A 72089-nucleotide genomic window follows, 5' to 3' on the forward strand; every position below is an offset into this window, starting at 1 on the left:
ATGGCACCCAAGTATGCATCCGGGGCAAAGAAAAAGTCATCCACAGATGTGCCCAGGCCTACTCCTGGCGTTAAGGAGGTTTGGCCTACCCAACGGGCACCAACTAAAGTGCCTTGGCCTACTCCTGCTGAGAAGGTTTGGCTGGCCCACCAGGCACCATCTGTTTCTTCCCCAGTGGCGCAAGCCGCCTCTGTACAGATGGTGCTCAATGTCAATCCCAAAATCTCCAATTCCAATGGCTCCAGGGTGGCGTGGAACACCACTGTTAACCCCTTGGAAGGAGCCCAAGCGAGGGGCTCACATTTTATGTCTCAGCCCAGAATGCACACTGACCGCAACGTTTTAGTGATGCACCTGGCGGACTTGCCCAGAACTACACCTGCAACCAAAATTCGTAAGCTTGTGAGCCCGGCTTAGGCCATGATCCTTTACTACAAACTCTTAAGTACCTAGAACTGTAGAGCGGTACCATGACCCATATAGTCAAGTAATAGATGGTTTTGTTGTTTATTGCACAAATGTATGCACTACCTACTATTGATGAGAAGAGGTTCGCTGGGGTAACGTTATAATAAAGTGTACATAAAGTGGTTTTGCAAATGCCTATAGGGTCTAATATTTTTCTTTCAACTTTTGCATCCGTACAGGAATGCACTAAGCTAGTGTATATAGCACTAAATGTATATCATAGAGGGTATAAAATTGTATAGTCTAGAGATAAATATATATCCTACCTAATTTTATGTACAGATAGAGGTAGTGCAAATCCCATGTATATAATAGTAATAAAAGGTGTACTATTACGTCAGGATTGTTTTGCCTTGAGAAACGTATATCTACTGCATAATTTCGTGTACAGTCAGAGAGTGGATATAAGTACAAATGTATAATAGTGAGTAATGTATACCGTATTTATCGGGGTATACCACGCACCGGCCTATAACACGCACCCTCATTTTACCAAGGATATTTGGGTAAAACATTTTTTTTTACCCAAATATCCATGATAAAATGAGGGTGCGTGTGTGCGCGTGTATACCCCGATACACCCCCAGGAAAGGCAGGGGGACAGAGGCCGTCGCTGCCCGCTTCTCTCCCCCTGCCTTTCCTGGGGTCTAGAGCCCTGCTGCCGGCCCTTCTCTCCCCTTGGCTATCGGCGCCGCTGCCCGTTCTGTCCCCCTGACTATCGGTGCCGGCGCGCCATTGCCGGCGCCGATAGCCAGGGGGAGAGAAGCGGCGCCGACAGCCAGGGGGAACCCCTGTTGCCGGGGTCGGGTCCGCGCTGCTGCTGGCCTCCGGCGTGCGTCCCCTGCGTCGTTGCTATGCTCTGCACGGCGCGGCGCATGAAGTCAGTGCGCCGCGCCGTGCATAGCAACGACGCAGGGGACGCATGCCGGAGGCCTGCAGCAGCGCGGACCCGACCCAGGTAATTATGCCACCGGGGATGGGGGGAGGCAACGGGGCAGCGGTGCCGGCAATGGGTGCCGCTGCCCCTTCTCTCCCCCTGGCTGTCGGCGCCGCTTCTCTCCCCCTGGCTATCGGCGCCGGCACCGATAGTCAGGGGGACAGAACAGGCAGCGGCGCCGCTAGCCAGGGGGAGAGAAGGGCTGGCAGCAGGGCTCTAGACCCCAGGAAAGGCAGGGGGAGAGAAGCGGGCAGCGACGGCCTCTCTCCCCCTGCCTTTCCTGGGGGTGTATCGGCGTATAACACGCACATAGATGTGTATACATGACACTTGAAACATTTTAGACATTATACTGACTAAACATTTGTGCGCATCGGGCTGCCAGAGGCTTTCTACCCAGATGTTTGTGCTAACGGAGCCCCTTGGCTTGTTTTGCTACTTCTCCCCGAAACAATAGATTCATAAATGTACTGACTATACATTAGACAACAATGACATTCCACCTTACGTGCTATTTCAGGTTATCAGGTACTTTCTGTGGCCACTCAGAAAAGTCCTATGCACAGTGACACTGTTATTGTCATTGCTTTGTCAATATTTAAAGGGTTAAGTGTTAGTACAAAGAAAAGGGTACAAAAGACCCTTCAATAACACAAACGTAAATACCACAGTTAATTTCATCCTGTTTTTCATTCTATCATCAATCCTGTTGTGCCAACGGATTGTCAGGACGCAGGGCCGGCGTTAGCGCGGGGTAAACCAGGCAATTGCCTAGGGCCCCCATTCTCCAGGGGGACCCCTGCCGGCTGCTCAGTAGCGGATCAGCAGCCCGCTGCAGCCCGGCCGTGGCCACTTTAAAACAGTGACCAGCGGCGGGCCCGCTTTTTCTATATTTTCATATTTCCTTACCTGGCCACACTTGGCGGGCTCAGGTAATGCTTGTGGGCTGTGTGGATAATATGACGATTGACGTTTCCTGCCGGCTCCTCTGCGCAGCGTCAGGGACAGCTGCTTAAGTTTAGCAGTCCGGCCGCGGAGTGACGTCTGTGACGCCGGGCAGAGGAGACGGCAGGAGACGTCACTCGGTCAGGTAAGGAAATATGAAAAATAGAAAAAGCAGGGGGAGAGGGGGACCTAATGTGGGGGAACTATACTGTCAACCTAATGTGGGGGAACCACACTGTCTACCTAATGTGGGGGAACATACTGCCTACATAATGAGGGGGAACTACAACCTAATGTGGGGGGAACTATACTGCCAACCTAATGTGGGGAAACCATACTGCCAACCTAATGTCGGGGAACTATACTGCCAACCTAATGTCGGGGAACTACAACCTTATGTGGGGGAACTATACTGCCAACCTAATGTGGGGGAACTATATTGCCTACCTAATGTGGGGGAACTACAACCTAATGTGGGGGGAACTATACTGCCAACCTAATGTGGGGGAACTACAACCTAATGTGGGGGGAACTATACTGCCAACCTAATATCGGGGAACTATACTGCCAACCTAATGTCGGGGAACTACAACCTTATGTGGGGGAACTATACTGCCTACCTAATGTGGGGGAACTATACTGCCTACCTAATGTGGGGGAACTATACTGCCTACCTAATCTGGGGGAACTATACTGCCAATCTAATGTGGGGGAACTATACTGCCAACCTAATGTGGGGGAACTACAACCTGATGTGGGGGGAACTATACTGCCAATCTAATGTGGGGGAACTACAACCTAATGTGGGGGAACTATACTGATAAGCTAATCTTGGGAAGCTATACAGCCAACCTAATGTGGGGGAACTACAACCTAATGGGGGGGAGCTATACTGTCTACCTATGTGGGGGAACTATACAGCCAGACAAATGTGGGGGAACTATACTGCCAACCTAATGTGGGGGAACTATGCTGCCAACCTAATGTGGGGGAACTATACAAAAATATAAAATTGTACTATTCTGATCCCTATAACTCTTATTTTTCTGTATATGAGGATGTATGAGGGTCATTTTTTGCGCTTTGATTTGTAGATTTTATTGGCACCATTTTTATTTTGATTGGACTTTTCAATTGCTTTTTAGATATTTTTTATGGTATTTGAATTGACCAAAAATGTGCAAATCTGGTTAGTGCACTATTACGACTTTTGGGGCCCCTCTTTTGATTTTGCCTAGGGCCACGCTAAGCCTAAAACTGGCCCTGTCAGGACGTTTCTGACCAAAAACACCACATGAACTCTCAATTCTATTTTTACAGCCTTTTGAAGGACATTCGTACAAATTCCCCAGGAACAATTTTTGTTACTATACCTGTTATTGCATGGCTCCAGCGGTCATTTCATATTGTCCACCCTAGAGGATGTTACGCCGAGGATGGCTTTTTTTTAAAGGGGGAGTTTGTGGTGGCCCAGTACAGAATCTGTTATTCTGTACACCTGCCCGTCCTGGGTGGCGGCTTCAATTCCAGTGTTCCCCTGGGCCAACATCCCTCCTAAGGACTATAAAATCGCAGGTCATATGTTGGTTAATCTTTTGAGGCGTTTGTCACTTTAAATAATGTTCTTAGTAACCCTGTTGTCTAGGGGAGATAAACAAGGTAAACCAGGTGGCTTATCAGTGACCAATAGGATCTCTTTAAACTGTCCCCCTTATATAGTGAGGTCAGGGTTCAGCTCACTCTCTTAGTGCATGCTGAGGTACAGTGAAGTGAAGAACTGAAGAGTTTGTCTGTATGATCCAGAAGGAGGCCTGAGGCATAGTCCTGCAACCACGCTTCTACTGCAAGTTAACCCCTGCACTTGTAGTGAAAGTCAAAGCTACAAGGTAGGAACTAAATCAGTGGGGAAACTACAGAAGTCCAAGTCCAGTCAAGATAGTAAAGTCTATCAATTTACCAAATTCTGCATGGATTGCCCTAGTCAGTCCAAGTCCACTACAAGTCCCAGCAAGCCGATAAGATTCCCTAAGTTCACCCTACATCTCCTTGGTGCTGAACTGAGCTGTATAGACTGTAACACCTTGTCTGCCTCAGATCCCACCATGGCCACATTTTTTATAGGTGCATGATATGTGGAAGAAGCAGAGTACCTGTACAGAGTGTTGGTAAGGCCCTCATAAGACCTCCAGCCAAGGCAGTAGCCACATTCTAGAGATCCAGGTCGATCCACCACGATGCATAGACCAGTTGAGAGGCAAGAAACTAGTTATACATGTCAGGAGCGGCAAACCCACCATGACGTTTTGGCGCGTGGAGAAGAGCCCAACCGAGTCTATGAGGTTTGCCCTGCCAGTAGAAGGATCTCAGAATGCTACCCAATTGTTTGAAGAACCATTGAGGAGGTAACAGGGGAGACAAATGAAACAAGTACAAAAACTTCATGGGTAGATCGATCATTCAAAAAATATTAATCCTACCCGCCAATGAAAGAGGGAGGGATGCCCAGGACTGCAGATTCTCGTCAGTACCAACAAAGAGAGGTTCAAGGTTTAGAGAAAGGAACGGATGGCAGCCACCAAGCGTTCCACTGCAAGCACAAAGAGAAGAGAAGACAGCGGGCAACCCTGCCTCGTCCCACTGCCCAAGGGAAAGGGATCAGACACATCCAAGTTCGTGCAAATGCACGCCCTGGGATTATCATACAAAAGACGGACCAAGTAGGAGAATCGGGTGCAAAAGCCCAAGGCTCCCAGGACTGCCCACAAATAAGGCCACTCTATGGAGTCAAAGGCCTAATACACATCTAGGCTCACCACAAACCCAGAAGGAGCACCCTCCCCTGCTGCAGCAATGTGCAACTGAAGACATTTAACATTGATGTCAGTAGCCCTGCCCGGCATAATCCCCCTTTGTTCAGGATGAATGATAGAGGTAATCGCTCCATTAAGGTGGTTAGCCATGATCTTAGCCATAATTTGAATATCAATGTTTAGCAGGGAGTTGGCCCTGTAGGACCGGCAATGTCGGATCCTTGCCAGGTTTATGGAGCACCACTATCAAAGCCTCTCTCATAGAATTCGGGAGAGAGCCAGATTCAGCAGCAACCTGGAACAATTACATCAAAATGTGGACCAGCCTCTCCTCATTCATCCTATACCAGTCTCAAATTAACCCATCCAGGCCAGGAGTCTTCCTTGGGGGCAAATCTCTAATAGCCTGCGCTACTTCTTCAGCCGTGAAAAGGGCATCCAAGGCCGTGGCCTGAGGAAAGGAGTGAGGGGCAGATCAGTCAGAAAGGAAGCTTATTCCTGTTGGCAAGAGCAAGACCAAGACGAGAACAGGGAGGAATAAAACTCCCGAAGCACTTGATTGATAGCAGGAGGATCAGTGACCAGGGACCCATTCCCGTCCAGTATACAGAAAATCGAAGCAACCGGTCAACTTGCCCTCACCAAGTAGGCAAAAAACCTCCTGCTTTTATCCCCAAACTCAAACAGGGCTGCCTCACGATCCACCAAATTTTTTTTTTACTTCCACCTCCAGATATCCGTGAGGCCCAATGCCAGGCGCCATGTGGAGAACGAGCAGAAAGCTGTGTCTGCAGAAGTGGTGTGATTGAGCAGCGGATCAGGAACTACATTGAAATCTAGAAAAAGAACAGGGTCAGAAGAGAAGGAAGCCAGTATGTCAGAGAGCAGTTCAAATAGGGAAACCTGAAATGGGGGAGGAATATAAACAGACACCAGGGTGAAACTCAAAGACTGGGATACCAATAGTAATTTGGAGACCATGACCGAGACCCCCCATGCAAAATTAGTATAGGATGCATGGTAACCCTGTGCAATCAAGGCTCTCTTAAGAGCCAAAACCTTTTGCCCCATAAAATGGGTTTCCTGTACACAGATTAAATGTGGGGAATGTCGCTTAACAAAATCAAGACACAGGGCCCTCTTAAATTTAGAGTTCAACTCATGCACATTCCAACTTACCACTTTAAGGGTCCCCATGACGTCCAAAAGAAACCAAAGTACACAGGACAAGTCTCAGAACATACAACCAAAGAAGAGGTGAGCACAGAGCACAACACACCGCACACAACACATACAGAGACAAACAGGGCACACACACAAAAACACAAGCAACAAAAATCAATAATATTTCCCTTAAAACTCCCTGTCTTACACCAAAAACTAAAGTGCAGACCCAGACCCTAAAAACTAACTAAATATAGGGGTTGGACAAAACCTAAGTCCAGATGCGGGCAACCAATCAATCCCAAAGATAACTGGGCCAGCCCCCCAACTCGGCTGTCCCTACGGGGCACCGGAACCTAAGGAAGGCCTAAACCAAGATAACAACTTCCTCCCTAGTCAAGAAATAACTTCAATAGGTAGGGCAGTCCATGGCAAACAGGATCAGTCCGGAGCCGCCTCCACCCACTGCAGGGTCTAAACCAGAGAAGTGAAGAGTATCTGTAGCCCTTGGCTCTCAGCTTGGAGCAGACCTCAGTGAACTGTGTCCTCTGCTTGCAAAGCTCCACTGAAAAATCTGCATAGAAGGACATTCGGTGGTCGTGGAAGAGCACCTCTCCCTTTCCCCGGACAGCTCCCAGGATAGCATCCTGATCTCGGAAAAGGAGAAGAAGTTTAGTCAGGAAAGGCCGTAGGGCCCCTCCAGAAGGATTAGGCCTAGCTGGGACCCTATGGGCCCTTTCCACTGTGAAGAACGGAGAGAAAGTGTCCGCTGGGAGGATCTCCTTGAGCCAGGATTCCAGGAAAGCAACTGCATTGGCACCTTCAGTCCTCTGGCAGCCCAACCAGGCAGATGTTTTTGCAATGGAGGCAGTTTTTAAGGTAGTCAGCCCTCTCTGCTATGCCCTTGACCTACCACCAGAGCATAACTATTTGCTGAGGAATAAGGTGGACTGTATCCTCCACTGTAAAGACCCTCCTCTCCACCGTGCGTTCCCTCAGCTTTTGTGTCTCATAGTGAAGTCATGTCTCAATTCATCCACTTTAGAGACCATCATGGTTTGACAGGTAGAAATGGCTGCTAGAACTTCAGAGAATTTCTGATCAATAGTGAGGAAATCATATTCAGAATGCTCTGGAGACCGAGGCTGTGCAGGTCTCAGTGATCTTTTGAAGAAAGATGGAGGTGGCCCAGGCGACTCCCCTCCAGACCTCTCCACCGGCCTAGAAAACTGTCTGAGAGCCTTGGCATCATGAGCAGACACTTTGGATGTAATTGGAGTAGCTGCGGGATCCCACCTAGAAGGGCCACAGGACCTGGAATGCCCTGCATCAGAAGAGATGTCCTCATCAGAAGACTGTCTATGAGACTCAGAGGCAGCCTTAGCCTTTTTAGATTTACTGCAGGGACCCCCTCATGGCTGCAGCAGCATCCAGATCAGCCAGACACAGCACCAGCTGAAGTAGATATACAAGAGAGAAGCACAAATGTCCAGCGCAAGGTCCCCAACACAACAGGCCTTATGATGTAGCAAGGAATAACAGGACACAGTCCAGCAAATAGGCAGCTTTCCCCAGTATTAAAGAACAGGTAGCTACTGCACAGAATAAGGCACCGCTTTTCAGGAGGGACTGCCATAGGAGAGACAGGAGACCGGTGTAACTCACGGGCCACAGGCAGGAAAGCAGCAGCAGGCACACAGCAGCACACCAGGAACTCCAGTCGAGGAGGGCCAGGCAGGGGAGCAACACCACCGGTGGGGCACAAGAAGCAGAGCCCCACCACTGCAGGCACACCCAGGAACGACAGGGCTATTGTGGGCTAGGAGCACCCAGCAGCTTCAGAGCTGCGCACCAGGTTCCACAGGTCTTACCCTCACACAGGCAGCAGGGTTCCCAGGCTCATAGAAGGCCACGCCCGCAAAGCAATGGCCGCCCGTCTGAGAACTACAGGCTTCCCCCGGCTTTTTCAGGCTTCCACCAGGGACTGCACTCCAGCAGCAGAGACGTTGGCACCTCTGGCACCAGGATAAAGGACACCGGAGCGCAGCTAGCCACCTGCCCGACAGCGATCCCACCACAGTCCCCCAGCGGAGGACAGAGGGCCACCGCAGGAGAGACCGTACCGTCCCTGAGGCTCCCAGGGACCCGAGGACACAGGGTCAGGTAAGCAGGGGCCCAATAGGGTAAAAAAATCAGGGTGTTAGAGCAGGACAGCGGGAGCTTCAGGAAGCCGCGTCCGCTCAGCCCGCCATCTTGGCCAAACCCCCTTCTATTTAATAATCTTAATCCTTCCAGTACTTCAGCTGCTGTATGCTTTAAAGGAAGTTGTTTAGTTCTTTTCAGTCTGACCACAGTGCTCTCTGCTGACACCTCTGTCCATGTAAGGAACTGTCCAGAGCAGAAACAAATCCCCATAAGAAACCTCTGATAAGTACTGGAAGGATTAAGATTTTTAAATAGAAGTAATTCACAAATCTGTAGAACTTTCTGGCACCATTGGTTTAAAAAAATGTTTTCCCTCTGGGGAACCCCTTTAAGAAGGCATAACATTTCTGCTGTATGGTCTGTACCATCTATGTCGCTGGTAGTTGTGTGCAGTGGAGAGGGCTCAGCAGACGTTCTTACACATGGCAGGATCCTCTGACCCTGTCCTTGTGCTGCCTTCTATCTCTTCATCTAATGAACGATGGGGCTCACGTGACTGCGCTGACCTTGGCCACAGACCGAGAGGATGGATTCTGAGTCAAGGAGAGATGGAATGATGGATAAGACAAAGGGAATGGGCTCTGTGTAATATAAGACTATACAGTCGGGGCCAGAAATATTTGGACAATGACAATTTTTATAATTTATCCTCCATACAGCAACACTGAAGCAGCCATCAATACGTGATTAAAGGGGAGACTTTCAGCTTTACTTCAAGGGGTTTCACAGAAATCATGAGTTAAAGGGGTACTGCAGACAAAATTAACTTATCCTTATCCACAGAATAGGGGAAAAGTAGCTGATCGCAGGGGGTCTGCCAGTGGGACCCCCACAATCTTCAGAACGGGACCCCAAAGCATGTGATGTCTACCACACATGCTACTCAATGAGAGCTGGGGCCCGTTCCAGAGATCGCGTGGGGTCTCAGCGGTCGGATCCCCTTCGATCAGCTACTTATCCTCTATCCCAGTGGTCTCCAAACTGCAGATCTCCAGATGTTGCAAAACTACAACTCCCAGCATGCTGGGAGATGTAGTTTTGCAACATCTGGAGGTCCGCAGGTTGGAGACCACTGCTCTATCCTGTAGGTACTGCAGCCAAAATTAACTTATCCTTATCCACAGAATAGGGGAAAAGTAGCTGATCGCAAGGGGTCTGCCAGTGGGACCCCCACAATCTTCAGAACGGGACCCCAAAGCATGTGATGTCACACATGCTGCTCAATGAGAGCTGGGGCCCTTTCCAGAGATCGCGTGGGGTCTCAGCGGTCGGACCTCCTTCGATCAGCTACTTATTCTCTATCCCAGTGGTCTCCAACCTGCGGACCTCCAGATGTTGCAAAACTACAACTCCCAGCATGCCAGGACGGCCAACGGTTGTTCCCTTTTAACCGTTTAGGAAAGGTATTAAGCAGTATCATGCTGGGGGGGGGGGGGGGGGTATGGGATACCGGGGTGCTGTCAGGGGATTGAGAAAACATGGTAGAGAGTAAAAGAAATTTTTATTCTCAAGATTTTGCATTAACCAAATAAGAATGATAACAGGTGAACAGGGCCACCGATCAGCCTGTGGTATCATTTTAATCAGTGTCACCCGCACTACAGGTCCAACCACTGAATGCTGTGAGCAACACAATTCTAACATCTTTCCAAAATATCCTTATTAACTTAAAATTAAATAAAACAGAACATTAATTTAACCTTTATCCAGTATTATTCCGCTCATTTTGTGATTCCCTGGAATCTCCCTGCATACTGCAGGTCTTCTGCTGAGATGGTGTCCCTCTTGTCGAGGAGACAGGACACATAAGCAACTGAAAGATCATGTCGAGGAAGATTCGGCCCGTGGTATCATTTTGATCAGTGTCACCCGCACTACAGGTTGGTCCGGGAGACACTGATTACTGATTCCCTTTAAAGTATAAACATATAAGATCAGACAAACCACTGAATGCTGTGAGCAACACAATTCTTACATCTTTCCAAAATATCCTTTTTAAAGGGGTACTCCGGTGAAAAACTTTTTTTCTTTTAAATCAACTGGTGCCAGAAAGTTAAACAGATTTGTAAATTACTTCTATTAAAAAATCTTAATCCTTCCTGTACTTATTAGCTGCTGAATACTACAGAGGAAATTCTTTTCCGTTTGAAACACAGAGCTCTCTGCTGACATCATGACCACAGTGCTCTCTGCTGACATCTCTGTAAATTTTAGGAACTGTCCAGAGTGAAAGGAAATCCCCATAGCAAACATATGCTGCTCTGGACAGTTCCTAAAATAGACAGAGATGTCAGCAGAGAGCACTGTGCTCATGATGTCAGCAGAGAGCTCTGTGTTTCAAAAAGAAAAGAATTTCCGCTGTAAAGTTCAGCAGCTAATAAGTACAGGAAGGATTAAGATTTTTTTAAAGGAAGTAATTTATACATCTGTTTAACTTTCTGGCACCAGCTGATTTAAAAAAAAAAAAGTTTTTCACCGGAGAACCCCTTTAACTTAAAATTAAATAAAACAGAACATTAATTTAACCTTTATCCAGTATTATTCCGCTCATTTTGTGATTCCCCGGAATCTCCCTGCATACTGCAGGTCTTCTGCTGAGATGGTGTCCCTCTTGTCGAGGAGACAGGACACATAAGCAACTGAAAGATCATGTCGAGGAAGATTCGGCCCGTGGTATCATTTTAATCAGTGTCACCCGCACTACAGGTCGGTGCGGGTAACACTGATTACTGATTCCCTTTAAGGTATAAACATATAAGATCAGACAAACCACTGAATGCTGTGAGCAACACAATTCTTACATCTTTCCAAAATATCCTTATTAACTTAAAATTAAATAAAACTGAACATTAATTGAACATTTATCCAGTATTATTCCGCTCATTTTGTGATTCCTCGGAATCTCCCTGCATACTGTTTGTCTTCTGCTGAGATGGTGTCCCTCTTGTCGAGCAGACAGGACACGTAAGCAACTGAAGGATCCTGGTGACGAAAACTTCAGATACCTGAGGATACAGAGAAACATCACAACGTTAACATCTTCTTAAAGCAACAGCACTGTTATTTTAAAAATCTTAATCCTTTCAGTACTTATCAGCTGCTGCATGCTCCAGAGAAAGTTATGTAGATCTTTTCAGTCTGACCACAAGGCTCTCTGCTGCCACCTCTGTCCGTGTCAGGAACTGTCTGGAGAAGGATCAAATCCCCATAGCATACCTCTCGTCAGAGGTGGCAGCAGAGAGCACTGTGGTCAGACTGGAAAGAACTACACAACTTCCTCTGGAGCACACAGCAGCTGATAAGAACTGTAAGGGTGAAAATTTTTAAAATAAAAGTAATTTGCAAATCTGTATAACTTTCTGACACCAGTTTATTTGAAAACATTTGGCTTCCACTGGTGTTCCCTTTTAACACTACATCGAGAGCTGAGGACATTCCATACACAGCAGGAGTCAGCATGACATACCCGTCACCAGCCAAGATCAGAGATGACTGATACCGGACGTTTAACTTCCTAGGATCAGTGTTTCCCAACCAGGGTGCCTCCAGCTATTGCAAAGCTACAATTCCCAGCATGCCAGGAAAGCCACCAGCTGTCCAGGAATGCTGGGAGTTGTAGTTTTGCAACAGCTGGAGGCACCCTGGTTGGGAAACACTGATCCTAGGAAGTTAAATTCCTTACTGAATTTCCCCAGTGTGAACAGACTCTTAACCCCTTAAGGACAATGGATGTACATCTCGGAGCCTTGGTACACAACACATCAGGATATACATTTACATCCTAAGTGGTAACACAGAGTAATGTTATGTAATACAGACACACAGGATATGTATAATTAATGACATAAAAATGCATAATGCACCCAGATAGAAATGTCGGATTGCTGCAGAACTCAGCATCCAGTTATGTCATAGGTAGATATGTAAATGATTACAGGTTGGTCTGATTAGACGCTGCGTCTCGCCACAATAGGGCGTAAAAAAAAAATTGCTTCCCTCACTGACCTATAAAAAGGCTCTTAGGGTGCATTCACACCACGTTTGTGAGATCCGGCTGATATACGGGAGCGCCTGGTTTTGAAACTTCCCAGCCGGATCTTACAAACGTGTTGTGAATGCACCCTTAGAGGCTACTTTTTGGTAGTGTACCTCCTGATGAGAGATAATTGACTGCTAGACATTCCTCTACGATGCACCTGAAGACATTTTGCCCAGCTGACAGACTGAGAAGGGGCACATCATTGGAGAGGAGCAGCAGGGTTGTTGGTTTCCATGAACTGCCCTTCATCTAGGCCGTTCTGACCAAGATGTTAGGAACAGAGAACAGTCTGCAGATGGTACAGACAGACCAACAGTAGAGGGACCAACAAGACCGAGCAGCTACAACAGTTTCCTTGTCCGCCATTCAGACACAGGTGGCATCTTCATTACACACACTCCCTTCCCCGTCTCTCCATTACACCCCCCCCCCCCGTCTCTCCATTACACCCCCCCCCCCCCCGTCTCTCCATTACACCCCCCCCCCCCCCCGTCTCTCCATTACACCCCCCCCCCCGTCTCTCCATTACACCCCCCCCCCCGTCTCTCCATTACACACACACCCCCGTCTCTCCATTACACACACACCCCCGTCTCTCCATTACACACACACCCCCGTCTCTCCATTACACACACACCCCCGTCTCTCCATTACACACACCCCCGTCTCTCCATTACACACACACCCCCGTCTCTCCATTACACACACACCCCCGTCTCTCCATTACACCCCCCCCCCCGTCTCTCCATTACACCCCCCCCCCCGTCTCTCCATTACACACACACCCCCGTCTCTCCATTACACACACCCCCGTCTCTCCATTACACACACCCCCGTCTCTCCATTCCACACACCCCCGTCTCTCCATTCCACACAACCCCCCTCTCTCCATTCCACACCCCCCCTCTCTCCATTCCACACCCCCCCTCTCTCCATTCCACACCCCCCCCTCTCTCCATTCCACACCCCCCCCTCTCTCCATTACACACCCCCCTCTCTCCATTACACACCCCCCTCTCTCCATTACACACCCCCGTCTCTCCATTACACACCCCCGTCTCTCCATTACACACCCCCGTCTCTCCATTACACAACCCCGTCTCTCCATTACACAACCCCGTCTCTCCATTACACAACCCCGTCTCTCCATTACACAACCCCGTCTCTCCATTACACACACCCCCGTCTCTCCATTACACCCCCCCCCCTTCTCTCCATTACACCCCCCCCTCTCTCCATTACACCCCCCCCTCTCTCCATTACACCCCCCCTCTCTCCATTACACCCCCCCTCTCTCCATTACACCCCCCCTCTCTCCATTACACACCCCCCCTCTCTCCATTACACACCCCCCCTCTCTCCATTACACACCCCCCGTCTCTCCATTACACAACCCCGTCTCTCCATTACACAACCCCGTCTCTCCATTACACAACCCCGTCTCTCCATTACACACCCCCATCTCTCCATTACACACCCCCCATCTCTTCATTACACCCCCCCATTTCTCCATTACACACCCCCGTCTCTCCATTACACACACACGTCTCTGCCCAGAACATTTCCAGCAGGTTACTAGAGCCTCCTTTCAGTTGTACAGTTTCCTCTAATAAACATTCCCTTTTCCTCCAATATTCTAATCCCCTATATACATCATCACTACAAGGTTTAAAATAAATAAATAAGAAAAATAAGAAAAAAATTAAGAAAAAGAAAGCGCAGCAGGTCCCAGCATTACATGGATGGCCCAATGAATAAAGGGCAAGATACTGACCTCATAAAGACACTCAACAGCCTTTGATTGCCAAAAGCGAATTCTATCTTTACAACAATCCAAAAGAACTTCTATTAACTGCAAGAATTAAAGGACAAAAGTCTTAACCCATAGATCACATATGATGGAAGACTCCAAGAAGCAGCCGCAGAAAACCTGTCCACTTACCAATTCCATAATTGGGAATTTCGATTTATACAGATTGATTAATTCTTGGCACTCGCTTTCTTCCATCAGTGCTCGGGCTCTCGGGGTAAAGCGCCTTCTCTGTTCCATGCTTTTCCTGTGCCAAGTTGTTCGAGTTCCTATAAAGAAATAAATCACAGTTTGAAATGAAACCTTAAAATGAAGATCATTGTATACAGTTCTGCTGCCATTAGGCCGTATACATCAGTCTTTATACGGCTCCCTCTAGTGGTGGCCCTGGGATAAAGAAATGTGAGTGTTTTAACAGATTACATGCTTGCCAAGAAATACTTAGAGCGGAGAAATAGTGAGCCAAACAGAAGGCCTTTTTCTATATCAGTGTTTCCCAACTAGGGTGCCTCCAGCTGCTGCTTAAACTACAACTCTCAGCATGCCCGGACAGCCAAAGGCTGTCTAGGCATGCTGGGAGTTGTAGTTTGAGCAACAGCTGGAGGCAGCCTGGTTGGGAAACACTGATCTTTTGAATTTATTCCTGTGTGATTCTAGCCTTTCCTGCGAGGAATAGCTTAATGTAGCAGCAACTTACCCTTGGTTTTGGGTGGATGGAGAATCCCTAGGGGCCTCTTCACTGGCTGCTTGGACTTGCGGGATGAGGTTTTCTGAGTTTTCATGATAGACACACTCCTAAGAAACAATAGGTGCCACAGTGAGAATCAGGGACAGTTGAACTTGTGCAAATGTTCCCTATACCCATCAGGATACTTGCAGACCATATTAAAATAAATAAAATTACAGATTCATCTCACCTTCACTACAATCCCTGCACTGAGGCCTCTTTATTGTTTTCTCAGTTATCTGGAGTGGTGCAGGACCTCCAGCGTGGCTCCAGCTTGCAGGAGAAGGTCCTGCACCACTAACAGTGCGAAGGATGAAGACCTCAACGTGGGAGCGGAGGGAAAGGAAGTGGGATTTTTTAATTATTTTCTTTAGGAGGAAACTTGTTGGGAGAAATGAATGGGGAATTAATGGGAGCATCAACCTAATAGGAGGTTCACTACGTACCTGATTACCTAACTACCGAGGGCTTCTACTTAAAAAAAAGGAAGGTTCCCTGCCTACTTATCTTCTGGAGACTTCTAATATATCAGAAGGGGGGGGGGGGGAGATACCATACATACTTGGGGCTTTTTCCTAATAGGGGGATTCCCTACCTACCCACCTACCTCTTGGGGGTTTCTACCTAACAGGGGAGGAGGATTACCTACCTACTGAGGGTTTCTACCTACTAGAGATTCCCTATCTATATTTTGGGGGCTTCTATCTAATAGGGGTGATTCCTCACTGAACAGCTGAGAGGACGGGGAAGGGTCCTACCTGCCTCATCTCCGTCTGATCAGCGATCTGCTTCTCCATTCCTGCTCAGCAACCTGGAGCAGCAGAGCACCAATAACACTGATCAATGCTATGCTACAGCATAGCAATGTACAGTGTATGCAATCAGAAGATTGGGACTAAAAAATGGTGTAAAAAAAAAAAAAAATTTTCATAAATGTGAATTAACCCCCCACATACTAAAAGTTAAAATCACCCCCCTTTTCCCAAATTCCATATAAAAAATATGTAAACATAAAAATAAACGTACCGTATATACTCGAGTATAAGCCGACCCGAGTATAAGCCGAGACCCCTAATTTTAACCCAAAATCCCAGGAAAAGTTATTGACTCGAGTATAAGCCTAGGGTGGGAAATACCTCATCCCCCCCTGTCATCATCCAGACCCGTCATTAACATCCTCATCATCATCCCCTTGTCATCATCCCACACATCCCCCCTTCATCATCCCCTTATCATCCCACACATCCCCCCTTCATCATCCCCTTATCATCCCACACATCCCCCCTTCATCATCCCCTTATCATCCCACACATCCCCCCTTCATCATCCCCTTATCATCCCACACATCCCCCCTTCATCATCCCCTTATCATCCCACACATCCCCCCTTCATCATCCCCTTATCATCCCACACATCCCCCCTTCATCATCCCCTTATCATCCCACACCCCCCCCCCCTTCATCATCCCCACACCCCCCCTTCATCATCCTCTTCTCATCATTCGCCCTCAGTGGTCTTCAACCTGCGGACCTCCAGAGGTTTCAAAACTACAACTCCCAGCAAGCCCGGGCAGCCATCGGCTGTCCGGGCTTGCTGGGAGTTGTAGTTTTGAAACCTCCGGAGGTCCGCAGGTTGAAGACCACTGCGGCCTTCAACATCATCCAGCCCCCCTCTCACCCCCTTTAGTTCTGAGTACTCACCTCCGCTCGGCGCTGGTCCGGTCCTGCAGGACTGTCCGGTGAGGAGGTGGTCCGGTGGGGAGGTGGTCCGGTGGGGAGGTGGTCCGGGCTGCTATCTTCACCGGGGGCGCCTCTTCTCCGCGCTTCCGGCCCGGAATAGAGCCGTTGCCTTGGCAATGACGCAGAATTACGTTCGCAATGAACGCACCTCTGCGTCGTTGTCACGGCAACGTGACTATTCTGAGGCCGGGCCCGAAGCGCTTAGAAGAGGCCTCCCCGGTGAAGATAGCAGCCCGGAACCAGTATCCCACCGGACCACCTCCTCACCGGACAGTCCTGCAGGACCGGACCAGCGCCGAGCGGAGGTGAGTACTCAGAACTAAAGGGGGTGAGAGGGGGCTGGATGATGTTGAAGGCCGCAGTGGTCTTCAACCTGCGGACCTCCGGAGGTTTCAAAACTACAACTCCCAGCAAGCCCGGACAGCCGATGGCTGCCCGGGCTTGCTGTGAGTTGTAGTTTTGAAACCTCTGGAGGTCCGCAGGTTGAAGACCACTGCGGGTGGGGGGGTTCACTCGAGTATAAGCCGAGGGGGGTGTTTTCAGCACGAAAAATCGTGCTGAAAAACTCGGCCTATACTCGAGTATATACGGTATGTGGTATCGCCTTGTGTGTAAATGTCCGAACTATAAAAATATATAGTTAATTAAACTGCACGGACAATGGTGTATAAGTAAAAAAAATTCCAAAGTCCAAAAAGGAGATTTTTTTATGCTTACCGTTAAATCTCTTTCTCGAAGGATCCATTGGGGGACACAGACCATGGGGTGTATGCTGCTGTCACTAGGAGGCTCGACACTATGGCAACAAGAAAAGTCGGCTCCTCCCAGCAGGATATACCCATCCACAGGCACCTGAGGTAATCAGTTTTAGTACCAAAGCAATAGGAGAAGACCGACAAGTCAAGAGAAAACCACAAACTGTCCGGACAATCAGAAGAAAAGGCAACTGAACACACCTTCGGACAGATAACTGAAATAGGAAAACCAGAAAAAAGGGTGGGAGCTGTGTCCCCCAATAGATGCTTCAAGAAAGAGATTTTACGGTAAGCTTAAAAAATCTCCTTTTCTCTATCCGCTCCATTGGGGACACAGACCATGGGACGTACCAAATCCGTCCCTTGGGTGGGTAAGGAATCAGACAGGTGGACGGTTGGACCACCACTGTCTGCAACATCTTACAGCCCATCAACTGATGCGAAGGCATGAATCTGGTAGCACCCTGAGAAAGTGTATAAAGACGACAACGCGGACGCCTTACAGAACTGCAAGGCCGAAGCCACGTAGCGGAGGGCCCAGAATGCCCCGAAAAAAGGGTGGAATGAGCCAAACCCCTGAAGGGTGGGAACTTCCCCTTGCAGCGATAAGCTCCCAAAAAGAGCAGACCTGATCCACCGAAAAATGGTGGTCGTAAAAGCAGGTTGTCCTATACAACGACCTTCCGGAAAAACAAAAAACACTGCCGAAAGGAAAGAGTGACTGATAAGTCCGAACAGCCCTCACCACAACCAGGTTGTGTAACAAACGCTTCCAGGGATGAGAAGGGGCCTGACAAAAGGACGGTAGGACGATGTTCTCATTGAGATGAAAAAGTCAAAAACCATCTCAGGTAAGATGGTAAACAACTTTTCCTGGTATACCACCAGGAAGGGAGAACGGCAGGAGAGAGCTACCAGCTCTGACACCCTCCTAACAGAGGTAAGAGCAATAAGGAACGCCACCTTCGGGGGAAGGAGGCGAAGAGAAATGTCCCTGAGAGGGTCAAAAGGGGCGTCTTGCAGAGCACCTAAGACAAAGTGTAAGTCGCCAAGGGAAAAAAGGGGACTGATAAGGAGGGGCAGCTTGTGCCACACCCTGAACTAGGTTCGGACATGATAATTGAACGCCAAAGAACGTTGAAAAAGAATGGAAACGGCCGAACCTTTGACCCCTTAGGGAGCTGAAAGCCAACCACGACCGGAGAAAAAGGCTGAGTTTCACACCAACAGAAATACAGTGGTCCCTCAACATACGATGGTAATTCGTTCCAAACGAGCCATCGTTTGTCGAATCCATCGTATGTTGAGGGATTCGTTCAATGTAAAGTATAGGAAGCTGTACTCACCTGTCCCCGCCGCTCCTGATGGTGACCCCGGGCTCCGCTGTCTTCTCCGGTCCTCTGCTATCTTCCGCAAGGCCTTACTGGGCCTGCGTAGCGACGTCATTACGCCGCTGCGTACGCCATTCCTATTGGATGAAGTGTGCAGCAGCGTATTGACGTCATCGGAGAGGGCCGAGAAGACACCAGAAGACCAGCGCTGGACCCGGAGGGCCCCCTCGGAGCATCGTGGAGGGGTAAGTAATACTTACCGCACCACACGGTGAACATTAAGCTGCTATCCGGCAGCAGCTTAAGCATTTTGCGCTGCCGGATAGCACTTAAAGCGATGGCCCCGACATAAAAAAGCATCGTATGTCGATGCTAACATTGACATGCGATGGCCTATGAGAGGCCATCGTATGTCGATTTGATCATATGTCGGGGCCATCGTAGGTCGGGGGTCACTGTAAGACCGCCAGGTATGGTGGTAAATCTTTGCAGAGGAAGGCTTGTGAGCCCTCAGCATGGTGTAAACCACTTGGGAAGAGAAACCGCGGGTCCTCAGAACCGCTGTCTCAACCGCCACGACGTCAAAAGCAGAGACGGTAAATAGGGGTGGCACAGGAAACCTGATATAGGAGGTCAGGACGATAGGGAAGGTGCAGAGGTAAGTAGTACAGGAGCCTGCCAACGACGATGTACCATGCCCGCCGGGGCCAGTCACGAGAATGGAGGGAACGCCCTCTGCTGTGAGTTTCCTCAGGACCCCGAAAAGAGAGGAAGGGGAGGAAACAGATAAGGTAGGGCAAAGCCCGACCAATAAGCAGATAAGGTAGGGCAAAGCCAGACAGAGAAGAGGAACGCTTGATTGTGGCGAGAAGTGCAGAGGTCCACGCCTGGAGTGCCCCAGAGGTTGCAGATCACTGCAAACACCTCCGGATGTAGGGCCCACTCGCCTTGGACGGCTGAGAAATACCACATCCCAGAAACACCCGGAAAGAAAAGCGCTGAGATGGCCGGAAACCTGAGTTCCGCCCAGAAGGGAATTTCCCAAGAAGCAAGCAAAGAAAGGATTGCCCTAGGCCCCAACATGTTGAAGGGCAAAAGGGCTTCTCGAGGGACCAAGGCCCCAGACCGGCCGGTCCTTGAAAACACCTCCCCAGCCCGACAGACTGGCAGGGAGGGGCAGGAAGGAGCGCCTCCAAAAAAGCAGGTGGGAAACGAAGCCACCATAGAAGGGACCGACAAGACTGTCGTGTGACAATGGAGACCTGTCCCACAGGAAGAGAATCACCAATTGAAGAGGTCGGTGATGAAACTGGTCAAAAGGCACGGCCTCCACTAACCTACCCAGGACATGCATGCAAAAGCGAATGGAAACTGGAGCAGGGTGCCGAAGTCATCGGACTCTTGATAAGAGAGTCAGCCGATTGGTCGGCGGAGTTGAAATCGGGCAGAGGCCGCGTCGAACTGGAGCCCCAGGAAATCGGTTGGACTTGTCCCGAATGACCATCCAACCGAAGAGAGACAAGGTCTGGAGGTTGAGACTAAGACTCTCCAGGATCTGGGCCCTGGCTGGAGCTCTGATCAGAAGTTCGTCCAAGTAAGGAATCACGGAAACAACTGTTGTCCGTCAAAAGGGCTATCACAGGTGCCAGGACTTTGTTAAAGGTCCGCGGAGAAGTGGCCAGACCGAAATGGAGAGCCACAATAGAAAATGACCGCCCGGAACTGCAAAGCGGTGCTACTGCTGATGACCGGAACAATGAGATGTGGAGGCAGGCATCCTTGATGTCCACCGAGGAACGAAAATTCCCCATGAACCAGGGACGCCAGCACCGAACGGAGAGACTCCATTCGGGATGGGAAGCAGAAGATGCTGGCTGAGTTACTCGAGAACCAAGATTGGGTGAATAGAAACGCCTTTCTTGGGGGACCACAAAGAGGTTGGAATAAACCTTGAAAACGTTCCCCTGAAGGAACCGGGACAATGAATGTGCGTGGTCCAGGCATCCCGGAAGAGTAAGAGGCGACCAACCACCCGAGAAAGGTCGGCGGGTGGGGGCGACCCATCAGATCCTGATGGTGCCTGATGGGGCCGCAAAACGGCCTGAACGGATAGCCGACCTCCAGGGAGGACAGGTCCGGAAGGAGGGAGCCCTCTTCCCGTGAAGGCACCCTGCTGGACCCTTTGTTGGTACCCTGTGGTGGCACCAAAGGTCCGCAGAACCCGAAGGAGGACTTACAACGGAAAGCGGTTCTGTGAGCCGTATCCAGAGGCAATAAAGAACTCTTTTCCGCACAATGCCTCACTTCCTGAAGGCGGCGTCCACATTCCAGGCTTTAAGCCACATGGAGGGACGGTGGCTACCAGGTAGCTTGTGGCAAAGGCAGCACAGTGGCTGTGCATGGAACAGAAAATCTCCAGCTGCGGAGCATCGGGAGCTAGATTAAATAAATCCTCCAGAGGTATCTTGAAGACTACCCTGGCGGAGATGGGAGACCATACTGAAAGGGCCCTTGACCCCCAGGCAAAAGCAGGAAGATCCTGCTGTCTCAAAGGCAAAGTTTGCCAAAGTCTCCACCTTCAAGTCGGTTGGATCCTTGAAGGCAGCCGCATCAGCCAAAGGCCCGGTAGGCGCCTTAGAGAGGCAGGAGACCGGCAGATCCACAGTTGGAGAGGAGTTCCACGGTGAAGGGATACCACGCTTGAACCTTCTATGTTTCCTGAAACTTCTTGTCAGTGTGCCTCCAGGCGGATATCAGCGGGGCGTAAAATTCAGCGTGAGAGCTGAAGGTCTTGGGTGCTGGGCGGGCCTGAAGAAAAGGAGACTTCTGGAGCCACGTCCGAAGTTCCAGGGTCCTTTAGATGGAAGGTGTCTCTTATGGCCACAACCAATGAGTACACCACATCAGGCATCCGTGCGTTCCTTTAAGACGGAGGCCGAATCAGAAACCTCATCCGCAAGTTCTCCAGGTGAATGGGAACGAGGTGAGGCAGCCCTGGAAGAGGTCGGGCACGATCAGAGGAAACTTCTGGACCACGTCCGAAGTTCCTGGCTCCTTAACTGGAAGGTGTCTCTTATGGCCGAAACCAATGAGTACACCACATCAGGCATATCCGTGTGGTCCTCTGAATCAGAGGCCGAATCGGAAACTTCATCCACAAGTTCTCCAGGTGAATGGGAACAAGGTGAGGCTGCCCTGGAAGAGTGGGAGACTGACCAGGTACGCAGGTCTGGAGAGCCAGAGCGGCGACCATGGGAGCATCCTCTAGGGGAGCGACGCTTGCTACAGGGTGGAGTAACAAAGCGATGCCTGTGAGGGGAGCGCCCGTGCCTGCCAGAAGACTCGAAGGATGAGTCAGATGAAAAACACCCCCATGACGCTGCAAGAGCATCAGTATAGGGGGAGAGTGGGACCCTCCGGAGGGCCGGGAGGGCCTCTCCAATGCAGTCACCACATAACGGGAGACCTGAGCCAAGTCGCATATAGACTGGGGGATGGAGAGAACCCAGGCTGGAGGGGCGGCCGAACCCACCGGATCTGGTAGACAACCGGGGTAGAATAGCAGGGGGGTCTGGGGGAGCAGTGGAGCAGGCAGAGCAAGTGTTTCAGCAGAACCAGACATTTTTGAGATACCGCTTTTACAGATGTAATGAGTGGCTAACCCTCCAGTTAACTGTTTAGAGGGAGCAAATGGGTTCAGCAGAACCAGGCATTTTGGAATTACAGCTTTTACAGACAAAATGATGAACTAACGCTCCAGTTGTCTGTGCAGCCCAAGTCTGTGACCCCCAGGGCAGCTGCTGTGAGGAGAACTCCGTTCTAGTGTAGATAAAGAAGGGAGAAATGCCGGCCAATAGCAAAAGAGGGGCGGGTCAGGAGCAGGGGCACTGCTGATTGTCCCCTGCCTCTCACAACGCGCACACAGCGCTGATTGGAGGCTAATTCGCGCCTCTTAGAAGCCCCGACTACAGAGGGGGCAGAGCTATAGTGCCCTCAGCTTCTGACAAGAAGGTCACCAATGGCGCCCACGCCCGCTCCGCTCCCCGAGCGCACAGGTCATTCGCATATGCGCTTGCGGGGAAGCGAGCGAGCAAGACGCCGCTGGCAGCCGACTGCTGCCGAAAGCGAAAGTAAGCCGGCGCTTCATGCATCCGCATAGTAAAAACAATGCGGCTGTCAGCCGCTTAAAGAAACACACACACCACACACACATATCGTTCAGGAAAGTGAAAAGTATGAATAAAGCTGTGCCCCAGTCCAAAAATGCTCCTGCTCACCCCAGCAATAAATATAGAACAACCCCCTGTCCAGGCCAGCCCCTGAGAAAAAGTGGGCAAAAAGTGAGGGTCTCCAGAGGTTGCAAGGCTGTACCTAAGGAGAAAGGGAATATACTCACCTCAGTTAGAAGAACTTACCTAATGAAGTCTTCTATGAGGTCTTCAGTCAGCCTTCTGTCACCTGCATCACGCCGAGCTACCATGTGCGAGCGAGGCGAGCAGGGAAATAGGGGGACCCGGACCCATGAGGTACAACCCCAGGCGCTGACCGTTGGCGAGAGGGAGTTAACAACACATATACGCAACGTCTGTGCCCCCTCAATCGCAATGGGGAGACAGTGAGCCGCAGTTCCTGAATCCCCACCTGAAAACATGAAAGAAAAAGGAATAAAAAACTAACACATTCCTAACTAGAAAAATAATAAAACATAAGACCTGGTCTGGTGAACTCCAGACCATGTTCACCTCCTTAAGACACTAAGCTAAAACTGAGTAGCTCAGGTGCCTGTGGGTGGGTATACCCTGCTGGGAGGAGCCGACTTCTCTTGTTGCCATAGTGTAATACTTCCTAGAGACAGCAGTATACACCCATGGTCTGTGTCCCCCAATGGAGCCGATAGAGAAATCGCGTACTTTTGGTCATTTTGTATACCTTACAAAAACTAATAAAAAGTGGTTAAAAAGTCTTATCAAAACAAAACTGGTACCGATAAAAACTTCAGTTCATGCCGCAAAAAACGAGCCCTCATATATCCCCGTATGCAGAAAGTTGACAATTTTAAACATACTAATTTTGGTGCATGCAGTTACAATTTTTTTAAGTACTAAAATAACATAAAACGTATATAAATTAGTTATCATTGCGACCGTATGGGCCTACAGAATAAAGATAAAGTGTCATTTTCCCCGTAAAGGGCACTGTGTAGAATCGGAAATCCCCAACAGTTACAAAATGGCGGTTTTCTGTTTTTTTTTTCAATTTTGCCGCACAAATATTGTTTTTTTCTGGTTTCGCCGTAGATTTTGTGGTGAAATGATAGAGGTCATTACAAAGTAAAATTAGTGGTGCAAAAAAAAAAAAAAAAGCCTACATATGGGACTGTAGATGGAATATTAAAAGATTTATGATTTTTAGAAGTTGAGGTGGAAAAACAAAAGTGCAAAAACTAAAAATGGCGCGGTCCTATGAAATGTTATCAGTACATCACTTAAGAATAGGGAACAGTAAGCGGATACAAGCCCCAAACCTTTTGTCTACCTGCAATGTTTTCCTGTCCAGAAGATGTCCGGCCGGTCCTCCAACGCTGAGTACAGAAGGTGGAATACTATGATGGTGGAGTTATCAGACTGTAAGAAAGCACATGATAGGAATCATTACACTCGCTGTACTGATAATACTCTGTACATATGACAGATTTTTCCATTGATCTGTGTCCATAGATTTTGCAGCTGTTTTATAAGCAGATTAGCCCTAAACAATACAATGCCAATATATATCCTTGTTACCAAATGTGGTGGCAATACAGAAATAGGCCAAAAAACTAAAATAAATAAACCTGCTCTGTATGAACTACAACCCTCAGTATCCCTGACTGTATATCACACTTTGGGCGGGGGTGCACAGGAAAACAATAGGAGTTGTATGTAGAGCAAAATGCATTAAAACTAATGTGAAGTGGATTGGGAGCATTAGTGCAGATTGTTGCTTGAAACGTGAAATGCCATTGTGTGAACATACCCCAACAGATCCCAGTTACCAGTGCACGCTCCATGTCACCGGCAGATGTACAATGTGAGGACCCCAGCGACTACGGATACTTATATGTCATCTTCATGGACCCCCAAGTGTGACCCCCCCCCCCCCCCCCCCTAAAATCAGTGCATGCTGAGGGTTGTAGTTTACAACAGATGGCACTTGCTGCTAGATAAAATCCAGGTTCTAGACTAGACGGTTTAGGATTTAGCCCCAAATTGCATCTTACTTTGGCGCATTTATTATTGTGTCCTGGACACAGTTTGCTAAAAGGGGCGTGGCCAAAATTGCAATGGCCAAAATCGGGCTGGCACAAAAAGTGAGACACCATTTCAGTGTACGCTGCCTCTCTTTTATATCACATTGATAAATCTGTCCCATGGTCCAATGAGATATAGGGAAGACAGCAGGAACAAGAGTGACACCTGGTGGTCAATGCTTGTATTACGCCTGCATTCACTTCCAGGCAGTGGGAGAGAGAGGTGGATTGTGGTAAATATAAAAAACAAGTACCCTAAGCCCTGGGTTCTCAACCCGTGGAATGCGTACCCCAAGGGGTACGCCACGGGTTGAGCGGGGGTACGCGAAAGAGCTGTCAAATACCGGCCATGCATTGGCCAGTATTTGACAGCGCACATTTTTTTTTTGCCGCGGCGGCTCACTGTACAGTAGCGCGGCCCAAGCTACAGTGAGTGAGCTGCCTGGTTGCCGGGGAGACGTGTGACCTCCCCTTACGTTGAGCGGAGTTGCCGCATAACGCAGGAGGACGTCATATGTCAGTGCAGTCCCGCCAAACGGGTCGCACTGCATCAAGTGGCAGCGAACAGGGTCCCGCCGGAGGCAGGGTAATACGAAAAAACAACTGTGTGGGCCAGAGGGGGGTGAAGTGTATTGGACGAGGTGGGGGGGGGAGTGTATTGGACGAGGTGGGGGGGGGGGGGGGGAGTGTATTGGACGGAGCACAAGGCATTAAGATGGAGGGAGAGGGATAATGGCGGCGGGGGTGGGGGAAGTAATAATGAACAAGGCATTACATTTTAATGCCTTGTGCTTTGTTTCTCCCTCATCCCCCTCCGCAATTATCCCTCTCCCCCCTCCATCTTAATGCCTTTTGCTTTATTACTCCCCATCCCCCCTCCGCCATTATCCCTCTCCCCCCTCCATCTTAGTGCCTTGTGCTTTATTACTTGCCATCCCCCCTCCGCCATTATCCCTCTCCCCTTCCATCTTAATCCCCTTGCGCCATTCCCCCTTCCTATGATCTCCTTTTGCCATATCGGATAATAATGGCACAAGGGGATTAAGATGGAAGGGGGAAAATGGCAAAAGGGGATCAGAGGGAGGGGGGAATAATGACACAAGGGGAATAAGATGGAGGGAGGGATAATCAAACCCCCCCCCCCCCTCCATATTAATCCTCTTGTACCATTATTATCCGATATGGCAAAAGGGGATCAGAGGAAGGGGGAATAATGGCGCAAGGGGATTAATATGGAGGGGGGAGGGTTGATTATCCCCCCCCCCCCTTCCATCTTTATTCCCTTGTGTTATTATTCCCCCTCCATCTTTATCCCCTTGTGTTATTATTCCTCCTCCATCTTTATCCCCTTGTGTTATTATTCCTCCTCCATCTTTATCCCCTTGTTTTATTATTCCTCCTCCTCCATCTTTATTCCCTTGTGTTATTATTCCCCCTCCTCCATCTTTATCTCCTTGTGTTATTATTCCTCCTCCATCTTTATCCCCTTGTGTTATTATTCCTCCTCCATCTTTATCCCCTTGTGTTATTATTATTCCCCCTCCATCTTTATCCCCTTGTGTTATTATTCCTCCTCCATCTTTATCCCCTTGTGTTATTATTCCTCCTCCATCTTTATCCCCTTGTGTTATTATTCCTCCTCCTCCATCTTTATCCCCTTGTGTTATTATTCCTCCTCCATCTTTATCCCCTTGTGTTATTATTCCTCCTCCATCTTTATCCCCTTGTGTTATTATTCCTCCTCCTCCATCTTTATCCCCTTGTGTTATTATTCCTCCTCCATCTTTATCCCCTTGTGTTATTATTCCTCCTCCATCTTTATCCCCTTGTGTTATTATTCCTCCTCCATCTTTATCCCCTTGTGTTATTATTCCTCCTCCTCCATCTTTATCCCCTTGTGTTATTATTCCTCCTCCATCTTTATCCCCTTGTGTTATTATTCCTCCTCCATCTTTATCCCCTTGTGTTATTATTCCTCCTCCTCCTCCATCTTTATCCCCTTGTGTTATTATTCCCCCCTCCATCTGATCCCCTTTTGCCATATTGGATGATAATGGCACAAGGGGATTAAGATGGAGGGGGGAATAAAGGGACAAGGGGATAAAGATGGAGGAGGAATAATAACACAAGGGGAAAAAGATGGAGGAGGAATAATAACACAAGGGGATAAAGATGGAGGAGGAATAATAACACAAGGGAATAAAGATGGAGGAGGAATAATAACACAAGGGGATAAAGATGGAGGGGGAATAATAACACAAGGGGATAAAGATGGAGGAGGAATAATAACACAAGGGGATAAAGATGGAGGAGGAATAATAACACAAGGGGATAAAGATGGAGGAGAAAATAATAACACAAGAGGATAAAGATGGAGGAGGAATAATAACACAAGGGGATAAAGATGGAGGAGGAGGAATAATAACACAAGGGGATAAAGATGGAGGAGGAGGAATAATAACACAAGGGGATAAAGATGGAGGAGGAATAATAACACAAGGGGATAAAGATGGAGGAGGAATAATAACACAAGAGGATAAAGATGGAGGAGGAATAATAACACAAGAGGATAAAAATGGAGGAGGAATAATAACACAAGAGGATAAAGATGGAGGAGGAATAATAACACAAGGGGATAAAGATGGAGGAGGAATAATAACACAAGGGGATAAAGATGGAGGATGAATAATAATAACACAAGGGGATAAAGATGGAGGAGGAATAATAACACAAGGGGATAAAGATGGAGGAGGAATAATAACACAAGGGGATAAAGATGGAGGAGGAGGAATAATAACACAAGGGGATAAAGATGGAGGGGGAATAATAACACAAGGGGATAAAGATGGAGGAGGAATAATAATAACACAAGGGGATAAAGATGGAGGAGGAATAATAACACAAGGGGATAAAGATGGAGGAGGGAATAATAACACAAGAGGATAAAGATGGAGGAGGAATAATAATAACACAAGGGGATAAAGATGGAGGAGGAATAATAACACAAGAGGATAAAGATGGAGGAGGGATAACACAAGGGGATAAAGATGGAGGAGGAATAATAACACAAGGGAATAAAGATGGAGGAGGAATAATAACACAAGGGGATATAGATGGAGGAGGAATAATAACACAAGGGGATATAGATGGAGGAGGAATAATAACACAAGAGGATAAAGATGGAGGAGGAATAATAACACAAGGGGATAAAGATGGAGGAGGAATAATGGGACAAGGGGATAAAGATGGAGGAGGAATAATAACACAAGGGGATAAAGATGGAGGAGGAATAATAACACAAGGGGATAAAGATGGAGGAGGAATAATAACACAAGGAGATAAAGATGGAGGAGGAATAATAACACAAGGGGATAAAGATGGAGGAGGAATAATAACACAAGGGGATAAAGATGGAGGAGGAATACTAACACAAGAGGATAAAGATGGAGGAGGAATAATGGGACAAGGGGATAAAGATGGAGGGGGAATAATAACACATGGAGATAAAGATGGAGGAGGAATAATAACACAAGGGGATAAAGATGGAGGAGGAAGAATAATAACACAAGGGGATAAAGATGGAGGAGGAGGAATAATAACACAAGGGGATAAAGATGGAGGAGGAGGAATAATAACACAAGGGGAAAAAGATGGAGGAGGAATAATAACACAAGGGGATAAAGATGGAGGAGGAATAATAACACAAGGGGATAAAGATGGAGGAGGAAATAATAACACAAGGGGATAAAGATGGAGGAGGAGGAATAATAACACAAGGAGATAAAGATGGAGGGGGAATAATAACACAAGGGGATAAAGATGGAGGGGGAATAATAACACAAGGGGATAAAGATGGAGGAGGAATAATAATAACACAAGGGGATAAAGATGGAGGAGGGAATAATAACACAAGAGGATAAAGATGGAGGAGGAATAATAATAACACAAGGGGATAAAGATGGAGGAGGAATAATAACACAAGAGGATAAAGATGGAGGAGGAATAATAACACAAGGGGATAAAGATGGAGGAGGAATAATAACACAAGGGAATAAAGATGGAGGAGGAATAATAACACAAGGGGATATAGATGGAGGAGGAATAATAACAAAAGGGGATATAGATGGAGGAGGAATAATAACACAAGAGGATAAAGATGGAGGAGGAATAATAACACAAGGGGATAAAGATGGAGGAGGAATAATGGGACAAGGGGATAAAGATGGAGGAGGAATAATAACACAAGGGGATAAAGATGGAGGAGGAATAATGGGACAAGGGGATAAAGATGGAGGGGGAATAATAACACAAGGGGATAAAGATGGAGGAGGAATAATAACACAAGGAGATAAAGATGGAGGAGGAATAATAACACAAGGGGATAAAGATGGAGGAGGAATAATAACACAAGGGGATAAAGATGGAGGAGGAATACTAACACAAGAGGATAAAGATGGAGGAGGAATAATGGGACAAGGGGATAAAGATGGAGGGGGAATAATAACACATGGGGATAAAGATGGAGGAGGAATAATAACACAAGGAGATAAAGATGGAGGAGGAATAATAACACAAGGGGATAAAGATGGAGGAGGAGGAATAATAACACAAGGGGATAAAGATGGAGGAGGAGGAATAATAACACAAGGGGATAAAGATGGAGGAGGAGGAATAATAACACAAGGGTATAAAGATGGAGGAGAAATAATAACACAAGGGGATAAAGATGGAGGAGGAATAATAACACAAGAGGATAAAGATGGAGGAGGAATAATAACACAAGGGGATAAAGATGGAGGAGGAATAATAACACAAGGGGATAAAGATGGAGGAGGAATAATAACACAAGGGGATAAAGATGGAGGAGGAATAATAACACAAGGGGATAAAGATGGAGGAGGAGGAATAATAACACAAGGGGATAAAGATGGAGGAGGAATAATAACACAAGGGGATAAAGATGGAGGAGGAATAATAACACAAGGGGATAAAGATGGAGGAGGAATAATAACACAAGGGGATAAAGATGGAGGAGGAATAATAACACAAGGGAATAAAGATGGAGGAGGAATAATAACACAAGGGGATATAGATGGAGGAGGAATAATAACACAAGGGGATATAGATGGAGGAGGAATAATAACACAAGAGGATAAAGATGGAGGAGGAATAATAACACAAGGGGATAAAGATGGAGGAGGAATAATGGGACAAGGGGATAAAGATGGAGGAGGAATAATAACACAAGGGGATAAAGATGGAGGAGGAATAATGGGACAAGGGGATAAAGATGGAGGGGGAATAATAACACAAGGGGATAAAGATGGAGGAGGAATAATAACACAAGGAGATAAAGATGGAGGAGGAATAATAACACAAGGGGATAAAGATGGAGGAGGAATAATAACACAAGGGGATAAAGATGGAGGAGGAATAATAACACAAGGGGATAAAGATGGAGGAGGAATAATAACACAAGGAGATAAAGATGGAGGAGGAATAATAACACAAGGAGATAAAGATGGAGGAGGAATAATAACACAAGGGGATAAAGATGGAGGAGGAATAATAACACAAGGGGATAAAGATGGAGGAGGAATAATAACACAAGGGGATAAAGATGGAGGAGGAATAATAACACAAGGAGATAAAGATGGAGGAGGAATAATAACACAAGGAGATAAAGATGGAGGAGGAATAATAACACAAGAGGATAAAGATGGAGGAGGAATAATGGGACAAGGGGATAAAGATGGAGGGGGAATAATAACACATGGGGATAAAGATGGAGGAGGAATAATAACACAAGGAGATAAAGATGGAGGAGGAATAATAACACAAGGGGATAAAGATGGAGGAGGAGGAATAATAACACAAGGGGATAAAGATGGAGGAGGAATAATAACACAAGGGGATAAAGATGGAGGAGGAGGAATAATAACACAAGGGTATAAAGATGGAGGAGAAATAATAACACAAGGGGATAAAGATGGAGGAGGAATAATAACACAAGAGGATAAAGATGGAGGAGGAATAATAACACAAGGGGATAAAGATGGAGGAGGAATAATAACACAAGGGGATAAAGATGGAGGAGGAATAATAACACAAGGGGATAAAGATGGAGGAGGAATAATAACACAAGGGGATAAAGATGGAGGAGGAGGAATAATAACACAAGGGGATAAAGATGGAGGAGGAATAATAACACAAGGGGATAAAGATGGAGGAGGAATAATAACACAAGGGGATAAAGATGGAGGAGGAATAATAACACAAGGGGATAAAGATGGAGGAGGAATAATAGGACAAGGGGATAAAGATGTAGGAGGAATAATAACACAAGGGGATAAAGATGGAGGAGGAATAATAACACAAGGGGATGAAGATGGAGGAGGAATAATAACACAAGGGGAAAAAGATGGAGGAGGAGGAATAATAACACAAGGAGATAAAGATGGAGGAGGAATAATAACACAAGGGGATGAAGATGGAGGAGGAATAATAACACAAGGGGATAAAGATGGAGGAGGAATAATAATACAAGGAGATAAAGATGGAGGAGGAATAATAACACAAGGGGATGAAGATGGAGGAGGAATAATAACACAAGGGGATAAAGATGGAGGAGGAATAATAACACAAGGGGATAAAGATGGAGGGGGAATAATAACACAAGGGGATAAAGATGGAGGAGGAATAATAACACAAGGGGATAAAGATGGAGGTGGAATAATAACACAAGGGGATAAAGATGGAGGAGGAATAATAACACAAGGGGAAAAAGATGGAGGAGGAGGAGGAATAATAACACAAGGGGATAAAGATGGAGGAATAATAACACAAGGGGATAAAGATGGAGGAGGAATAATAACACAAGGGGAAAAAGATGGAGGAGGAGGAATAATAACACAAGGGGATAAAGATGGAGGAGGAGGAATAATAACACAAGGAGATAAAGATGGAGGGGGAATAATAACACAAGGGGATAAAGATGGAGGGGGAATAATAACACAAGGGGATAAAGATGGAGGAGGAATAATAACACAAGGGGATAAAGATGGAGGAGGAATAATAACACAAGGGGATGAAGATGGAGGAGGAATAATAACACAAGGGGATGAAGATGGAGGAGGAATAATAACACAAGGAGATAAAGATGGAGGAGGAATAATAACACAAGGGGATGAAGATGGAGGAGGAATAATAACACAAGGGGATGAAGATGGAGGAGGAATAATAACACAAGGGGATTAAGATGGAGGAGGAATAATAACACAAGGGGATGAAGATGGAGGAGGAATAATAACACAAGGGGATGAAGATGGAGGAGGAATAATAACACAAGGGGATGAAGATGGAGGAGGAATAATAACACAAGGGGATTAAGATGGAGGAGGAATAATAACACAAGGGCATGAAGATGGAGGAGGAGGAATAATAACACAAGGGGATGAAGATGGAGGAGGAATAATAACACAAGGGGATAAAGATGGAGAGGGAATAATAGCACAAAGGGATTAAGATGGAAGGGGGGGATGCATTAGTATAAAGGTAAAAACATGCCTTTTGTCCGCGGGTACCCCTCGCGCGCAAGTTCCACGCGAGGGGGTACCCGCGGACATACTTTCAGCCTTTGGGGGTACAGTCGCCAAAAAGGTTGAGAACCACTGCCCTAAGCGATTGTTGAGCTAGCGATTGTGTGTCTGTATACAAGAGTGTGAAGTATACAAGTGAGTAGTATAAAAGGGTGGGGACTTAAAATTAAGGGACTTTAAATTGAAATATTTGATTGCTTCTTGTTTTTCTTTCTGTTAAATTTTGCAATCCCCAAATCTAGTATGGCCTCCATGTTGGAAAAGGCAGTCCAGTGTGCATCTTGCACAATGTATGCAATCCTTGAACAGCGTTTGAGGGTACATATTGTTGTGCGAGTTGTTCATTTGGAAGCCCAGATCCTGGATCTAGAGGAGCAGCTGGCAACACAGACGCATTGTCAACCTGGAGAGGAGTCTCTTGCTCACTGAGCAGGTACTCTCTGGGGTAGAGGTGGGGAGGATAGTGGGACGGAGGGGCAGGACAGTCAGGCAGTTAGCTGGGTTACAGTTAGAAAACAGGGTAGAGGGAAAAGTGTCAGGGAGGCTAGTCCTGATCTGGACACCCCAACAAGTTTGCCCGGTTGGCAGATGAGGGGGATGCCATTTCAGAGCTAGCAGTACTGCAGCAAGATACTGCCTCTGACCACCAGGGGGGTGTCTGCTCCAGTATAGAGAGAGGGGGAGTGCAGGGCAGGCCAGACAGGTACTGGTAGTGGGGGACTCAATTATTAGGGGGACAGACAGGGCGATCTGTCACAAAGACCGGGATTGACGAACAGTGTGTTGTCTTCCTGGCGCTCGAGTTCGGCACATCGCGGATCGGGGTGACAGGTTGCTGGGCGGGTTGGAGAGGACCCAGCAGTCTTGGTACATATTGCCACCAATGACAAAGTAAGAGGTAGGTGGAGTGTTCTTAAAAATGATTTCAGAGACTTAGGCCGCAAGCTTATGGCAAGGACCTCCAAGGTAGTATTTTCTGAAATATTCCCTGTACCACGAGCCGCACCAGAGAGGCAGTGGGAGATCAGGGAGGTAAACAAGTGGCTCAGAAGCTGGTGTAGGAAGGAGGGGTTTGGGTTCATGGAGAACATGGAGACTTCGCTGTCGGTTACCGGCTCTACCGTAAGGACGGGCTGCACCTCAATGGGGAGAAGATGGCTAGAAGGGTGGAGGAGTGTTTAAACTAGGGACTGGGGGGGGGGGGGAGGGAACCTACAACATAGACGGGGAAGATAGTGTAGATAGAGAGGGGGGACTTATCAATGTACCTGGGGGTGGAGTGGAGGGAGGGGTTAGAATAGTTAATAGGGATAGGAGCACAGGGAGGGGTTAGAATAGTTAATAGGGTGGGAGGGGTTAGAATAGTTAATAGGGATAGGAGGGGGAGGGGTTAGAATAGTTAATAGGGATAGGAGCGGAGGGAGGGGTTAGAATAGTTAATAGGGATAGGAGCGGGGGGGAGGGGTTAGAATAGTTAATAGGGATAGGAGCAGAGGGAGGGGTTAGAATAGTTAACAGGAATAGGAGCTGGGGGAGGGGTTAGGTTAATAGGCATAGGAGCGGAGGAAGGGGTTAGAATAGTTAATAGGGATAGGAGCGGGGGGAGGGGTTAGAATAGTTAATAGGGATAGGAGTAGGGGGGAGGGGTTAGAATAGTTAATAGGGATAGGAGTAGGGGGGAGGGGTTAGAATAGTTAATAGGGATAGGAGCGGAGGGAGGGGTTAGAATAGTTAATAGGGATAGGAGCGGAGGGAGGGGTTAGAATAGTTAATGGGGATAGGAGCGGGAGGAGGGGTTAGAATAGTTAATAGGGATAGGAGCAGAGGGAGGGGTTAGAATAGTTTATAGGGATAGGAGCGGAGGGAGGAGTTAGAATAGTTAATAGGGATAGGAGCGGAGGGAGGGGTTAGAATAGTTAATAGGGATAGGAGGTGGGGGGAGGGGTTAGAATAGTTAATAGGGATAGGAGCGGAGGGAGGGGTTAGAATAGTTAATAGGGATAGGAGCAGGGGGAGGGGTTAGAAAAACATACACCATTGAATTGCATGTTGACTAATGACAAAAGTCTGACCAATAAAACTGACAAACTGGAGTTGAAAATTTCTGAGGAGGATTATGACATAGTAGGTATAACAAGGACTTGGTTGGAATATAGTCTATTCAGGAAGGAACGGACAAACGGAAAGGGGGAGGAGTTTGTCTTTATGTAAAGTCCAGTCTGAAGGCCGCTTCTCGGCCTTTTGGCTAAGATCAAGTATAGTACCTTTCCTGTTAGTTGGCGGTGTGGAAGACCACCAAGGCAGGATGGGGAACCACACAGTAGGACGGGTGTACCAGGGATGGCTGTACAGCACAGCAGTCATCCCCGATGAGACCTGTTCCCTCCTGGATCTGGCCTTAAGGTCCGGGTAGAGTGAAGGCCGAGGTGCACAAGTGCCCTGGGAGTGGTGACCCCAGGGTTCCAGAATTCACTTGGGATTGGCAACCTCACTTGAATGAAAGCACATAGCATGCACTTTTGCTCTCACTCTTCTGGGCACTCACCCTTAGTATCCCGGCCTTCCGGATAGGATCGGGGAATTTTTATAGATCCGGTCGGATGTCCGGGCAGTATTACACGCTGCGCACATCCACTTATTTATTTATTTGTCACTGTGTCCACTTTTTGTGTCCACTAGGATTAGGTAGGGTGCGGTAGCCCTTCTGGGTGTCCCTCCTGCCGGTCTAGGGGAGGTGTGTGTGGCCATTAGGTTCCTCACCTCCCTGCTATACCCCGTGGCATCCTGTTTCGGCAGGATGCCAAACCGGTTTTACTGGTTCCTTGGTGACAACCTGGTTAACGCCTAGTTGTCTGCCGGGAACACTTTCGGTCCCAGAGTAGCTTTGGCGAAAGGGGACATCGTACCTGGAACCTTGCAGGTGCCTTTTGGCCCGGAGGCGAAGGGTTTGGTTTGTTGGGGGGCCTCTCTCCTTTCGGAGAAAGGCTTGCGATAGACCGCATCTTCGTGCACGTTTTTTTGTGTGAACACTTGGACTTTTTACTTGCACTTGGGTGATTTGAGAGCACGTACCTCGGCTTTCAAAAAAAAAAAAAAAAAAAAAAAAAAAAAACCAGTCTGAAGGCAGCACTGCGGGAGGATATATGGGAGGGAGACGATAATGTGGAGTCATTATGGGTAGAAATATATGGAGATAAAAATAAAAAAAATCCTGATAGGGGTTTGTTATAAGCCACAAACATAATGGAAGAGGCAGAAGATCAATTTCTGAGGCAAATAAACAAGGCAGCAAATCAGAATGAGGTGATAATAATGGGGGATCTGACTATCCTGATATAAACTGGAGACTGAGACCTGTGAATCTCATAAAGGAAACAGGTTTCTGACTATAGCTAAAGACATCTGTCCCAAATGGTGTAGGGCCCGACCAGAGGGGGCGCCCTACTAGACTTAATATTAACCCCTCAAGGACGCAGCCCATTTGGGCCTTAAGGACGCAGACAATTACATTTTTACGTTTTTGTTATTTCCTCCTCACTTTCAAAAAATCATAACTCTTTTATATTTTCATCCAAAGACTAGTATGAGGGCGTTTTTTGCGCGACCAGTTTTCCGTTGTAATGCCATCACTCGCTTCATTTTTCCGTATAAGCGGCGGTATGAGGGCTAATTTTTTACGCCGTGATCTGTACTTTTTATTGATACCATATTTGCTTATATAGAACTTTTAATCCATTTTTTAATAAATTTTGGGGGGAATAAAATGTTATAAAAAAGCATCTATTTTGGACTTTTTATTTTTACGTTCACGCCGTTCACCGTACGGTATCATTAACATTTTATTTTAATAGTTCAGATATTTACGCACGTGGCGATACCAAACATGTATATAAAATATTTTTTTAACACTTTTTGGGGGTGAAATAGGGAAAATGGGACAATTTACGTTTTTATTGGGGGAGGAGGTTTTTCACATTTTTTTACTTTTATTTTTACACTTTAATAGTTCCCATAGGGGACTATTTATAGCAATCATTTGATTGCTAATACTGTTCAGTGCTATGTATAGGACACAGCACTGATCAGTGCTATCGGTCATCTTCTGCTCTGGTCTGCGGGAAGGCAGATCAGAGCAGAAGACGCCGGGAAGGCAGCGGAGCCAGGTGAGGGGACCTCTGTCTGCCGTGCTGGATGATCGGATCGCCGCGGCAGCGCTGCGGGCGATCCGATCATCCATTTTAGTGACCGCGATGCTGCAGATGCCGTGATCTGTATTGATCACGGCATCTGAGGGGTTAATGGCGGACATCCGCGGGATCGCGGGTGTTCGCCATTACGGGCGGGACCTGCCGCGCATGATCCGGGCATCGCTCCGATGCTCGCGGTTATGCTTAGGACATAAATGTACTTCCTGGTGCGTGTTACGCCGAGCGCTCCGGGTCCCTGCTCCTCCCCGGAGCGCTTGTGGCGTTCTCCTCGCTGCAGCGCCCCGGTCAGACCTGCTGACCGGGAGCGCTGCACTGACACTGCCGGCGGGGATGCGATCCGCATAGCGGGTCACGCCCGCTCGCGGGTCGCATCCCAATCTACTCACCTGTCCCATTCCCCTGGCTCGCCAGCTCTCTAAGATTTAAAGGGCCAGTGCACCACTAATTGGTGCCTGGCCCAATCACTGTCATTAGCTCCCATCTGCTTCATATCTATATTACCTCACTTTCCCTTCCCAGCATGGCCGGATCTTGTTGCCTTGTGCCAGTGAAAGCGTTTTGTGTATGTCCCAAGCCTGTGTTCCAGACTTTCTGCTGTTGCCCCTGACTACGACCCTTGCTGCCTGCCCTGACCTTCTGCTACATCCGACCTTGCTCTTGCCTAGTCCTTCTGTACCACGCCAGTCTCAGCAGTCAGTGAGGTTGAGCCGCTACTGGCGGACACGACCTGGTTGCTACGGCCGCAGCAAGACCATCCCGCTTTGCGGCGGGCTCTGGTGAATACCAGTAGCAACTTAGAACCGGTCCACCGGTACGGTCCACGCCAATCCCTCACTGACACAGAGGATCCACCACCAGCCTGCCGAATCCTAACAGTGCGTTAAGTATCGCATCACCAGGACGTACATTTACGGCGCTCGTCGTTAAGGGGTTAACCAACAGACCCGACAGAGTAACTAATGTGCAAGTAGAAGGACAACTAGAAAATAGTGATCATAATATAATACATTATAACTTGTTCTTCAATAAGGGAATCTCTCGAGGGGCCACAAAAACAATGAACTTTAGGAAGGCAAAGATTGATCAACTCAGAGAAGCCCTTAACAATATAAAATGGGATAATGTCCTCAAAAAAACAATACTGACACTAAATGGGAGACTTTTAAAAATATCTTAAATTCTCACTGTAAGATGGATATACCTTATGGGAATAAAAGGGTCAGAAATAAAAGAAAACCAATGTGGATGAATAAAAAGTTCCAGATGGCATACACCCCTGTGTACTAAAGAATTAAGTAATGTAATAGACAGACCCCTATTTTTAATATTAATATTCAGTGACTCTATAGTAACAGGGACTGTTCCCCAGGACTGGCGCATGGCAAATGTGGTGCCAATATTTAAAAGGGGGTCAAAAGGTGACCCCGGGAATTATAGACCTGTTAGTTTAACCTCCATTGTATGTAAATTGTTTGAGGGTTTTCTAAGAGATGCTATTTTGGAATATCTTTATAAAAATAAATGTATGACTCCGTATCAGCATGGATTTATGAGGGATCAGTCCTGTCAAACTAACCTGATCAGATTTTATGAGGAGGTGAGCTCCAGACTGGACCAGGGGAAATCGCTGGATGTTGTATATCTGGATTTTTCCAAAGCATTTGTACGGTGCCACATAAAAGGTTGGTGCATAAAATGAGAGGGATGGGGCTGGGGGAGAATGTGTGTAAGTGGGTAAGTAACTGGCTCAGTGATAGGAAACAGAGGGTGGTTATTAATGGTACTTATTCTGATTGGGTGACTGTTGCTAGTAGGGTACCACAGGGGTCAGTCTTTGGTCCTGTTCGATTTAATATATTTATTAACGACCTTGTAGAGGGGTTGAATAGTAAAGTAGCAATCTTTGCAGATGATATTAAACTCTGTAAAGCGGTAAACACTATAGAGGACAGTGCACTGTTACAAATGGATCTGGATAGGTTGGAGGTTTGGGCTGGGAAGTGGCAGATGAGGTTCAACACTGATAAATGTAAGGTAATGCACATGGGGAGGAAAAATCCGGGCTGGGATTATGTATTAAATGGGAGAACACTTGGGACGACTGACATGGAAAAGGACTTAGGGGTCTTAGTTAATAGTAAATTTAGCTGTAGTGACCAGTGTCGGGCAGCTGCTGCCAAGGCAAATAAAATCATGGGGTGCATCAATAGGGGCATAGATGCCCACGACAAGGAAATAATTCTACCGCTGTACAAATCACTAGTCAGACCACACATAGAATACTGTGTACAGTACTGGGCACCAATGTACAAGAAAGATCTAGTGGAGCTGGAGAGGGTTCAAAGATGGGCAACCAGAGTAATACAGGGAAAGGGAGGACTACAGTACACAGAAAGATTATCAGAATTAGGGTTATTTAGTTTAGAAAAAAGAAGGCTTAGGGGAGACCTAATAACTACTATGAATAAATATATCAGGGGACAGTACAGAGATCTCTCCCATGATCTATTTATACCAGGACAAGTAGGGGGCATCCTCTACGTCTAGAGGAAAGAAGGTTTGTACACCAGCACAGACAGGGGTTCTTTACTGTAAGAGCAGTGAGACTATGGAACTCTCTGCCAGAGGAGGTGGTCATTGTGAACTCTGTAAAAGAGTTCAAAAAGGGGCTGGATGCTGTCACGATTCGGCTAGCTAGATGTGGATCCTCTGTGTCAGATTGGCGTGGCGTGGACTGTGTCGGTGGACCAGTTCTAAGATGCTACTGGTATTCACCAGAGCCCGCCGCAAAGCGGGATGGTCTTGCTGCGGTGGTAGCAACCAGGTCGTATCCACCGGCAACGGCTCAACCTCGCTGACTGCTGAGAAGGCGTGGGACAGAAGGACTAGACAGAGGCAAGGTCAGACGTAGCAGAAGGTGGGGGCAGGCGGCAAGGTTCGTAGTCAATATGGATAGCAGAAAATCTGGAAACACAGGCTTTGGACAACACTAAACGCTTTCACTGGCACAAGGCAACAAGATCCGGCAAGGAAGTGCAGGGGAAGTGAGGTTATATGGACAGGGAACAGGTGGAAGCTAATTAGGCTAATTGGGCCAGGCACCAATCATTGGTGCACTGGCCCTTTAAATCTTAGAGAGCTGGCGCGCGCGCGCGCCCTAAGGAGCGGAGCCGCGCGCGCCAGGACATGACAGCCGGGGGCCTGGACAGGTAAGTGACTTGGGATGCGATTCGCGAGCAGGCGCGTCCCGCTATGGGAATCACATCCCCGCCAGCAATGTCAGTGCAGCGCTCCCAGTCAGCGGGTATGACCGGGGCGCTGCAGAGAGGAACGCCGCGAGTGCTCCGGGGAGGAGCAGGGACACGGAGCGCTCGGCGTAACAGATGCATTTTTGGAGAATAATAACATCACCGGTTGTGTATACTAAATTTATAGGGACAGAAGGTTGATCCAGGAATTTATTCTGATGCCATATTTGGAGTCAGGAAGGAATTTTTACCTCTAGTATGAGGTTTTTTTGCCTTCCTCTGGATCAACTCAACTCAGTAGGGACTCATTAGGGATATAGGTTGAACTTGATGGACTCTGGTCTTTTTTCAACCTTATGAACTAAGTTACTAAACTTTTAAGAACTGGTGCAAAAGAAAAGTAACCAATCAGGAAGCAGAATTCATAAAATAAAAAACTCTGGATCAGTGTATCCCAACCAGTGTGCCTCCAGCTGTTGCAAAAATTCAACTCTCAGCAGGAACTTTGGTTGGGAAACACTGATCTGGATCAATATGGGGAAACAATTGCACAGAAAAATGAGCGAATCTATTTGTAGTTTTGGTAGATTGGCTCATTTCTATCCTAGATCATTCCCGATCTTTCACCCACATCTTTTTCCCATCCTTAGGCTATGTTCACACCTAAAAATAGACTGTGTCTGCAGTAGGTATCAGTAAAGTAGCATGAGGCTGTATACCTGCACCAGAAACTCTATAGGGCAGACTGAATGCAGCCTGTGAAGTCCTAATATCTCATCCTCATATCCCCTCCTCCCATCTTGTCCTCATATCCCGTCCTCCCATCTCGTCTTCACATCCCGTCCTCCCATCATCTCGTCTTCACATCCCGTCCTCCTATCTCGTCTTCACATCCCGTCCTCCTATCTCGTCTTCACATCCCGTCCTATCTCGTCTTCACATCCCTTCCTATCTCGTCTTCACATCCCTTCCTCCTATCTCGTCTTCACATCCCGTCCTCCTATCTCGTCTTCACATCCTGTCCTCCTATCTAATGCTCATATCCCATCCTCCTCTATAGTCTTCATATCCCGTCCTCCCATCTCGTCTTCATATCCCATCCTCCCATCTCGTCTTCATATCCCATCCTCCCATCTCATCTTCACATCCCGTCCTCCCATCTCATCTTCACATCCCGTCCTCCCATCTAATCCTCACATCCCGTCCTCCTATCTAATCCTCACATCCCGTCCTCCTATCTAATCCTCACATCCCGTCCTCCTATCTAATCCTCACATCCCGTCCTCCTATCTAATCCTCACATCCCGTCCTCCTATCTTATCCTCACATCCCGTCCTCCTATCTAATCCTCACATCCCGTCCTCCTATCTAATCCTCACATCCCGTCCTCCTATCTAATCCTCACATCCCGTCCTCCTATCTAATCCTCACATCCCGTCCTCCTATCTCGTCTTCACATCCTGTCCTCCTATCTCGTCCTCCCATAGTCTTCATATCCCATCCTCCCATCTCATCCTCATATCCCGTCCTCCCATCTCATCCTCCTATCCCGTCCTCCCATCTCATCCTATCTCGTCTTCACATCCCGTCCTCCTATCCCGTCCTCCCATCTCATCCTCCTATCTCGTCTTCACATCCCGTCCTATCTAATCCTCATATCCCGTCCTCCTAGCTCCTCTTCATATCCCGTCCTCCTTTCTCGTCTTCATATCCCGTCCCTCCTATCGTCTTCATATCCTGTCCCTCCAATCTCGTCTTCATATCCCATCCTCCCATCTCGTCTTCATATCCCGTCCTCCCATCTCATCCTCATATCCCGTCCTCCTACCTCGTCTTCATATCCCGTCCTATCTCGTCTTCATTTCCCGTCCTCCCATCTCATCTTCATATCCCGTTCTCCCATCTCATCCTCATATCCCATCCTCCCATCTCATCCTCATATCCCGTCCTCCCATCTCATCCTCCTATCTCGTCTTCACATCCCGTCCTATCTAATCCTCATATCCCTTCCTTCTAGCTCATCTTCATATCCCGTCCTCCTTTCTCGTCTTCATATCCCGTCCCTCCTATCTCGTCTTCATATCCTGTCCCTCCTATGTAGTCTTCATATCCCGTCCCTCCTATGTCGTCTTCAATACCCCTCCCTCCTATCTTGTCTTCAGATCCCGTCCCTCCTATCTCATCTTCATATCCCGTCCCTCCTATCTCGTCTTCATATCCCATCCCTCCTATCTCGTCTTCATATCCCGTTCCCTGCATTAACAATTTTTTTACCTGTCTGCCAGACAGTGGTCAGGATGTTTAAATGTCCCTGGCATTCTCTGCAGCCTAAGTTATATGATTAGAATATGAACCAGAAACCCAATAGATATGCAAATTTGGGACTTTAGAGAAAAATCCTCACCCCAACATAAGCAAGTGGGTTAGGTTAGTGATCTGTACCCTAGATATACATGTATATAGACCAGTAATAATGTGATCTGTACCCTAGATATATACATGTATATAGACCTGTACTAGTGTGATCTGTACCCTAGATATACATGTATATAGACCTGTACTAATGTGATCTGTACCCTAGATATATACATGTATATAGACCTGTACTAATGTGATCTGTACCCTAGATATATACATGTATATAGACCTGTACTAATGTGATCTGTACCCTATATATATATATTTATACACATACATGTATATAGACCTGCACTAATGTGATCTGTACCCTATATATATATACACATGTCTATAGACCTGTAGTAATGTGATCTGTACCCTATATATATATATATATATATATATATATATATATATATATATATATATACACATGTATATAAACCTGTACTAATGTGATCTGTACCCTAGATATACATGTATATAGACCTGTACTAATGTGATCTGTACCCTAGATATATACATGTATATAGACCTGTACTAATGTGATCTGTACCCTAGATATACATGTATATAGACCTGTACTAATGTGATCTGTACCCTAGATATACACATGTATATAGACCTGCTCTAATGTGATCTGTACCCTAGATATATACATGTATATAAACCTGTACTAATGTGATCTGTACCCTAGATATACATGTATATAGACATGCACTAATGTGATCTGTACCCTAGATATATACATGTATATAGACCTTTACTAATGTGATCTGTACCCTAGATATACATGTATATAGATCTGTACTAATGTGATCTGTACCCTAGATATATACATGTATATATAGACCTGTACTAATGTGATCTGTACCCTAGATATATACATGAATATAGACCTGTACTAATGTGATCTGTACCCTATATATATATATACATGTATATAGACCTGTACCAATGTGATCTGTACCCTATATATACATGTATATAGACCTTTACTAATGTGATCTGTACCCTAGATATACATGTATATAGACCTGTACTAATGTGATCTGTACCCTAGATATATACATGTATATAGACCTGTACTAATGTGATCTGTACCCTAGATATATACATGTATATAGACCTTTACTAATGTGATCTGTACCCTAGATATATACATGTATATAGACCTGTACTAATGTGATCTGTACCCTAGATATATACATGTATATAGACCTGTACTAATGTGATCTGTACCCTAGATATATACATGTATATAGACCTGTACTAATGTGATCTGTACCCTAGATATATACATGTATATAGACCTGTACTAATGTGATCTGTACCCTAGATATACATGTATATAGACCTGTACTAATGTGATCTGTACCCTAGATATATACATGTATATAGACCTGTACTAATGTGATCTGTACCCCAGATATATACATGTATATAGACCTGTACTAATGTGATCTGTACCCTAGATATACATGTATATAGACCTGCACTAATGTGATCTGTACCCTAGATATACATGTATATAGATCTGTACTAATGTGATCTGTACCCTAGATATATACATGTATATATAGACCTGTACTAATGTGATCTGTACCCTAGATATATACATGAATATAGACCTGTACTAATGTGATCTGTACCCTAGATATACACATGTATATAGACCTGCTCTAATGTGATCTGTACCCTAGATATATACATGTATATAGACCTGTACTAATGTGATCTGTACCCTAGATATACACATGTATATAGACCTGCTCTAATGTGATCTGTACCCTAGATATATACATGTATATAGACCTGTACTAATGTGATCTGTACCCTAGATATACACATGTATATAGACCTGTACTAATGTGATCTGTACCCTAGATATACATGTATATAGACCTGCACTAATGTGATCTGTACCCTAGATATATACATGTATATAGACCTGTACTAATGTGATCTGTACCCTATATATATATATATATATATATATATATATATACACACATGTATATAGACTTGTACTAATGTGATCTGTACCCTAGATATATACATGTATATATAGACCTGTACTAATGTGATCTGTACCCTAGATATATACATGAATATAGACCTGTACTAATGTGATCTGTACCCTAGATATATACATGTATATAGACCTTTACTAATGTGATCTGTACCCTAGATATACATGTATATAGATCTGTACTAATGTGATCTGTACCCTAGATATATACATGTATATATAGACCTGTACTAATGTGATCTGTACCCTAGATATATACATGAATATAGACCTGTACTAATGTGATCTGTACCCTATATATATATATACATGTATATAGACCTGTACCAATGTGATCTGTACCCTATATATACATGTATATAGACCTTTACTAATGTGATCTGTACCCTAGATATACATGTATATAGACCTGTACTAATGTGATCTGTACCCTAGATATATACATGTATATAGACCTGTACTAATGTGATCTGTACCCTAGATATATACATGTATATAGACCTTTACTAATGTGATCTGTACCCTAGATATATACATGTATATAGACCTGTACTAATGTGATCTGTACCCTAGATATATACATGTATATAGACCTGTACTAATGTGATCTGTACCCTAGATATATACATGTATATAGACCTGTACTAATGTGATCTGTACCCTAGATATATACATGTATATAGACCTGTACTAATGTGATCTGTACCCTAGATATACATGTATATAGACCTGTACTAATGTGATCTGTACCCTAGATATATACATGTATATAGACCTGTACTAATGTGATCTGTACCCCAGATATATACATGTATATAGACCTGTACTAATGTGATCTGTACCCTAGATATACATGTATATAGACCTGCACTAATGTGATCTGTACCCTAGATATACATGTATATAGATCTGTACTAATGTGATCTGTACCCTAGATATATACATGTATATATAGACCTGTACTAATGTGATCTGTACCCTAGATATATACATGAATATAGACCTGTACTAATGTGATCTGTACCCTAGATATACACATGTATATAGACCTGCTCTAATGTGATCTGTACCCTAGATATATACATGTATATAGACCTGTACTAATGTGATCTGTACCCTAGATATACACATGTATATAGACCTGCTCTAATGTGATCTGTACCCTAGATATATACATGTATATAGACCTGCACTAATGTGATCTGTACCCTAGATATACATGTATATAGATCTGTACTAATGTGATCTGTACCCTAGATATATACATGTATATATAGACCTGTACTAATGTGATCTGTACCCTAGATATATACATGAATATAGACCTGTACTAATGTGATCTGTACCCTAGATATACACATGTATATAGACCTGCTCTAATGTGATCTGTACCCTAGATATATACATGTATATAGACCTGTACTAATGTGATCTGTACCCTAGATATACACATGTATATAGACCTGCTCTAATGTGATCTGTACCCTAGATATATACATGTATATAGACCTGTACTAATGTGATCTGTACCCTAGATATACACATGTATATAGACCTGTACTAATGTGATCTGTACCCTAGATATACATGTATATAGACCTGCACTAATGTGATCTGTACCCTAAATATATACATGTATATAGACCTGCACTAATGTGATCTGTACCCTAGATATACACATGTATATAGACTTGTACTAATGTGATCTGTACCCTAGATATATACATGTATATAGACCTGTACTAATGTGATCTGTACCCTAGATATATACATGTATATAGACCTGTACTAATGTGATCTGTACCCTAGATATACATGTATATAGACCTGCTCTTATGTGATCTGCCCTGTATACACCCCATGTGACCCGTATATACATCATATATGAGGTAACACTCCTACAGATACACAGGGATAGACGCTTGATAAAGAATAATATATATAAATAGAAGAGATGCGCCTTTTTACAGCCCACGTGTTTCCCCTCTATGCGCCTGACAGGTCACGTGCTCTGAGCAGACCCATGTAAATAGAGCGTGCACGGCCACTGCGACCATGTGAGGTGATGCTGGGAGTTGCGGTACCGCGGGAGATGTGCGGGGCTCTGCTGTACAGGGAGGTCAGGCGGGAGGAGGGCGTCCTGTCAGCCCGGGGCTCCCTCCGGTAATACCTCCTCACACCGGTCCCGTCCGCTGCCGCTCTGTGTAGTCTCTACAGGTGTTCTGAGGGGAGCCTGCTGTTACCTAGGAAACGGGAGACGAGACGGGGCGGGGCCCACAACCAGCCAATAGCTGCGGGGGATTTTCGCATTGTATCCTTTTCTATTCCTTTTTAAAAGAAACTTTAATTGTCACACAAGATTAGACAAAACTTGGGCCGGTGTCACAAACAACTTTTTTGGCGGGTTTTTCTTTCCACAAATGTGCAGATATATAGGTCACTGTCTTCCCAACATTGTGTCTCCAGCTGTTGCCAAACTAGTTGCCCGGACAGCCTCCGGCAGTTTTGCAACAGCTGAAGACACCCTGTTTAGAAAACACTGGTATAGATGTTTTCTTTTTATTATAAGTCATGTGATTCTTTCATCATGTGACCTAAAGAATTGGGGGTAAAAAAAAACTCCAATATTAACCCCTTTAGCGACAACTGCTGTACATGTATGGCGCAGCCGCGCTAGGGGTGTATGGAGCGTGCTCAGGAGGAACTCACCATTACTGCCAGATATTGGTATTAACCCTTTAATCAAAGTCAATTGTGGAATCTAAAAGTGTAAATGATATCTGCCCATTAGCTCTGGAGGGCTCCAAAGGGCGATCGCGGTCCGTCACCTGCCTCCGTACCCCTAAGGGATCTTCTTGTACAGGCTCAGCCAGGCAGTACAAAAAGAGCGCCGATAACACAATGGCACGACATTGTTCAGTATATGCAGTTGAAAGATTACAGGTAATAGTTATCTATGGGCACTAAAGAATAGTGAATAAAAGAAAAAAGAAAACATTAAAATGTGTAAATAAGCCGCTTCCCTAATAAATGCAGGACATACATGTACGCCCTGGCTTCATGGTACTTGGCGCACCAGGATGTACATGTACGTCCTGAGTCCCATCCGAACTATGAAGGGAGTGCAGGAGCTGCCGCTAATGCCCTACAAAAGGCCTTAACCCCTTAAGGACCAGGCCATTTTACACCTTAGGACCAGAGCGTTTTTTGCACATCTGACCACCGTCACTTTAAGCATTAATAACTCTAAGATGCTTTTACCGAATATTCTTATTCTGAGATTGTTTTTTCGTGACATATTCTACTTTATTTTGGTGGTAAATTTTCGGCGTTACTTGCATCCTTTTTTTGTGAAGAATTTCAAAATTTCATGAAGATTTATAGAACATTTATTATTCATTTTCCTAACTTTGAAGCTCTCTGCTTGTAAGGAAAATGGATATTCCAAAAATTTTTATTTTTATTCACAAATACAATATGTCCACTTTATGTTGGCATCATAAAATGGACATATTTTTACTTTTTGAACAAATTAGAGGGCTTCAAAGTAGAGCAGTAATTTTCAAAAATGTCATGAAAATTGCAAAATCTGAAGGGACAGATGTTACAGAACTACAACTCCCAGCATGCCTGGGCAGTCTAGGCATGCTGAGAGTTGTAGTTTGGCAACATCTGGAGGGCTACAGTTTGGGCACCACTGTAACAGTGGTCCCCAAACTGTGACCCTCCAGATGTTGCAAAACTACAACTCCCATGGCAACCCACCGTCCTGCTCTGCCATTGGTCAGAATCAGTTCTGACCAATGGCAGGGGATGGGAGGAGATCGCAGCATTGCGACCTCACTCCTACCCTGCAGGATGCTGGGGCCTGTCACTCACAGGTCCGAGCATCCCTATTTTCCGGGTGATCGGGTCACCAGAGACCCGATCAGGTCACCAGAGACCCGATCAGCCCGGAATAGGAGAAAATCGCATGTCTGAATTGACATGCGATTTTCTGCGATCGCCGACATGCGGGGGTCCCGGGACCCCCCTAGGCATTTGCACGGCATGCCTGCTGAACGATTTCAACAGGCATGCCGTTCCGATCTCTGCCCGGCGAGCGGCAGGGACTGGAAAACGCCATGACGTTGTGGGACGTCCTTGGTCCTTAACCCCTTAAGGACCAAGGACGTACCGGTACGTCCTTGGTCCTGCTCTTCTGATATAACGCGGGGTTACACAGTAACCCCGCGTCATATCATGGCGGGCCCGGCGTCATAGTGAAGCCGGGACCCGCCTCTAATAGCGCGCAGCGCCGATCGCGGCGCCGCGCGCTATTAACCCTTTAGCCGCGCGCTCAAAGCTGAGCCGCGCGGCTAAAAGTGAAAGTTCCCGGCTAGCTCAGTCGGGCTGTTCGGGGATAGCCGCGGCTAATCGCGGCATCCCGAACAGCTGACAGGACAGCGGGAGGGTCCCTACCTGCCTCCTCGCTGTCCGATCGCCGAATGACTGCTCAGTGCCTGAGATCCAGGCATGAGCAGTCATCCGGCAGAATCGTTGATCACTGGTTTCTTATGAGAAACCAGTGATCAACATAGAAGATCAGTGTGTGCAGTGTTATAGGTCCCTATGGGACCTATAACACTGCACAAAAAAAGTGAAAAAAAAAAGTGAATAAAGATCATTTAACTCCTCCCCTATTAAAAGTTTGAATCACCCCCCTTTTCCAATAAAAAAAAAAACACAGTGTAAATAAAAATTAAAATAAACATATGTGGTATCACCGCGTGCGGAAATGTCCGAATTATAAAAATATATCATTAATTAAACCGCTCGGTCAATGGCGTGCGCGCAAAAAAATTCCAAAGTCCAAAATAGTGCATTTTTGGTCACTTTTTATATCATTTAAAAATGAATAAAAAGTGATCAATAAGTCCTATCAATGCAAAAATGGTACCGTTAAAAACTTCAGATCACGGCGCAAAAAATGAGCCCTCATACCGCCCCATACACGGAAAAATAAAAAAGTTATAGGGGTCAGAAGATGACAATTTTAAACGTATTAATTTTCCTGCATGTAGTTATGATTTTTTCCAGAAGTCCGACAAAATCAAACCTATACAAGTAGGGTATCATTTTAATCATATGGACCTACAGAATACATATCAGGTGTCATTTTTACCGAAAAATGTACTACGTAGAAACGGAAGCCCCCAAAAGTTACAAAACAGCGTTTTTTTTTCAATTTTGTCGCACAATGATTTTTTTTCCCGCTTCACCATAGATTTTTGGGCAAAATGACTGACGTCATTACAAAGTAGAATTGGTGGCGCAAAAAATAAGCCATCATATGGATTTTTAGGTGTAAATTTGAAAGAGTTATGATTTTTTAAAGGCAAGGAGCAAAAAACGAAAATGCAAAAACGGAAAAACCTCCGGTCCTTAAGGGGTTAAAGGAGTACTCTAGTCCAGAGTATTCCTGCTCCGTCCTGCCCGGGCTGCAAAATAAATGAAAATGAACCCTCACTCACCTCCCTGGGTTCCCGCGGAGCGGCACTACAGCTGTTCGGTCCTCCGGTCCATCCTCTTCATACTTCCGGGTTTAACGTAGCGTCACATGGCGCTCAGCCTATCACCGGCCGCCGCGATGTTCAGCCGCGGCCGGCGATAGGCTGAGCGCCATGTGACGCTTCGTTACACCCGGAAGTATGAAGAAGATGGACCGGAGGACTCATCAGCTGTAGTGGCGCTCCGCGGGAACCCAGGGAGGTGAGTGAGGGTTCATTTTCATTTATTTTGCAGCCCGGGCAGAACGGAGCAGGAATACTCTGGACTAGAGTACTCCTTTAAAGCCCAGGGTGCCATGACGTTCCACAACGTCATTGATCCTTAAGAGGTTAAAAGGGGTATTCCATGAAAACCAAAAAATATATCAACTGGCTCCAGAAAGTTAAACTGATTTGTAAATTACTTCTATTAAAAAATCTTAATTCTTCCAGTACTTATCAGATGCTGAAGTTGAGTTGTTCTTTTCTGTCTGACAACAGTGCTCTCTGCTGACACCTCTGTCTGTCTTGGGAACTGCACAGAGTAGAATAGGTTTGCAATGGGGATTTGCTTCTATTCTGTGCAGTTCCTGAGACAGACAGAGGTGTCAGCAGAGAGCACTTTTGTCGGACAGAAAAGAACAACTCAAATTCAGCAGCTCATAAGTACTGAAAGGATTAAGTTTTTTCCTGGATAACCCCTTATAGGGACTTTTATAAGCAATCATTTGACTACTTATATAGTTCAGTGCAATATAAATAGTACCTACCCCGAAAATAGGCCCTACCTGGATTATCGGGGTGGGCTGCAATATAAGCCCTACCCCGATAATAAGACCTAGACCAGTGGTCTCCAACCTGCGGACCTCCAGATGTTGCAAATGTTTGCAACATCTGGAGGTCCGCAGGTTGAAGACCACTGACCTAGACAATGCCCGGGCTGCAAATATTAAAAAGCAATCTTTAACTTACCTTCGTCCTCCGCTTCCCCCGTTGCTAAGGAACTGGCCTCGCTGTCCTCCGCTGTTCTCGCTCGCCGGCCGGCTTCTTACATGACAGTCGGCTCAGCCTATCATCGGCAGAGGCGGGACATCGCTGCGGCCGGTGATAGGCTGAAGGCTCTGAGACATCACAACACCAGGAAGCAGCAAGAACAGCGGAGGGACCATGAGGCCGGTGCCTTAGCAATGGGGGAACGGAGGACGAAGGTAAGTTAAAGATTGCTTTTTAATATTTGCAGCCCGGGCACAGGAATAGATACAGCGCAGCGGCTGATAATTATTTGGCAGGGGGGGAGAGAAGCTGCGCTCGCGGGTGACAAATGATCAGTACCCCGATGTGGGGATTGTGGGGTGCAGCGCTGGGCTGATGAATCGGCGGGGGGGGGGGGGGGGGGTAGGGACGTTGGGGGGCATTTACACCCCCCCCCCATTATCATCATGTTATATGCGCAGCTCACGCATATCACATGATGATAATGGGAAGGGGGGGGGGGGGGGTAAATACCGTGGAACCGCCATGTTGTTCAATGTGCATACCATAGATAAATAAGCCCTACCCTGAAAATTAGCCCTAGTGTGTTTTTTGGGGCTAAAATTTATATAAGATGCGGTCCTATTTTCGGAGAAACACGGTATGGTTTATATGAAACTGTTAGGGCCCATTCACAACACAGAATGAAATAAATTCTGATGCAGCAGCCTCCCTTTGCTTTTAACATGATTCTGCTTCACTGCTTGCACTTAATTTTAAATTCCAGCCACCGCTGAATGAATGAACATGGTCAGTGGAGACGTCGCATGTCCAAGCAGTCCTGGCACCGATTGATATCGACGGCCACTGCTGCATATGGAACATCAGCCCAGAATTTCTCCAGGAGCGATATACAGTGATCCCTCAACTTACAATGGCCTCAACACGCAATAGTTTCAACATACAATGGTCTTTTCTGGACCATTGTAAGTTGAAACCAGACTCAAAATACAATGTACAGACAGTCCAGATCTGCGAAACATGTCAATGGCTGGAAGAACTGACGAATCAGAATGGGCAATTTACTGATAAAACTCCTGTATTACTGAAGTGCCTGCACTGACTGGTGTCTGGTAGCGCCCCCTACAGTACAGGGAGGTATTACATGTTCTGTACTCTTTACCTGTATTACTGAAGTGTATGCACTGACTGATGTCTGGTAGCGCCCCCTACAGTACAGGGAGGTATTACATGTTCTGTACTCTTTACCTGTATTACTGAAGTGTATGCACTGACTGGTGTCTGGTAGCTCCCCCTACAACACAGGGAGGTATTACATGTTCTGTACTCTTTACCTGTATTACTGAAGTGTATGCACTGACTGATGTCTGGTAGCGCCCCCTACAGTACAGGGAGGTATTACATGTTCTGTACACTTTACCTGTATTACTGAAGTGTATGCACTGACTGGTGTCTAGTAGCGCCCCCTACAGTACAGGGAGGTATTACATGTTCTGCACACTTTACCTGTATTACTGAAGTGTATGCACTGACTGGTGTCTAGTAGCGCCCCCTACAGTACAGGGAGGTATTACATGTTCTGCACACTTTACCTGTATTACTGAAGTGTATGCACTGACTGGTGTCTGGTAGCGCCCCCTACAGTACAGGGAGGTATTACATGTTCTGTACTCTTTACCTGTACCAGGGTTAGCTGCTCCTTTGGACACCAGGTGAGGGCGGCTCCATGTTACTTTTTTAGGACATTGCGTGTTCTGTACAGGACCCTGAAGAAGCTCCTGTCCTCTACATAGACCAGTGTTTCCCAATCAGGGTGCCCCCAGCTGTTGCAAAACTACAACTCCCAGCATGCCCGGACAGCCAAAGGCTGTCCGGGTATGCTGGGAGTTGTAGTTTTTCAATAGCTGGAGGCTTCCTGCTTGGGAAACACTGACGTAGACAGTGATTACAGCTCCCAGCAGATATTTATTACTTTTATATGTAAGGATTTGCTTTATCTATATTAGTTATCTACTTATTTTTCTTTAATCCTCACTTTTTCCTATTTTTGGATGACATTTTGGTGCCTTTAGAACCAATTACCAGATTTCCATAGAGTTCTGGTCTCAACATACAATGGTTTCAACATACAATGGTCGTCCCAGAAACAATTAATATTGTAACTTGAGGGACCACTGTACTGTAGTGTAAATTTGCCCTTAAATTTGGCAAACTGCTCATACAGCCTGCCTGTGGTATATCTGCTATGCCATGACAACCGATTAACACCCTGCATTTGTATCATGGTAGTGCCAATGGCCCCGACATATGATAAAATCGACATACGATGCTTTTTTATGTCGGGGCCATTGCATTAACTGCTATCCGACAGCGCAAAACGCTTAAGCTGCTGTCGGATAGCAGTTTAAGCATCCCGGACCAGTTCGCTTACCTATTCCCACTGCTCCGGGTCCACTTCGCGATCCTCCGGCATCTTCCGCATCTTCTGCAGGGTCCGGGCCTCGCTTTCCGGCATCGTTATTATGTCACTACGCACGCCGCGCCGGCGCAGCAGCGTAATAACGCACCCAGAAAGCGAGGCCCGGACCCTGCAGAAGATGCGGAAGAAGGCGGAGGATCGTGAAGAAGACACCGGAGCAGCGGGACAGCATCGGGAGAGGTGAGGACCTGGTCCGGAGCAGCGGGACAGCATCGGGACAGGTGAGTACAGCTTCCTATACTTTACATTGCACGGATCCCTCAACATACGATGGATTCGACAAACGATGGGTCGTTTTGAACGAATTACCATCGTATGTTGAGGGACCACTGTACTTGGGTATCTACTGCTCTCCCATAGAGATGCATGGAGGGGGCGTGTCTGCCATTGCTTCATGTGGTGGTGAACACAGCTCCAATCAGGAGTAGAGCTGGGGCAGCAGGAAGGAGATCGCGGGGGGTTCTGTGGATAGGGGGGATACTTCTTTTTTTTTTTCACTCGACTTCTCCTTTAACTGCGGCATCTAGAGATTAAAAGAGGTTGTCCAACGAAAAAATGTATTTTTGTGCCCACACTCAATAATAAAACAAAAGCTACTTACCTCCCTCGTTTCCTCGTGGTCTCAGAAAACAGTCAAATGAGCACTTAACAGAGCTGCAGACGCTACGTCACAATGCCGCTCAGCCAGTCACTGACTGGGGTAAGACATCGCTGTAGCCAATGATTGGTGAGTGGTGACGTGATGTGGCGTTCGCAGCTCCATGAAGTGATGTGACGACTAAGACCGGGTGCTGATACCAGAGGCTGCGAGGGAAAGCAAACTCCAAAAGAATCTAAGAGTTTATTAAGGGAAAGAAGTGGAATGTTCTGCAATGGCCAAGTCAAACACCTGACCTGAATCCGATTGAGCATTTTACTTGCTGAAGACAAGACTGAAGGGAAAATACCCCAAGAACAAGCAGGAGCTGAAGACAGTGCAGTAGAGGCCGGCAGAGCATCACCAGGGATGAAACCAGCAATGTCAGCTGATGTCTATACGTTCCAGACTTCAGGCTGTAATTGACTGCAAAGGATTTGCAACCAAGTATTAAAAAGTGAATTCAAATAGAGAAAACAGACATGGTCGCACATCCACAACATGCACAATGATCTAATGCTTCTCAGCAACATTTATGAAACTTACAGGTCGTTAGTGTACTTTATGATCATGAAGTGTAAGCCCACCAGCCACACCACGGACACCCGTAAGTGGTGGGTCCCTAACGTCCCTAGCATAAAATGGCGTAGCACTGGGTGGTGAACACCACTGCCACAACACCAGTGCCCACAGGGGGGAACGACCCACTGGCAGAGCAGCCCCAATGCCACCCAAACCAGTCCCAGGGCCACACCACTCCACAGACACGGTGCCACGGCAGCAACGGATGCCGCACAGCACCACACCTGTGTGAACAAGGTGTAAAAGCTCATCATGTGCTCCCGGTTAGACTGGGTGGCTGCCAGAAAGGAAGGGGTCCTGTGCAGCTTCCTGCTAATTTATATATGCCTGGGCTGAGGGGGAGGGGCAGAGTGCAGACCAAGCAAAAACAACAACAAAAAGAGAGGGGGATAGAAAACATAATGGGGGAGATTTAGCAAGACCTGTGCAAAGGAAAAGTTGCCCAGTTGTCCATAGCAACCAATCAGATTGCTTCTTTCATTTTGCAGAGGGCCTGTTAAAAATGAAAGAAGCGATCTGATTGGTTGCTATGGGCAACTTTTCCTTTGCACAGGTTTTGATAAATCTCCCCCAATGTGAATTCAAATAGAGAAAACAGACATGGTCGCACAACCACAACATGCACAATGATCTAATGCTTCTCAGCAACATTAATTTTAATTAGCAGGAAGCTGCACAGGACCCCTTCCTTTCTGGCACCCTCCCAGTATGACTGGGAGCACATGGTAAGTGAGCTTTTACACCTTGTTCACACTGGTATGGTGCTGTACGGCGTCCATTGCTGCCGTGGTGCCGTGTCTGTGGGGTGGTGCGGCCCTGGGACTGGTTTGAGTGGCATCGGGGCTGCTCTGCCAGTGGGTCGTTCCCCCTGTGGGCACTGGTGTTGCGGCAGTGGTAGCCGCCCATTGCTACGCCATTTCATGCTAGGGATGTTAGGGACCCACTACTGACAGGTGGCCATGACGTGGCCACAAATCCATTGTGGTGTCGATGTCCCAATATTTATGGACCTGACTGTATTTTTTTGTTACCTACACGGAAACATTTAGCAGATTATGGATTTTTATTATAAGAAGACATCTACAGACTAATTCCATGGTGGCCTCAATGATGAGAGAATCAGAACCTGGATATAAAAAGCCAAATGTAGATTGTGTAAAATTCAGGTTAGGGAAGTTTGGAGAGGAAGAGAACGGAGCTGCGGACAGCGACACTGCGCTCCTATGTTGATTGTTATTACGCTGAGCGCTCCGGGTCCCTGCTCCTCCCCGAAGCGCTCGCGGCGTTTCTCTCCCTGCAGCGCCCCGGTCAGACCCGCTGACCGGGAGCGCTGCACTGACATTGCTGGCGGGGATGCGATTCGCATAGCGGGACGCGCCCGCTCGCGAATCGCATCCCAAGTCACTTACCTGTCCCGGTCCCCGGCTGTCATGCTCTGGCGCGCGCGGCTCCGCTCTCTAGGGCGCGCACGCCAGAGCAATGATGGTGCCTGGCCCAATCTTCCTGATTAGTTTCCACCTGTGCACTCCCTACTTATACCTCACTTCCCCTGCACTCCCTTGCCGGATCTTGTTGCCTTGTGCCTTGAGAAAGCTACTCTGTGTTACCTCTACTGTGTTCTTGACCATCTGCTATCACCATTGACTACGAACCTAGCCGCCTGCCCCGACCTTCTGCTACGTCTGACCTTGCTCTTGTCTACTCCCTTGTACCGCGCTTTTCTCAGCAGTCAGAGAGGTTGAACCGTTGCCAGTGGATACGACCTGGTTGCTACCGCCGCTGCAAGACCATCCCGCTTTGCGGCGGGCTCTGGTGAATACCAGTAGCAACTTAGAACCGGTCCACCGGCACGGTCCACGCCAATCCCTCTCTGGCACAGAGGATCCACCTCCAGCCTGCCGAATCGTGACAATTGTGATGGGCAGGGCTGCAATCAGAAATTTTGGGGTCCCTTGCACAGCTCAAAGCCTGGGCCCCCGACCTCTTGTAGCCACCCCCAGGGCACGACTACCATCTTCCCCATCATCCATAAAAAAAAAAAGTTTTAAACAGAGGATAAAAAAAACAAGAGCTTGTGAGTTCAATTAGGAAGGAAGGAAAGAGGAAATATCACCATAGATATTACCATCATACTATTACTGATCAAATCCTGTATACTGCAGAGCTTAAAGGGGTACTCCCCTACCTTACTTCTTACCAGCTATACACAGGATATATATCATAGTGTCCCACAATCGCAATACCTGTTTTATACTGGCCGTGGTTTTGGCAGCATAAAACTGATTACAGGTTCTCTTTAACAGTAAGTAACTATATTAAAATACACTTAATTAAAGGACAATTGTAGTGGTACTCTTTTATATATGCCCGTGCCTGGGCCTCAAAAATAAACAAAATAAACTTATACATACCTTCCTACGAGCCCCCGTTGGTCCGGCACAGGCCTCACGGTCCGGCAGTGCAGACCTCATTCCACTTCCTGGGGACGCCGCAGAGCCGTATAACAGGTCTCCCCTCTCCAGACCCTCCCCAGCCCCCCTTATAACAGGTCTCCCCTCTCCAGCCCCTCCCCAGCCCCCCCTTATAACAGGTCTCCCCTATCCAGCCCCCCCCCCTTATAACAGGTCTCCTTTCTCCAGCCCCACCCCTTTATAACAGGTCTCCCCTCTCCAGCCCCCTCCCGTTATAACAGGTCCCCCCTTTCCAGCCCCCCCTTATAACAGGTCTCCCCTCTCCAGCCCCCCCCCTTATAACAGGTCTCCCCTCCCCAGCCCCCCCTTATAACAGATCTCCTCTCTCCAGACCCCCCCTTATAAGAGGTCTCCCCTCTCCATCCCCCCCTTATAAGAGGTCTCCCCCTCTCCAGCCCCCCCCCCTTATAACAGGTCTCCCCTCTCCAGCCCCTCCCCAGCCCCCCCTTATAACAGGTCTCCCCTCTCCAGCCCCCCCCCTTATAACAGGTCTCCCCTTTCCAGCCCCTCCCCAGCCCCCCCTTATAACAGGTCTCCCCTCTCCAGCCCCCCCCCTTATAACAGGTCTCCCCTCTCCAGCCCCTCCCCTTATAACAGGTCTCCTCTCTCCAGCCCCCACCCCTTATAACAGGTCTCCCCACTCCAGCCCCCCCTTATAACAGGTCTCCCCCTCTCCAGCCCCCCCCTTATAACAGGTCTCCCCTCTCCAGCCCCCCCCCCCCTTATAACAGGTCTCCCCTCTCCAGCCCCCCCTTATAACAGGTCTCCCCTCTCCAGACCCTCCCCAGCCCCCCTTATAACAGGTCTCCCCTCTCCAGCCCCTCCCCAGCCCCCCCTTATAACAGGTCTCCCCTCTCCAGCCCCTCCCCAGCCCCCCATTATAACAGGTCTCCCCTCTCCAGCCCCCCCTTATAACAGGTCTCCCCTCTCCAGCCCCTCCCCAGCCCCCCCTTATAACAGGTCTCCCCTCTCCAGCCCCTCCTTATAACAGGTCTCCTCTCTCCAGCCCTCCCCCCCCCCTTATAACAGGTCTCCCCTCTCCAGCCCCCTCTTATAACAGGTCCCCCCTCTCCACCCCCCCCCCCCCACACAGCAGGACTCTCAGCCCCCCCCCTTATAACAGGTCTCCCCTCTCCAGCCCCCTCTTATAACAGGTCCCCCCTCTCCACCCCCCCCCCCCACACAGCAGGACTCTCAGCCCCCCCCCCACCCTCACATAGTAATATGATCAGGTTCTCCTCTTACCCAGTGTAGCAGATCTTCCCCTGAGCAGCTTCTCTTCCTTTGTGCTGTTAGCAGGAGGAGCCATAACCAGTGAGGAGAAGGCAGACAGTAGAGGCAGCAGTGAGCGTCCTGCCCTTACAGTATGTAGTACAGACTCTGTAGCCTCCAGACCTCCAGTCACTGTGTCAGCTGTCAGTCTCAGGACCTGTGTGTGCTGCTGTTGCTGCGGTGCACAGGTCCTGCGGTGCACAGGTGCAGGCTGACACACTGACTGATCTATATGTGTGTTGGGACTCCTAGCCTCCAGCCACTACCAATGTTCCGACCTTGGATGCTGCAGGGGGGTGCAGCGGGCCGGGCCACCTTGGGAGCTCGGGCCTCTTACTGGAGTACTGGTTGTACCCTCCTGACGGCGGCCCTGGTGATGCGATTCCAGTTCTTATATGATGGTAGATTCAGGTTATTCCATGTCCATTCGTTGCACGGTTTCTTCCACCAGATCGAAATGCGTCACTTTCTCTCTCAGGATGGCGGTGGTGCTCCAAGGGTAACGGTATGAGGATGACCTAGTATGAGGGTTATTAAACATACTTAAACGGGGACGGATATAGCTAAAGGGTTGCCCTCTCCCTGTTCTGGTTTACTTCACTACCATTTCCATCTTCATTGATATCAGGACTTGTGGTAGTTTTGCCTTCCCCCATAAAACTCTTGAGATCCTCAGAAGGTGCCAACATTTGCAGCACTTGTGGTGGGGTGGAAACTCTCGGTACTGTGGTGGCCCAGTATGGGATGGTGTTGCCCCGTACCTTTCCTGCTGTCCTGTCAGGCAGTGTACCTCAGTGTCCCCAGCAGTTGTTTCCCCCATGTAAATTTGTTGTGTATTATATTGTGTGTTGTATCTTTAATAAATGTACCATGTGACTGTTACCCAGGAAGTACTAGTGACCAGGTGATCCGAGGGGGGACCCTTGGGCCCCCTGCTAGTCTCCCCCATATAAGCCCTGGGTGGAGCTAGATTCTTTCTCTTTGAGCTCTGCTCTCTCTTGTTCCTGAGGTCCAGTGCAGTCAAGTCGTCTTAATGTATGTTTCCAGAACATTGGAGGCCTTAAAGGGGTACTCCGCCCCAGGACATCTTATCCCCTATCCAAAGGATAGGGGATAAGATGTCTGATCACGGGGGTCCCGGAATCTCGGCTGCAGCACCCCGCTGTCATTACTGCACAGAGCAAACAAGCTCTGTGCGTAATGACGGGCGATACAGGGTCTGGAGCATCGTGACGTCAAAGCTCTTCCCCTCGTGACGCCACGGCCCGCCCACTCAATACAAGTCTATGGGAGGGGGCATGGCAGCCGTCACGCCCCCTCCCATAGACTTGCATTATGGGTGCGGACCGTGACATCACGAGGGGTGGAGCCTTGATGTCACAATGCTCCGGCCCCTGTATCGGCCGTCATTACGCACAGAGCGAGTTTGCTCTATGCAGTAATGACAGCGGGGTGCTGCAGCCGAGATAACGGGGGTCCCCAGCAGTGGGACCCCCGCGATCAGACATCTTATTCCCTATCCTTTGGGCGCTTGTGAAATAGAGGGGGAGGTGACGGAAGGACTGTTGTTTACCACTGTGGAGTGTAAAGGGTTAATATGGTCCATTGTCTCCCGGGGGGGGGGGGTCACAGCTCCGCCCCATTAGTCCCCAGTGGTGACATCTCTTCAGCACAGGAGGAGGAACCAAAGAGCCTCCCTATGTTTCACAGGGGAAGACTTTGCCGACTGGACCAAAACAGGAAATTCCCTGGACGCAGCCATATTGGAGGCTCCACTGCGCTGCAGTGCAGGCTCGACCAACACAATTATCAGCATCAAGTCTCGGGTGTTGGTAGCGTTCAGAACTAACCCACTGGTGTCTGTAAGTCTGGTTGCAAGACAAAGTACTACCGGGTGCCTGCAAAATAGAGGGGGAGCATCCATTACAGTACCCCACTAGCCAAGTCCAAGCCACTGCAACACTTCAGCAATTTAGCAATATAGTGCGGAAATGTCCGAACTATAAAAATATATAGTTAATTAAACCACACGGTCAATGGCGTACGCACAAAAAAATTCCAAAGTCCAACATAGTGTATTTTTGGTCACTTTTTATATCATGAAAAAATGAATAAAAAGCGATCAAAAAGTCCGATCAATACAAAAATGGTACCGATAAAAACTTCAGAACACGACACAAAAAATTAGCCTTCATACCGGCCCGTACAGGGAATAAAAAATAAAAAAGTTATAGGGGTCAGAAGATGAGAATTTTTAACGTATAAATTTTTCTGCATGTAGTTATTTTTTTCCGAAGTACGACAAAATCAAACCTATATAAGTAGGGGACCATTTTAATCGTATGGACCTACAGAATAAAAATAAGGTGTTATTTTTACCGAAAAATGCACTGTGTAGAAACGGAAGCCCCCAAAAGTTACAAAATTATATTTTTTTCTTCAATTTTTTCTTCAATTTTCGTTTCACCGTCGATTTTTGGGTAAAATGACTGATGTCACTGCAAAGTAGAATTGGTGGCGCAAAAAATAAGCCATCATATGGAATTTTATGTGCAAAATTGAAAGGGTTATGATTTTTAGAAGGTGATGAGGAAAAAATGAAAATGCAAAAATGGAAAAACCCTGTGTCCTGGGTTAAATGCCGCGGGGATCCGATCATCCTCCGGCCATCTCTATGGGTCTTCTGCTCTGGTCTGAGATCGCGCAGACCAGAGCAGAAGATCGCCGATAACACTGATCAGTGCTATGCATCTGCACAGCACTGAACAAAATTCGCAACAAAATGATTGCTATAAATAGTCCCCTATGCGGACAGAAAAAGTGTAAAAAATAAATTAAAAAAAAGGTAAAAATTTTAAAAATACCCTCCCCAATAAAAATGTAAATAGTCATTTTTTTCCCCCATTTTACTATCAAAATATAATGTTAATTATCCCGTATGGTGAACGGCGTAAACGGGAAAAAAAAAAAGGCTGCTTTTTTTTTGTCACATTTTATTCCAAAAAAAATTATTAAAAAGTTAAAGGGGTTCTCCACCATAAGGTGATTTTAGTACGTACCTGGCAGACAGTAATGGACATGCTTAGGAAGGATCTGTGCTTGTCTTGGGGCTAAATGTTGTGAGATTACCATAATGCTGAGGCTAGCTTTCTGTGAACTTGTATTTCCTGTTTTCAGTTTTCTTGTTTGCCTACAAATCCCATAATTCCATTTTCCTCCTTCCCACACATCAGCTACCCCACCCATTGAAACACAAATGAGCTGCAGACCTGTGGTTTTCAATCAGGGTGCCTCCAGCTGTTGCATTACTTGCAGATTGCTCTCTCCACCCATTGAAGCAGACAGGCTCCCTGTCATCAGCTGACTAGTGAGTCAGGTCTCGGCCGCATTGCAAGCTGGGAAAAATCCGAGACAACAGTCATTTTGTATGCTGGTAAAAATAAATATTGGGATGAAAATCACAGAATTGTGAGAAAACCGTCACACACAGGTACAGACACTATATTATGAACTACACTAACTTTACAGCCCCTGTAGCATAGTCAAATAAAAAAAAATACTGGAATACCCCTTTAAATATAAGCAAAAGTGGTACCAATAAAAACAACAGACCACAGCACAAAAATTAGCCCTCATACCGCCCTGTATACGGAAAAATGAGAAAGTTATAGGTGGCAAAAATAAGTAGGGCAATTTTAAACATACTAATTTTGTTTAAAAAAAAATTTTGATATTTTTTTTTAAAGCGGAACAATTATAGAAAAGCCTATAACATGGGTATCATTTTAATTGTCTATGTAGAGATAGAGTAGTTCAGCACCACTACAGGATACTTCCCGTGCAATCACATTTTAAGTCCCTTATGTATCGGGTGTAGCTGCAGTGTGAACGGAGGCCAATAAACCGGTTATGTGGTGGTGCTATCCCCAAGTAATGCACAAATCGCAGTACAATATTGTGGAAGGAGAGAGAAGGAAGGATGCACTCACCACTTCGCTGCCGGTAACAAAGTGCTTTATTCGGACATAACTTCAGAGCGTGGAGGACAGGGGGTGCAGGATGCCAAACACGGGCAGGTAACAGCCGTTTCACCCGCGCATGTGGGCTTCTTCAGACCACACCCTCCAGTGACGTTCGGGCAGGTAAAGTACTCACCTGTCCACAATGTCACAGGTCAGGTGATGACAATAGTATCATGTGACATAAAACCATGATAAAAACATAACAAAACACCAAATATACAATGCGACTTAAGTAACTGTAATTATAGAAGGATCCTGAGATCAATCTTATCATTCATGTCAAGGGGCCCCTGGGCAGAAGTGCGTAAGATCCATAAGGCTTCGGATCTCAAGAGACGCTTTTTCCTATCTTCACCCTCAATGACAGGTATTTTCTCTATGCCAAAGAAACGACGGGAGATGACGGGTTAAGGACCGTAATGAATATAAGTGCTCCCGAAAACAAGTGTGCATAGGTCGAGTGGTACTACCCACGTAAAAACGACCGCATCTGCAAGTTAGAGCATAGACCACAAAACTCGTACGGCAGCACATATAATCATTTCTGTGTATATCTATGCCACCTAGGTTAATCCTTTGTTTTGTCTCTATCTGGGGGCACCATTTACAGCTCCCGCATCGGTAGTTCCCATTGGGGATAGATCTTATTAACCAATTTTCACTTTTTTTCTTCTCACAATATTTGCTGTGTGTCAGGAGGTCACTTAGATTAGGTACCCGTTTATAGGCTATAATTGATTTCTGATTACTGTATTCTATGAGTGCTGGGTCACTTTGAACGAGAAACCAATTTTTCTCAATTGTGCGCTTGATGGTATGGGATAGCGGACTATGTTTATATGTAAAACAGAATCTTGTATTATTTGGGATAACGGGCTTTGAGACAGTTTTTTTGTATGATTTATGGATTAATTGTTCCCTATTTTTTTGTTCTTGCTTTTTCGCAGGTAGTATCTAAGGCTTCTTTAGGATAACCCCGGTTCAACAGCCGCTTGGTTAAGTCCTCTGCCTGGACATCAAAAGATGCCAGGGTACTACTGATACGGCGAAGCCTCAGATACTGCCCGTATGGAACTGCTTTTTGTTCATGAAAGGGATGGTAGCTCGAGTGGTGCAACAAAGAATTCCCTGCCGTTGGCTTCCTGTAGCCTATTGTATGTAGGCCATCGTCTCTTACTTGGAGTAGAACGTCCAGGAATTCCAATTCGGAATTGCTGACTTTGTATGTAAATGATAAATCCATATCGTTTGTGCAATTTAAATAATTTACAAAGGCAACAAATTCTCTCTCTGGTCCTTCCCATACAATTAAAACGTCATCTACAAATCTTACATATTCAAGGATATGTTGTCGATACGGGTTCAAAGTACCATCCCTTTCATGTAAAAAAAAGCAGTTCCATACGGGCAGTATCTGAGGGTGTGGTCTGAAGAAGCCTGCATGCGCGGGTGAAACGGCTGTTACCTGCCCGTGTTTGGCGTCCTGCTCCCCCTGTCCTCCACGCTCTGAAATTATGTCCGAATAAAGCACTTTTTTACCGGCAGCGAAGTGGTGAGTGCATCCTTCCTTCTCTCTCCTTCCGCATCATTTTTATTGTACTGACCCACAGAATAAAGAAAACATGTCATTTTTACCATAAAGTGTACAGCGCGAAAACAAAACCTTCCAAAAATTGCAAAATTGTGGTTTTCTTTTCAATTTAAAAAAACAAGTTTCATCCAGGCACAAAAAAGCCGGTGCAGTGCCGTAGATTGTAATCTGCCATAGAATGTAATGGAGTGACTCAGCACTTTTATCGGCTTCAGCGCTCCGCCTCCATTACATTCTATAGGCTGACACTCTCATGGCAAGTTACAATCTACGGCACTGCACCGGTATACCCCTAATATGAAAACGTAACTTTTATTACTTATGTCCTAAAAATGACGTGAATTAAAAAACACCTGAGTCACTAGCCCGCACCTCTGAGGAAGCTCATGTATATGAGGGAAACTAGTTAGGTGGCAGTGTCTGTTTGTTTTTAAAATTCATTGTTGTCACAGTGTCCAGCCTAATGGACTGCAGCCGTAGGCCATTAGTACATATGTGATCATTCACAGTGATGGGGCATTGGCCCTAGCCTTGGATTCAAACATTTTCTAATACAATTCACATTGTGACATTAATTGTCTATTGACCACTTATACCGTGACAATATACCGTATATACTCGAGTATAAGCCGAGTTTTTCAGCACGATTTTTCGTGCTGAAAACACCCCCTCTCGGCTTATACTCGAGTGAACTCTCCGCCCTCAGTGGTCTTCAACCTGCGGACCTCCAGATGTTTCAAAACTACAACACCCAGCATGCCCAGACAGCCATCGGCTGTCCGGGGATGCTGGGAGTTGTAGTTTTGAAACATCTGGAGGTCCACAGGTTGAAGACCGCTGCAGCCTTCGTCATCATCCAGACTCCCCCCCCCCCCTTTAGTTCTGTACTCACCTCCACTCGGCGGGAAGGAAGGGTGAGCTGGTCCGTGCCATCTGTGCTGCAGGGACCGTCCAGTGGGGAGGGATAGTCGTGCCGGGCTGTCCATCTTCACCGGGGAGGCCTCTTCTCCGCTCCAGAATAGTGACGTTGCCTTGACGACGACGCACAGGGACGTTGCGCATGAACGTCCCTGTGCGTCGTCAAGGCAACATCACTATTCCGGGGCCGAAGCGCGGAGAAGAGGCCTCCCCGTTGAAGATGGACAGCCCGGAACGACTATCCATCCCCACTGGACGGTTCCTGCAGCACAGATGGCCCAGACCAGCTCACCCTAACGTCCCGCCGAGCGGAGGTGAGTACAGAACTAAAGGGGGTGGGGGGTCTGGATGATGACGAGGGCCGCAGTGGTCTTCAACCTGCGGACCTCCAGATGTTTCAAAACTACAACTCCCAGCATGGAGGGGGGGGGGTGGGATGATGACAGGCGGTGATGATGAAGGGGGGGTATGGGATGATGACAGGGGGCTGATGACAGGCAATGATGATGAAGGGGGTGTGGGATGATGATAGGGGGATGATGATGAAGGAGGGGGTGGGATGATGACAGGGGGATGATGACAGGCGGTGATGATGAAGGGGGTGTGTGGGATGATGACAGGGTAATGATGACAGGCGGTGATGATGAAGGGGGGATGATGACAGGTGGTGATGATGAAGGGGGGATGATGAAGGGGGGGATGATGACAGGGTAATGATAAAGGGGGGGATGATGACAGGTGGTGATGATGAAGGGGGGATGATGACAGGGTAATGATGCAGGGGGGGATGATGACAGGCAGTGATAATGAAGGGGGGATGATGAAGGGGGGGATGATGACAGGGTAATGATGAAGGGGGATGATGACAGGGTAATGATGAAGGGGGGGGGGTGATGACAGGCGGTGATGATGAAGGGGGGATGATGACAGGGTAATGATGATGACGGGGGTGTTAATGACGGGGGTCTGGATGATGACATGGGGGGATGATGTATTTCCCACCCTAGGCTTATAGTCGAGTCAATAACTTTTCCTGGGTTTTTGGGGTGAAATTAGGGGCCTCGGCTTATACTCGAGTATATACGGTAGGTGTTTTTTAATTCATGTCGTTTTTAGGACATACGTAATAAAAGTTACTTTTTAATATTAGAGGTATACCCGCTTTGTTGTCCCTGGATGGCACTTATTTTTTGCATCTATTGCCTTCCCTAATAAGGATATTTGTGTTAGCAGCATCTTTTCAATTTCCCCACATAAATAATATTTTTTTGGTTGCACCGTCGATTTTATGGTGAAATGAGTGATGTCATTACAAAATAAAAGTGGACATGCAAAAAATATGGGTCTGTGGATGGAAATATGAAAGAGTTATGATTTTTAGAAGGTGAGGATTTAAAAACAAAGTGCAAAAATAAAAATTGCTCTGGTCCTTAAAGGGGTACTCCGGTGGAAAACTTTTTTTTTTTAATCAACTGGTGCCAGAAAGTTAAACAGATACGTAAATTAAAAAATCTTTACCCTTCTACTACCTTTTAGCAGCTGTATGCTACAGAGGACATTATTTTCTTTTTGGTGTTGTCCACAGTGCTCTCTAATGACACCTGATGCCGTATCAGGAACTGTCCAGAGCAGGAGAAAATCCCCATAGAAAACGTGTGCTGCTTTGGACAGTTCCTGGCACGGACAGAGGTGTCAGCAGAGAGCACTGTGGACAAGACAAAAAAGAAATTCAAAAAGAAAAGAATTTCCTCTGTAGCATACAGCTGTTAAAAAGTACTGTAAGGGTAAAGATTGTTTAATAGAAGTGATTTGTAAATCTGTTTAACTTTCTAGGATCAGTTCATTTAAAAAACCTTAACCTTAACCCCTTAAGGACCAGGCCAATTTTCCCTGTAGGACCAGAGCGTTTTTTGCATATCTGACCACTGTCACTTTAAGAGTTAATATCTCTAAAACGCTTTTACCGAATATTCTGATTCTGAGACTGTTTTTTCGTGACATATTCTACTTTATTTTGGTGGTAAATTTTTGTCGTTACTTGCATTCTTTTTTGGTGAAAAATCCCAAAATTTCATGAAAATTAATAATTTTTCTAACTTTGAAGCTCTCTGCTTGTAAGGAAAATGGATATTCCAAATAAATTTTATTTTTTATTCACAAACACAATATGTCCACTTTATGTTGGCATCATAAAATGGACATATTTTTACTTTTTGAAAAAATTAGAGGGCTTCAAAGTAGAGCAGCAATTTTCAAAAACTTCATGAAAATTGCAAAATCTGAACAACAACTCCCAGCATGCCTGGGCAGTCTAGGCATGCTGAGAGTTGTAGTTTGGCAACATCTGGAGGGCTACAGTTTGGGCACCACTTTGGCTGTCTGGGCATGCTGGGAGTTGCAGTTTGGCCTTCCTAGTGGTTGCCACAGTAAAGATCACTTTACTTTCACTTTCATCCCCCCCCCACGTCGCTTCCCTACCTGAGCCAGGATCCAGCAGTCTGCAGTGACGATTAGCTGTTCCCAGACATCTTCTCCCCATGTTTCCCGCGACATCCAGGGGTGGGCAGAACGGGGGGTTGCCATGGCAACCTACTATCCTGCTCTGCCATTGGTCAGAATCAGTTCTGACCAATGCCAGGGGATAGGAGGAGATTGCATCACTGCGACCTCACTCCTACCCTGCAAGATGATCTGGGCTGTCACTGACAGGTCAGATCATCACTATTTTCCGGGTGATCGGGTCACCAGAGACCCGATCAGCCCGGAATAGCAGAAAATCGCATGTCTGAATTGACATGCGATTTTCTGCGATCACCGACATGGGGGGATCTCAGGACCCCCCTCTGCGTTTGCCTCGGACGCCTGCTGAACGATTTCAGCAGACGTCCGGTTTTGCAACCCGCCTGGCGCATGGCGGGATGCGAAATTCCCACGGACGTATGAGTACGTGCCTGGTCCTTAAAACCCAGGGCGCAGGGACGTACTCATACGTGCCTGTTCCTTAAGGGGTTAAGGAGTTAAAAAACAATTCCCTCTGGAGAACCCCTTTAAGAAGGCATAACATTTCTGCTGTATGGTCTGTCCCATCTACGTCGCTGGTAGTTGTGTGCAGTGGAGAGGGCTCAGCAGACGTTCTTACACATGGCAGGATCCTCTGACCCTGTCCTTGTGCTGCCTTCTATCTCTTCATCTAATGAACGATGGGGCTCACGTGACTGCGCTGACCTTGGCCCCAGACCGAGAGGATGGATTCTGAGTCAAGGAGAGATGGAATGATGGATAAGACAAAGGGAATGGGCTCCGTGTAATATAAGACTATACAGTCGGGGCCAGAAATATTTGGACAATGACAATTTTTATAATTTATCCTCCATACAGCAACACTGAAGCAGCCATCAATACGTGATTAAAGGGGAGACTTTCAGCTTTACTTCAAGGGGTTTAACAGAAATCATTTAGGAAAAGTATTACAACAATTGATTAGCAGCATCATTGGGGGATACCGGGTGCTGCCATCGGACTGAGAAAACTCACAAAGTAATTACTCTTATCCAGGCGGATAGGGGATATGTTTCTTTTATTTTCTACTGGACTTCTCCTTCAACCCCTTAAGGACCACGGGTTTTTCCGTTTTTGCACTTTAGTTTTTCCCTCCTCACCTTTTATAGATCATAACCCTTTCAATTTTGCACCTAAAAGTCCATATGATGGCTTATTTTTTGCGCCACCAATTCTACTTTGCAGTGACATGAGTCATTTCACCCAAAAATCCACAGCGAAACGGAAAAAAAAATCAATGTGTGACGAAATTGAAGAAAAAACGCCATTTTGTAACTTTTGGGGGCTTCCGTTTCTATGCAGTAAATTTTTCAGTAAAAATGACACCTTATCTTTATTCTGTAGGTCCATACGATTAAAATGATCCCCTACTTATATACCGTATATACTCGAGTATAAGCCGAGTTTTTCAGCACGATTTTTCGTGCTGAAAACACCCCCCTCGGCTTATACTCGAGTGAACTCCCCCACCCGCAGTGGTCTTCAACCTGCGGACTTCCAGAGGTTTCAAAACTACAACTCCCAGCAAGCCAGGGCAGCCATCGGCTGTCCGGGCTTGCTGGGAGTTGTAGTTTTGAAACCTCCGGAGGTCCGCAGGTTGAAGACCACTGCGGCCTTCAACATCATCCAGCCCCCTCTCACCCCCTTTAGTTCTGAGTACTCACCTCCGCTCGGCGCTGGTCCGGTCCTGCAGGGCTGTCCGGTAAGGAGGTGGTCCGGTGAGGAGGTGGTCCGGGCTGCTATCTTCACCGGGGAGGCCTCTTCTAAGCGCTTCGGGCCCGGCCTCAGAATAGTCACGTTGCCTTGACAACGACGCAGATACGTCGTTGTCAAGGCAACGGCTCTATTCCGGGCCGGAAGCGCGGAGAAGAGGCGCCCCCGGTGAAGATAGCAGCCCGGACCACCTCCTCACCGGACCACCTCCTTACCGGACAGCCCTGCAGGACCGGACCAGCGCCGAGCGGAGGTGAGTACTCAGAACTAAAGGGGGTGAGAGGGGGCTGGATGATGTTGAAGGCCGCAGTGGTCTTCAACCTGCGGACCTCCGGAGGTTTCAAAACTACAACTCCCAGCAAGCCCGGACAGCCGATGGCTGCCCGGGCTTGCTGGGAGTTGTAGTTTTGAAACCTCTGGAGGTCCGCATGTTGAAGGCCGCAGTGGTCTTCAACCTGCGGACCTCCGGAGGTTTCAAAACTACAACTCCCAGCAAGCCCGGACAGCCGATGGCTGCCCGGGCTTGCTGGGAGTTGTAGTTTTGAAACCTCTGGAGGTCCGCAGGTTGAAGACCACTGAGGGCGAATAATGAGAAGAGGATGATGAAGGGGGGGGGGGATGATGAAGGGGGGGGGTGTGGGATGATTACAAGGGGATGATGAAGGGGGGATGTGTGGGATGATAAGGGGATGTGTGGGATGATGACAAGGGGATGATGAAGGGGGATGTGTGGGATGATGACAAGGGGATGATGAAGGGGGGATGTGTGGGATAAGGGGATGTGTGGGATGATGACAAGGGGATGATGAAGGGGGGATGTGTGGGATAAGGGGATGTGTGGGATGATGACAAGGGGATGATGAAGGGGGGATGTGTGGGATGATGACAAGGGGATGATGAAGGGGGGATGTGTGGGATGATAAGGGGATGTGTGGGATGATGACAAGGGGATGATGAAGGGGGGATGTGTGGGATGATAAGGGGATGTGTGGGATGATGACAAGGGGATGATGAAGGGGGGATGTGTGGGATGATGACAAGGGGATGATGAGGATGTTAATGACGGGTCTGGATGATGACAGGGGGGGATGAGGTATTTCCCACCCTAGGCTTATACTCGAGTCAATAACTTTTCCTGGGATTTTGGGTTGAAATTAGGGGTCTCGGCTTATACTCGGGTCGGCTTATACTCGAGTATATACGGTAGGTTTGATTTTGTCGTACTTCTGGAAAAAATCATAACTACATGCACAGAAATTTATACATTTAAAATTGTCATCGTCTGACCCCCTATAACTTTTTTATTTTTCCGCATATGGGGCGGTATGAGGACTAATTTTTTGTGCCGTGATCTGACGTTTTTAGCGGTTCCATTTTTGTATTGATCGGACTTTTTGATCGCTTTTTATTCATTTTTTCATGATATAAAAAGTGACCAAAAATACGTTATTTTGGACTTTGGAATTTTTTTGCGCGTACGACATTGACCCTGCATTTTAATTAATGATATATTTTTATAGTTCGGACATTTACGCACGTGGCAATACCACATACGTTTATATTTATTTTTATTTACAATGGTGTTTTTTTTTATGGGAAAAGGGGGGTGATTTGAACTTTTATTAAGGAAAGGGTTAAATCACATTTATTAACTTCTTTTTTTGCAGTGTTATAGCTCCCATAGGGACCTATAACACTGCACACACTGATTGCCAGCACTGTTCCCTGCAAAGCCATAGCTTTGCAATGATCAGCGTTATCGGCGGTCGATTGCTCAAGCCTGCATCTCAGGCTTGGAGCAATCAATCGCCGACGGGACACGCCGGAGGCAGGTGAGAGGACGTCCGCTCGTATCCCAGCTGATCGGGACACCGCATTTTCACTGCGGTAGTCCCGATCAGCCCCGCTGAGCAGCTGGGCAGCTTTCACTTTCGTTTTAGACGCGGCGTTCAACTTTGAACGCCGCGTCTAAAGGGTTAATAGCGCGCGGCACCGGCCCCGGCTCCAGATACATGCCGGGACCGACCCGATATGACGCGGGGTCACCGGGTGATATCGCAGGAGCCAGCCAAGGACATAAATATACATCCTTGGTCGTTAAGGGGTTAAAGGGGTATTCCTGCCCTAATACATCTTATCCCCTATCCAAAGGATAGAGGGAAAAATGTCTGATCTTGGGGGGTCCTGCCGGAATCTGTCATTTAGCACCCACCTTTGCGAGCTCTCCGCAGCGCTGGAGGCTCAGAGTGTGCAGCGTGACGACCACGAGGTTGGAGTATCGTGATATCACGACTCCACCTCCCATGTGACGTCATGCCCCGCCCCCTCAATGCAAGTCTATGGGAGGGGGCGTGACAGCCATCACGTCCCCTCCCATAGACTTGCTTTGAGGGGGCAGGGCATGATGTCACACAAGGGCAGAGTCGTGATGTCACGATACTCTGGCTCCGTGGTCGTCACGCTGCAGTCTGAGCCTCCAGCGCTGCGGAGAGCTCGCAAAGGTGGGTGCTAAATGACAGATTGCGGGGGTCCCCAAGATCAGAAATCTTATCCCCTATACTTTGGATAGGGGATAAGATGTATTAGGACAGGAGTACCCCTTTAAAGGAAGGCTCTAAA

At 46.9% G+C, this 72089-nt stretch overlaps 1 protein-coding gene across 3 annotated transcripts; it reads right to left on the minus strand.

The window, feature by feature from the left end:
* Positions 1-10958: 10958 nt before the first annotated feature.
* LOC130291056 (histone H3-like centromeric protein A) lies at positions 10959-46985 on the minus strand. 3 transcript variants are annotated; one of them, XM_056539410.1, is made up of 6 exons: positions 46876-46985; positions 24466-24554; positions 15076-15173; positions 14511-14647; positions 14343-14420; positions 10959-11534 (listed from the first exon to the last, which is right to left on the minus strand). In XM_056539410.1, exons 3-6 carry the CDS (start codon positions 15158-15160, stop codon positions 11391-11393), a joined length of 444 nt encoding a protein of 147 aa, XP_056395385.1. In that variant the 5' UTR covers positions 15161-15173; positions 24466-24554; positions 46876-46985; the 3' UTR covers positions 10959-11390. The 3 variants fall into 3 exon arrangements, with proteins under 3 accessions (XP_056395385.1, XP_056395384.1, XP_056395386.1); XM_056539409.1 differs by having other exon boundaries at positions 46790-46931; XM_056539411.1 differs by lacking the exon at positions 14343-14420 and having other exon boundaries at positions 46790-46933.
* Positions 46986-72089: the final 25104 nt, after the last annotated feature.

The sequence above is a fragment of the Hyla sarda genome, chromosome 9 (genome assembly GCF_029499605.1).
Source record: "Hyla sarda isolate aHylSar1 chromosome 9, aHylSar1.hap1, whole genome shotgun sequence".
Taxonomy (NCBI): Eukaryota; Metazoa; Chordata; class Amphibia; order Anura; family Hylidae; genus Hyla; species Hyla sarda.

Coding starts and splice junctions, on each gene's coding strand:
- LOC130291056 (XM_056539410.1), bottom strand. CDS start 15,160: ATGAAAACTCAGAAAACCTCATCCCGCAAGTCCAAGCAGCCAGTGAAG. Junction 14,648..15,075: donor CCATCCACCCAAAACCAAGG/GTAAGTTGCTGC, acceptor ATTTCTTTATAG/GAACTCGAACAACTTGGCAC. Junction 14,421..14,510: donor AATTCCCAATTATGGAATTG/GTAAGTGGACAG, acceptor TAATTCTTGCAG/TTAATAGAAGTTCTTTTGGA.